Source organism: Hyaena hyaena, unplaced genomic scaffold (assembly GCF_003009895.1).
Source record: "Hyaena hyaena isolate Hyena2069 unplaced genomic scaffold, ASM300989v1 scaffold_24, whole genome shotgun sequence".
Lineage (NCBI taxonomy): Eukaryota > Metazoa > Chordata > Mammalia > Carnivora > Hyaenidae > Hyaena > Hyaena hyaena.
This window is the reverse complement of record NW_024080656.1, coordinates 3,479,435-3,551,523: the sequence shown is the minus strand read 5'-3', so window position 1 is coordinate 3,551,523 and position 72,089 is coordinate 3,479,435. Positions and strand designations below refer to the sequence as shown.

Here is a 72,089-nt window from a genome sequence, read left to right as displayed (position 1 = left end):
TTAAATTGATTTTCCATGTTTCAATTTTCACAATTTGACTTAGTGGAAATTTTAGGTCTAGGCACATGAAGATGGAAGATGAATTCAGGCTCAGCTATGTGGTACAGATTCAAGATGTCATAGAGCTTCGTTAGATTATTAGATGGAGATTATTGAAGACTTCTGCAGTCATGGTCAGCTTCTCAGGGATGGTGGAGCTCAAGGTAGAACAGGAGAATGGAGGCCTTTTCCAGAAGACCAGTTCTATTCAGGTCTCATACGCATACAAACACACATGTGTACACACACACACAAACACACACACACACACACACACACACACACAGTGTTGAGCTCCAACTACACCGGTGCTGAAGGAAAAATCCCTGTTTTCAAGAGTTTACTGCCTCGTGAGCAAAGTATACACATAAACAAGTAATCTTTCAATTGAACACAGCAAACACGACCGTAGCTACAAGCACAGGTTTTGCTGGAAACGCAGGCAAAACACATTAGCCCACCTGGGGTTCAGATCCACTTGTTGGAAGTGAAGTTTTTTGAGCAAAGGCTTGAGGAATGTCTTAATTCATGCTGCTGTAGCAAAACACTACACACTAGGTGGCTTGAACAACAGATATTTATTTCTCACAGTTCTGAAAACTGGGAAGTCCAAGGCAGAAGTGCCAGCAGCTTCAGCACCCGGGGAGAGCCCCTCTTCCTGGCTTGCACGCAACTGCCTTCTATGTCCTCACACCAAGGCGGGGGGGGGGGGGGGGGGGGGGGGGGGGGCTCTGATCTGTTTCTCTGCTTCTAAGGGCTTTAATCCCATCACTGGGGGCTCTACCCTCATGACCTGATCTAAAGATAATCGATTGGTTCCCAAAGGCCCCACTTCCAAGTACACTGAGGATTACGGCTTTCAGTATATGAATTGGGAGGGAACTGCAGCATTCTGTAGCCAAGGAAGAGTCAAGCCCAGAGATAGAAAGATGTTGTTCCCAGAGACAGGAACAGCATAAACAAAGAAACAGAAGTGGCAAAGGACAATGGTACGTGCAATAAACTACAGGTAGTTTGGTGTTGCCAAATAAGTACTCTTTTTTTTTAAGTGTTTATTTATTTTTGATACAGAGAGAGAGCAAGCAGGGGAGGGGCAGAGAGAGGGAGACAGAGAATCTGAAGCAGGCCTGGCACTGGCAGCTGTGAGCCTGATGTGGGGCTCGAACTCAACAACCAGGAGATCATGACCTGAGCCGAAGTCAGATGCTCAACTGGTGAGCCATCCAGGTACCCCAATAAGTACTTTTCAAATTCTCCCTGCCCCACCTCACACACAGAGTCCTTTCTTCAAACAAAAAAAAATCACATGTAGGAGCCCAGGAAATAAAAGAGATGAAATTAGGTTGGCTGTGTAGGGCCTGTAAGGGATACGTCTTTCCAGAGGTGACTTCATGAAGCGTGTCCTCACAAGGCCTAAGGGTCCAAGGGGGTGGGAGGTGGGGCTGGAGATCCTATAGCAGAGGACAGAGAGTGTGACTCTGCTGGAGAAACTCAGATGACCTGGTTTACCAGCCTTTGTAGGAATGCAGTGTGGACCACTGAGGGAGTTTCCTCTGAATATATATGTGAATATATATACGTGTGTGTGTGTGTGTGAGTGTGTGTGTGTGTGTACTCAGAGTTGTACTTTGGAAAAGGGAGTGGCATTATATGAAAGAAGTGCCTTAATCTGGGAAAGAGGTCATAAAGGCTTGAACAAGGGCAGAGGCCGTGGCAAGAGGAAGGTAGTCCTTGGAGCACTTCACAAATACTATTTTTCAGAAGATTATTCTCCACTGGGAGGACACATAGAAGGAGGTCTGGGTGGATGTCAGCCCCTATCAGCAATCCCATGCCCATCATTCATACCATCCTCTTTCCAGCAGCCATTTGTCCATGTAATGCCAATAGCCCAGCTGAAAAGCCCATATGTTTTGAACACAAGGGCAAAGAGGTATGTAGCTGTAGTGGTGGATTTTGTGTCAACTTGGCCAGGCCAATATCTAGAGGCACCCAGATATTTAGTGAAACACTAGTCTGAATGTTGCTGTGAGGTATTTTTTAGATGAGATTAACTTTTAAATCATTGGATTTGAGGAAAACAGATTACCTTTCATATTGTGGTGGGCCTCATACAATCACTTGAGGGCCTTAGAGGAAAAAGAATGACTTCCCCAAGGAAAAAGGGATTCTCCCCGCAGTCTGCCACTCTTCCCTGGACCCTCAACCTGCCTCAACATGCTACAAATTTTGGACTTGCCAGACTCGACAATTGCATGAGCCAATTCCTTAAAATAAATCTCTCTCCATATCCATATCCATATCCATATCCATACCCATATCTATCTATCTATCTATCTATCTATCTATCTATCTATCTATCTATCATCTATCTATCTACCTATCTATCTATCTACCCCTATGGGTTCTATTTCTCTGAAGAACCCTGACAAATACAGTGGCTTACCCCATTGTCCAGATGGAGGCAGCAATAAAATGCTGATTTGTAACATCTTACCAATTCAGCTTCACCACCCTTCCTTCCACAATAGTGGGTTTGGAAGGTGGAGCAGGTAATGCTCTTACTCAATGTCCCTAAAGCAGAGCTCTGATAACATCACCAGCCTGCTTAAAATCTTCTTTGTAGCTTTTCAATAAAGCCCCAATTACCTGATCTAATGGTCAGGGGTCTCTGTCCCCTGGGTTCAATCTCCTTTCCTTGTCTTACCTCTCAGGCCCAATTAGTTGATTATCATGCACCAAAATTCACTGATTTCCTCCTAAATAAGACTGTACGTCCACATCCTTTGCCTTATGACTTGCAGTCCCCCCACAGGAGGAATATAGATTCCTACTCCACTTAATTTTGGGTTTGTCCACATAACTCGCTTTGCTCAATGAAATGTAATCAGATACGACAAATACCCATCCTGGCAGGAACGTTAAACGCTTGTGTGATTTGGCTGAACTGAGGGTAGGTGGCCCCACGGAAGGTGGAGAAGAGCGTGAAACTCTCTCACGAAGATTGTTTTGCTTTTCAAGTAATAAGAATAACAGCTGCTCTTTCTAAAACTTTCTTGGAAGTCCAGATTTTATACTCTGATGTAGTGTGAAATTGTTTTATTTTAAGCAATGGGAAGTCTATGTTTCTTGAAGGTTTGTAAAGTCACTTATGATTTGGGAAGTTTACAATATAGACCAGTAGATTTCTTTGCATCTTAACTCAGTGTTTTTGGAAAAAAATCTCTTAAAATGACTTCTTTTTTAAATTTTTACTGTGTAGCATGGTAGGAAAAATGTCTCAACACTGACACCAAGTCCCAATTTGAATATATCATGTCTTTGTTTAGGACAATAGTTTCATAGGTCATTTGGCCTGGAAAGGGAGACCTGAGACATGGGAGAAGAGGTGGGAGGAAACGAGCTAGCAAAACTGTTCTGCTTTAGAAATAAATAAGAATGGGGGGAAATGGGGGAGGCAGAGAGAGAGAGAGAGATCAGAGATTAAAGGAGAGTGGAAAGAGAGAAAAAAGAGAGAGAAGGAGGTTAAGCAAAAATCAAGAGGCTGGAACCCAGATTGGGTGAACCAGAGACCTCCAGCCTCCAAAAACCTATTCTCCATTTCTTGCATAGTAATAGACTTCCAGCTGGGCCCTGGCCTGTTAGAGACTACATTTCCCAGGCTGCATTACAGCCAGTGTGATGAAATGAGAAGCAAGCACTTGCTTAGAAGAAAATCCTTGGCCTCCATTTCCTCTTCTTCTGTGTCCAATGGGCTACTTGTGGGTGTGGTTTGATTCAGCTTTGACCATGCAGATGAGGACACAGCCACTCCCAGGGGATAGCAAAGCAACAAGATAGAAGAAAGTCTGGCTGGAGTGAAGGTAGAGGTAGAGAGCAAAGATGCCCTTCATCCTAGACTGCTTTTCCTTTGGGCTAAAGGAAGAAACTCATTGTTTCAGCAGCTTAGCCTAAATCTTAACATTGGCAAAAATCACTAGGGGACTTAAACAAATTGGGGTGCCTGGGTGGCTCAGTCAGTTGAGCACTGACTTCAGCTCAGGTCATGATCTCGCTCACTGGTTCGAGCCCCGCATCAGGCTCTGTGCTCATAGCTCAGAGCCTGGAGCCTGCTTCTGATTCTGTGTCTCCCTCTCCCTCTGTCCCTCCCCTGCTCATGCTCTGTCTCTGTCTCTGTCTCTCTCTCTCTCAGAATAAATAAATGTTAAAAAATTTTTAAAAATCACTAGGAGACTTTTGAAAAAGAGATAACTATTTTTTTTTTTTTACAAATAGTTTATTGTCAAATTGGTTTCCATATAACACCCAGTGCTCATCCCCACAAGTGCCTCCTCCATGCCCATCTCTCCCCTCCCCCCCACATCCATCAGTCCTCAGTTTGTTTCTCAGCATTCAAGAGTCTCTCATGGTTTGCCTCTCTCCCTTTCCCCCACCATTTCCCCCCTTCTTCTCCCCCATGGTCCTCAGTTAAGTTCTTCCTAATCCTCCTATACGTGCAAAGAAAAATAGAGATAACCATTATTCACTTTTTCTAATTTGCATTTTTCTGTGTTCTAAACCCTCCATCTTTTGACTTTTGGCAAAATGTGTTACACCTCACTGTGTGAGTAAGAAACTTGGTAGAAATCAAGGAGAGTAATCGGGTCCTATAGCTGAGTGGACAGAGCACAGACAAGAGCGAGAACATCTGTAAAATGGTCCCTAGACTGAAAAAACACCCACAGAAGTAGGAGCTCTAAGCCAAAGATCAACATGAAAATGTAACCTCACCTGTATTCACAGACATCTCAGGGAGGGCCTAGATATGGAATGGAAGAATGTTTCAATGCAATCTAGATTGTAGGGGTCAGGATAATTCCAGTGAACATTTAGACCCAAATAGTGATTGATGCAAGAAGGCAGGAATACGTAGTGATTAAGAATATAGATTCTAGGGGCACTTGGATGGCTCAGTTGGTTAAGCTTCTGACTCTTGATTTCAGGTCAGATCATGATCTCATGGTTCCTGAGATCAAGCGTCACGTGAGGCTCTCTGCCCCTCCCCTCCTACTGCTTATGCTTTCTTTCTCTCTCTCAATAAATAAACACTTTTTCAGAAAAAGGAATATAGATTCTAGGGTCTGGCATCGTGTATTCCGATTTTTTAAAATTTTATTTATTTATTTTTTTAGAGAGAGAAGGAGTGGAGGAAGGACGGAAAGAATCTTTAGCAGGCTCCACACCCAGTGCAGAGCCCCATATGGGGCTTGATCTCACAACCATGGGATAACGACCTGAGCCAAAATCAAGAGTCAAGTGCTTAACCAGCCAACCAGGCACCCCATGTGTTCCAGTTTCTACTCTACCATCTATAACTATATGACTTGAAGGAAGTTATTTAAATCTGAAGCATCAGTTTCCTTATCTCTAAATTGGATATACTAATATCTACCTCACAGTGTTGCCATAGGGAAATCAAAGGAATATTGTCTATAAAGCATGCAGCAGATTGTGTGACATATGATGAGTAGTCAATACATACTAGCTTTTATTACTAATAATTTCACAATATTAATATAAGACCCTAACTATTGTTCAAGTCTGACAGGCAGAGCATTAACTTTGAGACTCCTTGGCCAAAGCCCCAGGCTCGAATGTTTCTGACTTGACATGAGGAAAGTGGGTGGGAGAAAGGTGTCTGTCCCTCCAGCATTCAAGGTGTGTGGGCAGGTATCAGTAGCTCCATCATTCAGATGAGCAAACAGAGAAGTTGAGAAAAGTGCCTCATCTGAGTTCAAAGGCATTTTAGCAAAGCCAGGCTGAGAAAATAAGAACACTTTCCCTGTAGTTTCAGCTGCCCTAGAGCTGCCCCGTACCCCCTCTTCCTTCCCACTGTGTCCCCCTTTCAGAAAGCCACCCACCATCACTCAGGAACTCAAGCAGGAAAGCCACAGTCATCCTGCACTTCCTGTTTTCCCTCACCCCCTACTTCTAATCAGTCCTCACAGGGCGTCTGTTTTGTCTCCGGAATTGCTCTCAAATCCATCCACTTCTTTCTACTGCCTCTGACAAAAGCCTGCTTCCCACTCACCAGAGCTTCTTCAGTGGCGTCCACACTTGCTCTCTCCCTTCTCCTCTCCTCTTGGCAGCCACAGAGCTTTTAAAAAACCCAAATATAATTACTCCCGTCCCTGCTTCCCGTTGGCTTCCCATTGCCCCAGGATGGAGTTCAGCCAGCCTACCTTGTTCGTGAGAGCTTATAACATGCCTGCAGCTCTCTCAGAGCTCAAACCACCACACAGTTCTGTTTCTAGAGCAGAGCTCCCAGCCTTTGACTGCTGTTTCTTCTGCCCAAAACAGTTTCCTTCTCCACCTCCCGTCACCTAACTAACTCATTCACCAAAAAAATATTTTGATCAGGCTCCTACCGCATGCCAGCCCTGTCCTAGGTCTTAGTGGCAAATAACCTTTTTTGTACTACGAACCCTAATTGGCAATCTGGTGAAACATGTGGACCACTTTCTCAGGCTAATGTTTTCTTGTTTTGTTTGGTTCGTTTGCTTGCTTTTTAGGGATGATAGTATTTTATTTAAATATCACTTTATATCACTGTTTCCTTATTTCACTTGGACCTCACCACAAGCCTATGGTTAGATAAGGAAAATATTATTGTCCCCCCTCTCTTCCCCAACATATTACAAACAAGGTTGAAAAGAGTATTACAGGGAACACTGGTATGATAGGCAGAATAATGCCCACCCCCAAAGTTGTTTAGCCACTAGAACCTGCGAATATGCCATGTTCTATGGTAGGAAGACTTTACAAATAAAAATTAAGGACTTTAATAGAGGGTGATTATCCCTATAGGAAGATTTTCCTGGATTTTTCAGCCAATATAATGACATAGAAGAAGTACAAGAGATTTGGAACCTGGAGGATCTGACCCACCATGGCTGGCTGTGAAGATGGAGACGAGAGCTGCTATAGTTGAATGGTGTCCCAGGCTGACACTTTTTAAATGCATAAAATAAATATGGAGGATTATAAAAGAAATTAAATGCATTGAAATCGTTACCAAAATCTTTTAAAATTGTGATATAGTAACATGTCTGTTTCTTTACTATTGCATTAAATAACAAAATCTAGCAGTGGGTCTAAGTAATACTATAACTTCCTATTACTGAGCAGCACAAATGATATTTCTTTTAAAACATTTTTTCTTAATGTTTATTTATATTGGAGAGAGAGAGCGTGTGCGAGTGGGGGAGGGGCAGAGAGAGATGGAGACAGAATCTGAAGCAGGCTCCAGGCTCTGAGCTATCAGCACAAAGCTTGATGTGAAGCTCAAACTCACAAAACGTGAGATCATGACCTGAGCCTAAGTCAGACGCTTAACCAACTGAGCCACGCAGCACCCCACAAATGATATTTCAAGGTATCTGTAAAACGATAGTGTGCAACAAAGTCTCGAGTACAGTTCATACCACTGTGGTTTGTTGCTTGCGTTCATAATGGAAGGAAATGCTAAATTTCAGTTAGGTGCTTGTGAAAATCAAGATGTCATTTTTTTTCTATTCAAATTCATAGAGCGCAAATTCTATCCACAGACTCCAGAGGGTCTCCGAGATCAGGTTAAATCTGGAGGGCAGAGTGGGAAACACAGGACCTTACATTCTCATTGGGGGGAAGCTTCAGATCATTCTTGAGTTGTTTAAAGACAATAAAATAATTTCAGATTATAATGAATTGTTTAAGGAAAATCAATAAAGTGATAGAGATTAATAGCAATTAGGGTGGTTGATGAGAGTAATTGGAAAAGGCCTTCCTTCCTTTTCAGCTGAGCCTAAAGGAAAAGAAGCAGCTGGTCTCATGAGAATCCAGGGACGAGTTCCACTAAGAGAGCAGACAGTGAGAGGCCGGCTGGCTTGGCAGCTAACGGAGAAGCAGGTCTTAAGGGCCAGCGTAGGAAGTCCTTGAGCGCCTGCTTCAATCCCTCCCTTGAAAATCAAGATGGCACTGAGACCAGCATCTGGGGTTATTCTCGGAGCCCTTGAGATCACGTGAGTTGAAGCACAACCTGGAAGCTTCCCACAGGCCCCACATTTTTCACTCAACCCTGTGAGTGCCCGCAGCTGGGGTCCCCATTGCTCTGAGAGGTCAGTTAGATCATGTGCCCAAAGTCCCATAGGTGGCTTATGATGAAGCGGGGATTCAGATGAAGCTATCTGACCCTTTTCTACCTTCTGTCTATGGAGAAAGCCTACGTTCTTTCACAGCAAATTCACCCACCTCTCTAGTGGCTCCAGGACACACCTGTCTGTGATCCCTCCCCCCATGCCGAGCAGCATCTCCCAGGAGGAGAAATTAAAAATCCAAATGCAGCAGCTAAAAGCTGTCAGACCTGAAGGAAGCCACTTAGCCCTAATTTCCTAACTGTTAAAACCAGCATAACCATGGCAACCCACTCTAGGGTTTTTATTAAAGAGTCTAACAGTGAAAATCAGCCTACATCAGTGTAAGGAGGAGAGGTGCTTCATTCTCTCCACACACCCATCAGCCACAGCACCCTGAGGTGTTAAAAGCATACCCCCTGCAGAGGGGCCACCCAACTCACTGGGGCTTCCCAGCCTTTTGTAAGAGCAAAAGCTTCAACGAGCACTTCCTAAGAGAAGTTTCTCTCCCAAAGTAGATAAGGGTCCAAATAAGGGTCAGGGATATGCTGTATTCACCTTCCTAAACATCCCAAACGCAGCCTGGTCCGTGTCTCCTGTCCGGTTTCAAGAAGGTGAGAAAAAGCGAGGGAGAATCAGGCAGAGAGAGGGTGAGGATTAAGTCAAACCTCCTCTGTTTTCACTCTCTTGTCTACCTCTTTCTTTTGCCATTTCTCCAACAACTTGACCTCAGAGCCGTCCTCTCATGATGCCTCTTGAGATCTCTTTCCACTTGGTGCTTTGGCCTAAAGTGCTTGGAAAACACGTTCCTCCTGCTTCATCCAGGTGTGTCAGGACAGCGGGAGCCCTGTGCCCTGATGAGAAAAGGCATCAGCAGCTCTGTGCCCTAGTCTGTTTTTAAGGCCTCCATCCAATTCAGTAAGACCTTGCTGGATTGGGGAACATTCCAGGGCCCTGTGGAGGACAAGTACATCCCATGCACCTTGGGCAACCTACTTAACACCTACTTTTATTTCACTGTCATCAATAAGCCAGATGGTGCCCCAGAAATGACAGAGGTGAACTTTTTACTGAGTCTTTCTAGGGCTCAGGAACTAAGCCCATGTACTAAGTTCATTACCTCATTTAAATTTAATTTCATTATGAGGTGGGTACTATTATTATCTCATCCAGAACAGGCCACTGATATTAGAAAGTTTAATAACCTGTGGTGCCCAGGTGGCTCCGTCAGTTAAACATCCAACTCTTGATCCTGGCTCAGGTCATGATCTCACAATTTCATGAGTTCAAGCCCCACATCGGGCTCTGTGCTGACAGCATGAAGCCTGCCTGGGATTCTCTCTCACCTGTCTCTCTGCTCCTCCCCAACTCATGCTGTGCTCTGTCCTCTCAAAATAAATACACTTAAAAAAAAATGAAGTTTAATAACTTTAAAAAGTTATTCAGGGTTCAAAGTTATTCAAAGTCACTCAGGGTTTTAAACTCAGGTCATCTGACTCCATCATTTTTATTTCCCCAGATATTGTCCTCTGGTCAAAGGATGGGACTAGATCATTACAGGGTAATTAGACCAAAGTTTACCTTGGACCTAGAGTTGATGTGTCAACCTAGAGGACGTGGGTAATGTTGTGTCATGGGGACTCTTACACATATACTGTAAAATGGTCACAGATACCTTTGCGAATGGAAAGTATTAACTGCCCCTTAGCTTGCCTGCAGCGCCTCATGGAAACGAGGGCTCTGACTGACTCATACGTACTGGAGATACCTAATGGTGGCAGCAGCCTTCTCTTTTGATGTGGCTTCCCTCTCAAACTTATCTTGCCAAACTGCTAGAGAGACATAAAATTCCTTCCATGGACTAAATTTCTGCCCATCTTGGCTTCAGCACACGGCGAGGAGGGAACGCAAAGAACATCTCAAAAGAGAGCAAGTGGGTGAGTTTGTAGCTGTAGCTCACAAGGAAGCTGGGCTTCCCCAACCCGCACAACCTGCCCATCTGCCTCTTACATTCAACAGATGGAAAATACACGATGAGTTGAATGGTTCCCCTCAAGCTGTCTTCACAACACAACAGACCCTGAGCCCTCCCAGGAAAAAAAGAAACACAATGAAACAAGAAATTTGTCAGAGTTTGCTTTCTCAGCCTCTCACTGAGGACCTCAGGACCTGAAGCTTTCCTCAGCCTTGGGCCCCAGGCTGCCCACTTCCCTCTCGGCTTCCTATTTCCCTCAGAGATGGTTTCTCCTCATCCCCAACACCCACCCCCACAGGGCAGGGAGGCAGGTTGTTTCCCCTGCACCCAGAAGAGCACCCACCACCTCGTGGGCACCCAGGACCCTTTTGGTGCATAAACTCCTGAAATTCTGAGACCCAGAAGGCAGCCTAAAGAGTCCTTTGAGATCAAACCCATTTTCTCCTGGGAAACATAGGCCCTCAGCTTAAGAAAGTACAGGTCGTGTAATGCGGGAACAGAAGCTACAATCGGAGCAGAGCAGATGACACAGAGAGAGAGAGAGAGAGATTCCTAAAAGAAACAGTAGGTGTCAAAATATAATGGGCAATTTTATAATGTGATAGGATGTCTTGCTTCACATTTTTGACACCAGCTTTTATTTGGGTTTAAGAACATTTCTGTCTCCTTTGCTTAAATATGAGACATACATCCTCACTTAGGTACACTCAGACTCAAGCCTGTGTTCTGGGAGGCAGCGTGTTGAGGTCAGGTGCTCACAGCACCGTGTGTGTATGCATGTGTATGTGTGTAGAAGGCTATATGTATGCATATGTGTACACTCTAATCATAATCACAGCACTGTTGAGGCCGCTGAGGCTGTTGGCCAATAAATAACATTTCTCTTCCCTACCCAGGTTCTGAACAACGTTTAGAAATAAAGTAGAAGAAAAAGCCAGAGGCCAAGATTTCACCTTTCTTACTGATAAAGCTAGATTAGGAAGACATAGGATGATGTGAGAGCTAAATGCGCTTGCTTCCTGAACCCCAGACTCAGGTAGATTTCCTGTCCATTCTCAGCGGTGCTCACCATGGGCAGGGAGTGAGAGAGGCCAGCACAGAGCATGAAATATCAGCGGAGAACATGTGCGATTCTTGGCGAGGCCTGGCCCCCAAAGAATGAAGAGAAGAACTGGGCTGAACATACCCAGTTGTCTCCCCTGAATTTACCGAGGAAAGAGAGAGAGACCTGGAGTTATACTGATCATATTTTCTTCACAGGAAGGGAGCATTCCCCACTAAGTAGTATTCTTCACTAAGAAGCATCTGTAGCTTTTAATCACATGAACCAAATTTTTTTTTTTTTTTTTTTTTTTTTACGTTTTGTCTCCCACTTAGGACCATGAGCCCCTTGAGGAAGGGGATTATGACTGATTTATCTTCCTTTGTGGAAGCCTTTTACTCAGAAGTCATGCAAATGTTTGCTGACTGAATATGGACCTGGAGTCCAAATAGCCCTGTGTTCAACTTTCCTTTTCCTCCAGTTATTGTGGAACCTGAGCAGACTTCTTACCTAGAAATTGCAAACCGATGGCCCTCGTACTATGTGCAGCTTAGACATGATCTGTTCGGCCTATAGAGTATTGGCCCACCAGTGTCTTAAAAGTTTATAAATTATAGTGAACAATACTTAAATCTCAGGAGATTTCATATAAAGAGCTAGATTTCTGGCTTCTCCTAAAAACTTGGAAGACTTGATGTGGTGGATTGATTGCAAAAATGGCCTCAACTCTTCACCCCGCTCTTGTCTACACACTTTGCAATGTCACTTTATAGTTCTCCCCATAAAGAATTGAGGTCTATAGCCCCACACTTCTTCTCTGGATTAGCCCTGTGACTTAACCTTGGTCATAGACTATAGCAGAAAGGACAATGTATCAGTTCTGAGTTTGGACCTAAAAGGACTTGTTTACTGCTTTTTCTTGGAAACCTACTAAGACCACACGTGAACAAGCTTGGGCTAGCCTCGTGGAGTATGAGCGAGCATACTGAACAAAGACACACTATCTCAGTTTCTCCAGCCACGGCCCAAGAATGGAGAGGGCCTATCCAAGATCAGCAAAGCCAACCCGCAGCTAACCCTCCAGTTGACTGACATACATGAGTGACCCCAGCCAAGACTAGAAGAACCACCCACCTGATCCATAGATTGTGGACAATAGTAAGTGCTTATTGTTTTAAGTTACAGAGTTTTGGAGTAGTTTGTTACATAGCAATAGCTAGCTGATATACCCAGTCACATTGGGCCTGCTGTCCCTCATGGCAACAGGTGGCTGGGGTGAGCAACCCCTTGAATGAGGCATGAGTTTTGAGGCTCCCCACTGTTTCTGCCACTGTTCTCTACTGTCTCTCTGACCTAGTAGCTGATAGATGACATGAACTATCATTCTTGAGGGGTTGTTTTTCTCATAATTGTGATAAGAGCAAACTAAAATAGTCCCTCTAATCCTGACTATCATTAGAGATGGACAGAGCTGTATATTCTAAGTAAAATGAGAGAATGGAGAACAAAATGTCCACCAACTCCATGTATGAACCTCTCAGTGTGAGCCCTTCACTTAACCCCTCTTGGCCTCTGTGTTCTTTGTTAAATGGAATCAAGCACACAGGCCTCAGAGGACACGTTAAGAATTAAGTTCAGTTTAGCAGAACAGTATAGTGGTTTAGTGCATAAACTCTGGAGCTATAGCGCCAGGTTTTAAATCTCAGATTTCCCACTTACTAACTAAATCCTTGCATAGTGCCCAGAAGGATGCAAATTACTTCTGACAGATGTATAATAAAACTACTTTAGTCCCCTTCCCTTGTAAAAATTATTTATCTGTACATTGTTCTAGAAAGTTCCTATCAATCAAAGCCAGCTGTAAAGGAGATTTTTACTTTAGAACTACCCTGAGAACTGATAGGGACCAAAACAATGTCAATTTTTGGAGTATTAAATAACAACTTTTGTAAGAATTATGAAATATTTCTGCCTTTTGATCAAAGTATAAATGCCTTCTGAAAATATCCCAGAGAAATAATGTAAAGACAAAAATGATTAGATATTTACAGCATCCATTTATGCAACGGAATATTTAGCCACAGAATAAAATACTGCCATCGGGAAAACATGGAAATTTGTTCAGAAAATGATGTTAAGTAAAAAATACATGTACACAAAATAACATATACACATTAATTACAACCCTACAAAAATATAACTATACATTGAAAACAACTGGAAAAGAATATTGGATTGGATAAGTGCCATCCCATGTTCATAAGATTTTAACAGCAATTGATCATTTAATTACTTGTTAAACATTAGCAAATATAGGGGCGCCTGGGTGGCTTAGTCGGTTAAGCCTCAGACTTTCGCTTAGGTCATGATCTCACGGTTCGTGGGTTCGAGCCCCGCGTCGGGCTCCGTGCTGACTGCCAGCTCAGAGCCTGGAGCCGGTTTCAGTCTGTGACTCCCTCTCTCTCTGACCCTCCCCTGCTCACGCTGTCTCTCTCTCTCTCCTAGAAATAAATAAAACATTTTTAAAAAATTAGCAAATATATATAATTTTTAATTTTGGAAAATATAGATCTGTATGCTACATTATCATAAAAAGTGTATTTATAAGCCATTACTTAGTATTTATCAATAAATTTAAATGATTATTGGTAGACACAAGAGCAAGCTATTATATAAGCAAATAATTTTGTTTTCTCAAAACCTACAGTCTGAATGCTGAGACTCAGGTCTTTCCCTTACTCCTACTCCCAAACCCACACTCATCCCTCATCGTTAAAATCCAAACAGAACAAAACACACTACCAACACTTCTAGCTCCAGGTCAGGCTACATTAGGGGAAATAAACACAGGTTTCACCTGCCCCTTACTCTGCAGTGGGGGTGTTCAGCCCACCAGGTAGAACAGTATAACCCCAGCTGTCCCAGTTGTGGGATAGAATATTCACAGCCAGCATGTCTCCGTCACACTCAGCTTCCAGCATATCCCTCACAGGCTCGCGAAGACAGAAAGATCTCCCTCTTTCTGGATGCTACCGTTGAGTAGAAGCCCCTCCATCCACTCTGAAAGGAGGAGGTTTAGAATGCTTTTGTGGTTGGGGCGCCTGGGTGGCTTAGTCGGTTAAGCGTCCGACTTTCGCTTAGGTCATGATCTCGCGGTTCGTGGGTTCGAGCCCCGCGTCGGGCTCTGTGCTGACTGCCGGCTCGGAGCCTGGAGCCTGTTTCAGTCTGTGACTCCCTCTCTCTCTGACCCTCCCCTGCTCACGCTGTCTCTCTCTCTCTCCTAGAAATAAATAAAAATATTAAAAAAAAAAAAAGAATGCTTTTGTGGTTGAACATTATCAACAAATGGAGAAAGGAGCTACCGACTAAAGACCGCTTCATTGACGAGCTAAATGGGACTCCGTTCTCTTCCTATATCTTGCCAGTTGCATATGACCTCTGGCTTCCCTACCAGTAAAATAGGCTGATTTTTTTGCCCTTTGCTACTTCACAGGTGGTGGTGGTGATGGTGGGGAGAGCAGCTAATGAGTGCCTACCAAGTCCCAGACCCTATGCTAAGCTCTTAACACTCATTATCTCACTTAATCCCCACAAAAACCCTTAAGAAAGGTCTTTGCATAACCCCAATTTATATTTGAAAAAAGAACAGGGATTCTGAGAAACGATATGATTTGCCTTTGGTCAGCCAGCTAACAAATGGCCATGATAGAAATTAAACTCAGACCTATCTGATGATGCTAAAACCTGGCTTTTAATTTCCATACCATATGTCCTTGATGTAAATTTATAAAGCATCAGACTCATAAATACGGAGACCAAACTGGTGATTGCCAAAAGGGTGTTTGGTGAGGGATGAATAAATTAGGCGAAGGGGATTAAGAGGTACAAAGTTACAGTTATCAAATACAGAAGTCACGGGGTCATCTGGGTGGCTCAGCTGGTTAAGCGTCCAGCTCTTGGTTTTGGCTCAGGTCATGATCTCGCACAGTTCATGGGATTAAATCCCACATCAGGTTCTGGACTGACAGTGTGGAGCTTCCTTGGGATTCTCTCTCTTCCTCTCTCTCTGCCACTCCAGTGCTCTCTCCCTTTCTCAGAATAAATAAATAAACTTAAAAAAAAATATGGAAGTCACAGAGATGAAAAGTCCAGCATAAAAAATATAGCCAATAATATTTTAATAACATCGTGTGGTGACAGATGGTGACTATACTTAACCATGGTGAGTTTTGAGTCATGTATAGAATCACCGAATTAGGGGCACCTGGATGCCTTTGTTGGTTAAGCATCTGACCCCTGATTTTGGCTCAGGTCCTGAACTCAGGGTGGCGAGATCAAGTCCTGTGTGGGGCTCAGCATTGGCAGCATGGAACCTGCTTGAGATTCTCTCTTTCCTTCTCTCTCTGCCCCTCCCTCACTCATGCTCTCTCTCTCAAAGTAAATAAATTAATGTTTTAAAATCTTCAAAAATAAAGAACTGTTGAATCAATATTGTACAACTGAAACTAACATAGCATTACTTTTCAACTATACTTCAATAGTAAAAATTTAAAAACCAGAGAAAATCATGTTAAATATTCAAAAAGCCTGGAAGAAACATATCAGAAGAGCAATGAAAACAGTTTCATGTTATCCTTTGGATGTAGTATTGGGCTCCAAAATAAACTTCACTTGTGAAACATTCTTTCCTACTTGTGGAGAATAAAAACAAAAAGACTTTTTAAAAAATTGTTCTCAGGGCACCTGGGTGGCTCAGTCGGTTGAATGCCCCACTTTGGCTCAGGTCATGATCTTGCAGTTTGTGAGTACAAGCCCCCCATCCAGCTCGCTGCTGTCAGTGTAGAGCCCGCTTTTGGATCCTCTCTCTCCCTCTCTCTACCCTTCCCCCACTTGCATTCTCTCAAAACTAGGTAAACATTTTTAAAAAATAGTTCTCAACCCATGGAACATGCAGTGGTGTGATACCAGCTCAGAGCACCAGAAGGGACCTTCACCATCATGGAGACCAGTCACTCCTTTTATAACTGAAGACACTGCAGCTGGGAAAGCAGAGGGTCGCGGCAAGGCCGCATGGCGCTCCCATCCAAGCCCAATTTTGCCTCACTCACTTCTCCCCTGGCCCCCTCCACAGAGCTGTAATCTCTGTTCAGATAGTTCTTGGAAGCACTGAGCGATTCACCTGTCCCCTCTCCCTCCCTGTCGCCCTCCCTTTCTCCCCTACCCACCACCAACCACATCCTCAGGCCCTGGGTCATCTCAAGTTGTCTGCACTTGCTGGGCTGCCTGCTTTCACAGAGCTCTGCAGGCAGGTGCAGGAAGGGCTGCAGGTGCGAGCTTTGATTACGCGGTGAGAGACTCCCCCAGACCCCAGCTATTCTCGGCTCTTCTCGCTCCGGGCAGTCTTATCACTCTGCCGCAGAGTGCTCCCCCCATATGAAGAGAACCGCGTCTCCAGCATTTGCATAGATTCATGCAGTAGCAAAGGACTGAGCTATAACTGAATAAAAATAAAGACATCTATGGAAATATAGCTGAAAGAGACTCATTCTTTAACATTTGAACTACACCCAATTGGAAAATCCTCTATCGAACACACTCTAATCAAGCTTTTGCCAACACCCTTTGGATGAAAGCGCTTTTGATAAGGTCACTGCTACATTTACACATCCAATGGACAATTCTCAGTTTCTTCCACTTGAATATCAGTAGCATTTGAAACAATTGAAGAAGGCTCAGTGCTCAGATGATGGTGTCATTTGTCTGAGAGATTCAGCAATGCCTTGGTGACAAAGGTTTGGTAGTTAATGCCAAAGTAGACCAGCATTCTTTGAACCTGTTGAAGATATATTTGTGGGTTTTTAAATTTTCCTTTTATGCTTATTTATTTCTGAGAGAGAGGGAATGTGTGTGAGGTGGGGAGGAGCAGGGAGAGAGGAAAACATAGAATCTGAAGAAGGCTCCAGGCTCCAAGCTGTCAGCACAGAGCCCGATGCTGGACTCGAACTCAAGAACCATGAGATCATGACCTGAGCTGAAGTTGGACGCTCAACTGACTGAGCCTCCCGGGCGCCCATGTGTTTTACAGTTAACTGACTATAGGTTCCTCTATGAAATAGTTCAGTTCCTCTCAACTTAGCTTTTTTTCTTTTTAATGTTTTATTTTTATGTTATCCCTACACCCAACGTGGGGCTCAAACTCAACAACCCTGAGATCAAGAGTTGCACACTCTACCAACTGAGCCTGCCAGGAACCCCTCAGCTTGGCTTTTTATTGTCTTTAGGAAGTACCAAATCTATCAAACCTGTATAAATATGTTAGAAAGCTGTCAGCCCTAAGAGGATGTAATATTAGCAACTGCTATCCACATCCCTGCCACTTGGTGAGTCCACAATGCATCAGGAATTGCATAGTCTAGTGATTAAGGTCACAGACTTACTGGAGCGTTCTGGAACCCCACTGCCCAGGTTCAGATTCTGACTCTGAGGCTTCCAGCTTAGAAAACAAGAGAAATAGAAAACATGCGAAGCTATCAGGAGCGGTCGTGTAAGTTTCTCATTGCACGAGAGTGCTCAGCTGAGTGAGGAGTGGCCACAATTCTGCCTGTGCAGCTCTCACCATGCCCTGTGTCCAGGGCAGGGTTACATCCACTTGAAGGAAGGCACTCTGCTTGTAGAAGTGTGTCCCCAAGACCTGTGTCTCTTCAGAGGGAGTGACTTTTTCTAATTTGCACAAAGATGCCAAATGGCCCCATGGCAACCCTGCAAGTGGGTTCTCCAGAGGCAACTCTGAAATTGAACCTCTGTCTTCAATATAATTTGGTTATGAGATCAGTTAGATGCAGAACCCCAATGCCTAGAACACCACCTGGCACATAGCACTCAATAAGTATTGTCGAGTAAATGAATATAAAACAATCTGGGATCAAGATATAAATGCTGAATGCTTTGGGCTATAGCAGTCTTTCTCAAAGTGTGGTCCAGGGAGCCTGGGAGCTTTTCAATGCTCTTTCAGGGGACCAGGAGGTCAAGACTGTTTTTACAATAATACTGAAGCCTTACTTGCCTATTTCGCACATTTTCTACAAGTGCACAGAGTTCACTGATATGGTTTCAGATTCCACGTTTCAACTAACCTTTAAGAAACGATGACATCCACTTTTAGAGGACTACCAAAGAAAAATATTCACAGTTATCTAAAAAGGCTAGTAAAGTATTTCCCTTTGTTCTAACATCGTATATGTGTGAAGCTGAATTTTCTGCATACAGTGCATCCAAAGCTACACATTGCAAATTGCACCAGATTGAATGCAGAAGCAGATACGAGATCTAGTCAAGTTAGGCATTAGAACCACTTTCAAAATAATAAAACAACGGTACTCTCCTCATTACAATTTTTCATTTAAGAAAATATAGTGATTTTTCATTTAAGATTGTGTCATTTATGTAAACACTTAATGTATTATTTTTACTTTGAGTGAATTAATAAATAAATACTTTGTCATTTATCCATTGTAATTTTAATTTGGTTAGTATTAATAGTTACCACTCGCATCAACAAAAACTCCTTCAGTTTTTCAATGATTTTTTTCAATGGTCCCAAGGCCAGAAGGTTTGAGAACTGCAGATATGAAGCAAACCAGATTATCAGAATCACTTGAAGAAGTTTGTGAAAATACAGATCCTTGCCTCCAGCCCGCTAGATTCTGATTCAGCTAAGTTAGGAAAGAGCTCTAGGAATCTATGTTTTGTAAGAACTTCCCCGGTAATTGTGATTACTGTCACTGGTAGAAATAATACACATAATAGGAGTTTGGGGAAGTACAGCCCCTTGTCTGGGTCTGTGCAACAGTTATTGGAAAAGCCTTCAGTTACCCAACCAACACTTATCAAGCACACATCAGATTCCAAGCAACATTGGGAACATTGGCTAGACACAGGTCCCATCCTGCAGAAACTCATCAGTCAGTGGGAGACATAGACAGGGCAGGGAAGAGTCACAGCACACAATCATGGAGTTTGTGATAGGGCAAATGGGGTGCGGTGGGAACACAGAGACAAGGCACTCCACTTCAGAGAGCTGGTCTTACATGACAGGAAGATTCTGGAAAACTGGGGTTAAGGGCAAAAAGGACCTAGATTATGAGTGATGATCTGGAGGCAGATGGTGATGATGCCAGTGTGGTGGGCACAAAGTTGACCAGCATGGCTGGCATGGAGGGCTGGTTAAAGAACAGAGCAAGATGAACTCAGAGAGTTTGATGGGGCCAGACAATGGAGAAGGCTAATCCCAATTTGCTGCTTGGATTCTGGTAGAGAGATGACACAAAACAGGCTTTAGGATTACAGCCCTGGTGACATAATGGAGGGTGAAGGGCTGGAGAATGGCTTGCCTGCTAGTTGACAAGGTGATTCTGGGGCTATCCAAGCCAGGCAGGAGAATAAGCAACAGTGTTCATGACCATGGTCCCACAGAAATTAGATAATTCGCTGAAAATCAGACAGCAGAATGAAATAAGTTCAATAAACCCTCCCTGAAGGTTAGTGGAATGAAATAAGTTCAATAAACCCTCCCTGAACGTTCTCTGCCCTTTTTGTTTGGATTTCATGAATCATTTTATAATAGCAGCTCTTGAAATTTTAGGGTCATGGGCTCTTTTGCAAATCTGATGAAAGCTTTAGACATTCTCCAGGTAGAACAAAATGAAATAAAGCAAAAAATTGCATGTGACTAAGCAGGATTTTCTCCACTCTCATGTTCCTCTACCCTCTTATCTTGTTTTCTCCTTCTTTCTAAAAAAAGGTGTCATTTGGTAAGAGGAAAAAAGGAAAAAAAAAAAATGCTTTCAGTGGAATAAGGCACCAAGAGCTTTCCTCTAAGAGGTAGTGAACAGTAGCAGCAGGAGGCTGGGGTAGAAATTCCACTCTGAAGTCCAGGAAGCCTCTCCTGGGGAGCCCAAAGGAAGCAATCTGGGGGAAATAGGGACAGAGTCCCAGAGTCTTGGTGGAAGAGGAAGGACTGAATGAGGTCATGCAGGGTTTGACCGATGGCTCAGTGGAGACACTGAAGAGCCATACTCAATGAGTAGGAGTGATTGCCTAGAAATATGGCTTTCTTTCTGGAAATGCACGCTACCTTTACACCCACCAGATAGTGTAAACATAACCAAGTGCAGGTTTTGGTTTCATTTATCTCAGTTCCTTGTGAGCCCTCATCTTCCTGACTTGTGAGTCATTGGGACTGGTCTTCCCACAATCAGGACTGGTTGTTACAGTTGTGAAGGCTGTTCACTGAACTAGGCTCTAGGCAAAGGGGATAGGAGAGACTGAAACCAGCCTGTACTGAGCTCTCCGGGTTCTGTGGGCTGGCATGGGTCCGTGCGCACCCAGAGCAAAAGCCACTTCTAATTCTACAAGGGTGCCCTGCAGGATATCAGAACTCTCTATTCTTCTGCCACCTCCTCTTCCCTTTGCCATAGAGGCCATGGCAGAGAACTGTTAGTTTGTAAGTCTTCACAATGTAATGTGAGCGGGGAGCATCAGCCAGACTCCCTTCTCTCCTCCTCCTTCTCCTTTCTCTGCTTCTCCACCCCTCCTTTACCCCTCGTCCAGAGCCACTTACACATTGACTTCACTTGCTCAAGAAAGTAGATTGAGGTGGAAGGAGAAAAATGACTCACTGCTTGACAAGTGTGTTTCGACCAAGCACAGAAAGAAGAAAATTGTCTTGGACAGAATACAGCAGCCTCCCTCCCCCCCTTGGCCCAAACCTTGAGAAGAGTTGTGAAAAGGGCAGCCCATAAATGGTACCTGAGTAACAGCCACAGAATTGAAACCACAGAAGACCTCTGTGTTCTCCCACTGCTGTGGGGTGAACCGACTTGGCTGGGTTCCAGATCACACACCTGCTGTGGCCCAGGCTCTGGGGTAAGTCTCCTGGCTGGGATCAGCCCCAAGCTCATTGTAGCTTAATTCCCTCCCCTCTACCTTAGGGGGAGCTTTGAAAGTGTGAGAAATGCAAATGTTACCCCACATGCAAGCCCAGCTGACTTACCCGCTTCAGGCACCCCCCTTCCTGCTCCCAGGAGACTAGGCTCCTGCTGCCACTGAAGGTCCCTTTCCTGAGGCCCCTGGTGGGTCTGCTCCACCTCCTCTCATTCCTGTAGGAGCAAGCCAAGGCCCAGAGCTTGATTTGGAGCCAAGAAGTACCCTGGTCCTATAAGGCTTTTCACTTCAAGTCTTGACCAGGGTCCATAGTCATCATCATAATAATGATGAGCATTTATGGTGCACTTATTACATACCAAACTCTTTCCATGCTACCCTTCACCCAATTTACAGCCATCTCCTGAGGAATTTTCCTCCCCATTTCATAGACTAGAAAACTGAGACTCAGAAATATTATAAAATTTGCACAGGGTCACTAGCTCTCACACATTTCACCAACCGAATCAGAATGGGACCTCTTCCTTCCTCTTTAGTTATGGACATCTGTCAAACTGTATTGCAGCCTTTCTTCAAGGGTAGGGGCCCCTAGGAGTCCATTTTAAAGATCTACACTTGATAAAAATGGTCAGATAACCATTATTAGACTAGACACAGAAGAATATCTGGTTAAAAGTGAACTAGACTGTTTTCTGACAGTCAACTGAGGATGGAAGGGGAGGGTACGCAAGGGTCACTGGTTTCTCAGAACAAGTCAATTCCATTAGAACTCCATCAGAAAACTGCAGAAGTGTTTTATCAAGAGTAGCGATTTTCTTCCCAGGAGGAGGTTTTGAATTACATCACATACAGAAAGGGTCTAGGATATGGCCTGGGACAATTTTTTCTTTCAATGTTATTATGGTGAACATTAATTGATGTAGTACATGACTGCTGGAATCTAATTATGTAGTAATAACACATAATCTTGGTGTCACAGTAATCCCCAAAAAAGCATCAACCTGTGTGCCTGGCTTATAACTGTGTTGGGGGCCATTCTGAGCCTACTAGTTGAGAAAGCTCCTGGTGAGGTTACGGCAAGTTTGCAAGGCTCTTGCCATCAGATGATGACCGATATCCACCCCCACTCATTTATTTCTGCTTGAGCACCGACCCCCAAGGTACTTGTTGATTGGTATTGGGAATGACTTGTCCCCTTATTCTGGCCCTGGTATGATGATTGCACCTTGTGAAGGAAAGTGTTGTGGGAACCTCTTCTTTTGATCATGGGAATAGACATTGTGTCTCTGGCAGGTCCTGTTTTCCTCCATACTTTCCCTTGAGCTATGAGCAGGCTAATGACCCTTACTCATAAAGACTGACCTTTACATGTACAATTCTGTTTCTGCCATTGCATTAGTCCAAGATGTTCATACAGCGCAACATGTAAATCAGCTAACCGAAAATGTTTCTCATGCCTTAGCTATTCAAGAAGTCATAGACAAAAAACTAGACACAAAAGTAAATGCACTCGAAGAGGCTATTCTACGTATTGGAAATGAGCTAAACTCTTTAAAGGTATGGTTGGCTCTCCAGTGACATTAGGAATATAACTGGACAATTAAGACAAAGAGCCTAACTTAGAGAGGAGGAACAGATAAGAGCAGAACATAAGTTACCACATATAACTTTGCTAACTGGTGATGTATAGCAGTCCCTTCCCTAAGGCCTACATTCCACAAACACCTTCCCCTACACTGGCAGCTGTGATGAGTATGGATAAGAGTATCTACAACTTAACCTATGACTTAATCTTAGTGTTATTCAAATGTGTGTGCTATCCTATTTTTCACTAAGAACACCCTGTTATTTTCTTAGTTACTCAACCTCACTATGATTGGGGTAGTTCTGCAAGAATACTTCTGTAAAACCTGTTTCTGTACATTTTCCAAAACATCTTATCACAGAGAACTATTCAGAACATTCCATTTTCTGATGCCATGTTAATGTTTGACCTATAAATAAAGACACCAAAACCGACAAGACAGAGATGCCTGCCTGGTGACCAGAAAGAATCTCGGGGTTCTCTCACTCTCTCTCTCGCCAACACCGTCCATCCTTCAGGGACCCCTGGACCGGCTGGAGCTGGACTCCAGCATAATTGGCACTTACTGAACGTTTATTCAGAGAATGAATAAGTGAATGAATGAACTTTTGCAAACAGAAGAAATGAGTGAACTAAATCAACCTCGCTCAAAGCGTAATCCAAAGACGAGGCAGGCTAAGTCTGCACATACTACTGGACCATGGCCAGATAAGCACAGAAATCAAGAGGACATATTCACAGGGTGCTTGGATGGCTCAGTCCCTCAAGCTCTGACTCTTGGTTTCGACTCAGGTCAGGATCTCAAGGTTCATGGGATTGAGTTCCACATCGAACTCCACATCGAGCCTCTTGCTGACAGCATGTAGCCTGCTTAGGATTCTCTCTCTCTCTCTCTCTCTCTCTCTCTGCTCTTCCCCGACTTGCTTGTGTCTACATTCCCTCTCTCAAAATAAATAAAAAAACTTAAAAAAAAGAAAGATGACATATTTGAAGATTTTTTTTTAAGCAATTGGATAATGTCTCTTGAATCTAATAATTTAAAAATGGGACTTACATTTTATATGTCCCTTTTTTGTTTCATTTTTTCTTATTAATTCTTTGCCTTTTCTTCTAGGAATTCATTGTGCTTTTAAACAGTATTGGTGTGCAAAGACTGGAAGTTTAAAAAATAATAATAGAGGTCTTTTACTACAGCAGTTTAATCAGAAGATCACAGACCCATTGGAAAGGCCAGGTGACTCAATCAAATGAAAAGTTCCATTTTGAAAAACGTACCTTGGCAGAGAAAGAGACCCTGAGTCTGCCTTACACAAACCTTCAGCCAATGAGGCCTAACATCAGCCTTACCTGAGTGAGATCACTAGTCATTTTTTGGAGGGAAGAGAAGTGTACATTCTACCTCCTCCTCTACAGCTTCTTAGAGTCATGCCATAGCATGGAGGCTCAGCAGCTCTCACGAACTCCTTCCTCCCCTCCCCCCAAACTTCAGACCCTACCGGGGAGAATCAGAGACATCAGCATCAAAGCAGAGCAAAATCTGAGGCTCTGTGTTGTGGCAGGATGGGGGTTTTCTTCCCCCCCCCACCTCCCTCTTTACCTTCCTCTCTAGTCCCCCTCCCAGCCTTTCCTGGGAGGAAGTCTGGTAAAACAGAGGAAAATGGCCATGAAATGTACACAGGTTCTGTCTGATGGGTGTCAATACTAACAATAGAAAGGTGTGTTTGTTTCATCGCTGTTCTGCTCTGAAGGGGTTAAGCCTCCTCCAGAGAGCTCCTACATGGATCTCAACCCTGTGGCAGCCAAGATAGAAAAAATTGGGGGATATGGGGGAAATATGGGCAGAAGAGACCAGAGAGAGAAGAACTGGATGGATGGGTGTTAATGAACTATACAGGTGACTTGCTAGGAAAGAAATCTCTGGACTTCGCCTCTGTCATACCAAGATTTTTCTTTTTGGTTCCGGATGTTCCCATAGGCCCTTCCAGTTAGGTGACCAAAGAGCCAGAGTGTGCAACCAAATAGGCAGAAGCACTGTTGAAAGCGAGGTGGTCGGGAGACGGGCTGGAGCCAGATTGCCTGGACTGAGTCTTGACTCAGTGTCTGACCTTGGGTAAGTTTCTGTATCTGTAAAATGGAGATATCAACAGTGCCTTTATCTTGGTTGCTTACAAGTAAATAAGTTAATATATGTAAAGCACATAGGGCTGTTTATATCTGTGGTTGTTACTACAGCATTAAGCAGCCTCCCCCCCCCTACACACACTCTTACATTTCTAGTACAAAGTTCAATAGACAACCATAGATGCATGACCAAGCATGTGGTTCTAGGTTCCGTGGAAAAATCTGGAATAGTTACTACACTGCCTTTACACACGACCACGTAGGAGTATGCATATTCACTAGTATGCTGACTTTGAAAGCTGCTCGCAATATAGTAAGTGCAAAAAAGCAGATTAAAAACTCGATTATACCATACAATCCTATTTTTGTAAAAATACACACATACGTGTATAAGAAAAATTCTGTAAGGATAAATACCAAAAAAATGATGTAATGCTGATTATCAGAGTGATTTTTATTGTCTTTTTGCTTTGCTGATTTTTTCTTTTAATCTTTTCAATAGTAGGCATACATTTGTGGGGGAATATATATATAATATTCATATGTAATATATATAATATCTTTTTTAAAGTTTATCTTTATTTATTTGGAGAGAGAGATAGAGAGCAAGCAGGGGAGGGGCAGAGAAAGAGAGGGGGAGAGAGAAGCCCAAGCAGGCTCAGTGCTGTTAGCACAGAGCCCGACGTGGGGCTCCAACTCATGAACTGTGACCTCATGACCTGAGCTGAAATCAAGAGTTGGATGCTTCACCAAATGAACCACCCAGGAGTCCCTTTAATAATCTTTATATATATTCTATATCCTGCCCGCACCATGCTGGCTTGCAGATTTCCCTTCTGAGCCTTTGTGGAGAGGGTTGAGAGAGTACCCTTCAGGTTTCCCCTGAACCCTTCAAGCCTCAGCCCTGAGTTGTGGACCTGTATTCCTGGCTGTTGAACTTGTTAATAACAAGCAAGACAGTGCTGCTGGCTGGCTGTTGTGCCCAGTGTCTTCCTGCTTCTATTGTTGCTGGTTTCAGGAGGGGCGGGGGAGGGGGCCTTTGTCTCTGACATTTTCTTTTTTTTTTTTTTAATCACCTGCCAATGCCCCTGACATTGTAAGTAAAGGGTAAACCTTTAAGAATCCATAATTGCAACCTGAAAGAAATAGACACCGAGTCTGTGGCTCAAAGGTAGAGGCTGGAAGGTCGGAGGCCTGAAGGAAGAGGCAAGAGCTCCCAGAACCAAGTACTCAAGTCCCAGCTTTGCCTGAAAAGAGCTGTGTACCTTTGGACAATCAGGAGAGTCAGTCTCCTCATCTGTAAAGTGATGAAGTTGGGCTCACCCCTCCCTGATGTCCCTTTCAACTCCAGAAGTGTGAGTCTGGTAATATAACAATAAATACTATATAACATAATATATTTTAAATGCTACATAAATACTAATACTATATAGTATAATGATAGTAATGATATCATAAGAGAGAAGTAGAAGAAAATGTTCTAGCCATGTTGATTTAGATATCAGACCCCAATGGAAATATATACTAACAGAAGGGGAGAAAAAAATTAATGTGTTTTCATGCAGTGTCCAGAGAATTAATGCAAATATGGTTTGGGGCCTGGATTAATAGATAATTTCCTTCTTTTAGGCTCTTCCATTTGTCAGACAGAGATATAATCTATGTCTCTCTCACATAATGAGTGTTTAGCAGACAATCTCACAGTGGTTTTTGTTTAAGTGTGTTCTGATAATAATGAGAGCCAGAGTTTGGAACTAGAGACCTCACTTCCAGTCAGTAACTGAGTGTAAGGCCCAGACACGTACTCACCTTCCTGGGCCTCATCTCTCTCACTTCTACTTCACAGAGTCACCTTGAGCCTCAGATGAAAGCCTGCTAGACTGGAAAATGGGAAGTTTGTGCCAAGATCTACATACAATTCCGATTCTGCCAAGCATCTGTCAAGTGCGTGTAGATGAGGCATTAGCTTTCCCAAACCTTAGCTTCCTTGTCTATAAAATGAGCCCAACAATAACCCACGGCACTGTGAGGTCATGCGAGACGATGTCCACAGGGTACTTGATAACCTATGAAGTGCTAAGTGAATACTGGCTATTATTACTGTGAGACATGGGAAAGCACCCTGGACATTTTTTGAGCCCTGTATGAATGAATATGTGAGAAAACGACAGTGAGGACTGACCCACTCAAGGAATGGAATTCAGAGTCTGCTACGGCCATGGCACATTCTGGACGCTGGAGCACTCAGGGATGGGAGGCGGGTACCCAGCTGCAGAGACAAAATGATGAAGAGGAGGAGGAGGAAGAGGAGAGAAAAGGGATATATTTGAGAAGTACGTCTGAAGGGTGATTATTGGGACTTTGTGAAAGCTTTTTTGAACAATATGCTCAGTCCAAACCCTCAGTGAACCTGCAGGTCCCTGAGACCACGGCTCTGCCATCCAACAACTGTCGTGGGTTAACTCCAGTGACTCACTTGTAAATTGTACCCTTGCTGTTTGCATCGGTGTAAAACCTCCACAGGCAGGTTGGGGCACCTGATTCTGTTCTATCTAAACGGGCAATCACATGCAGCTGCATGGGCAGGTGGGCTCCAGTGTGCTGGGAACTTGCTGCTTCTCAGGTCCACGTTGCATGTACATGCAGATTCTAGGAATCTCTCCATAGGACCCAGCAGGAAAGCTCTGGGCTCTGCTTTTCGTCCTATCTACACCCTGCGTTCTAGTCATTTCCTTCCTCGTTTTCAGAACTGGTGGGAAACTTCTTGCGTGTGTAAGCCCCAACACTACCCGGCTTCTGTAAATCGTGTCGCTTTCCGTTCCAGCCTGTTTGCCAATCCAGCCCCTGGAACAGCCCTAACCCAACAGGCGATGGTCTGGAATCCCCAGTGAAGTCAGTCACTTCTGAAGAAAGCTGGGTACTGAACACTGATTATTGTGAAAAGCATGCACGTCCCTCTTTTGGGGACAGCAGAGAAAAAGTGAAGTCTGCTTTCTTTTTCAGAGGAGTGGTTTATCTTTAAATGATGTGGTACGTCTACCTCATGCAGGCTTCTTCTCAGTTAAAAACATGAACTACTGAATATTCTCTCTCCCTTTTCCTTACATGTTTTCTTTATAGCACTGATCACCCATCCACATTTATCTGATTTGTTTACATAATATTTATCTACACGTACGCACCTATCCCTACCCAACTACGTTCTAAATTCCACAGAAGCAGGAACTTGGGTTATTTGCAGTCATAGTGCTAAGAAGGTCATGGTCCAACGGGAGGATGAAAAAATAAACATGTAGTTATAAAACAGCATGGTAAATCCAGCGATGGAGGAGTGCTTGGTCGTTACCTCCTTTGGTGACTGAGTCCTCCACTTCCTGTGACTCACCCCCATAGAGAACCTAAGGAGTTTAGTAAATGCTGAGTGAATAAATAAATGAAGAGAGACCTGTTTCCACTTGGGGAACCGAGCTTCTGTTGATCCCTTCTGTAAGACATGAAAGGCGCCACTTTGTGTTAAGAAATAATACCAACAGGGGCGCCTGGGTGGCTTAGTCGGTTGAGCGTCCGACTTTCGCTTAGGTCATGATCTCGCGGTTCGTGGGTTCGAGCCCCGCGTCGGGCTCTGTGCTGACTGCCAGCTCGGAGCCTGGGGCCTGTTTCAGTCTGTGACTCCCTCTCTCTCTGACCCTCCCCTGCTCACACTGTCTCTCTCTCTCTCCTAGAAATAAATAAAAAACATTAAAAAAAAATAATAATACCAACAATTTATAATTGTTATACTGGAAACCCAGATTGAAAAGTAAACTTACAAAAAGTGAACAAGTAAAAAAGTAAACAAAACCCTCTACTCATGAAGCTTAGAAAAAAAGTTCCCAAAAGGGTGGCTGGAAGAAGGAAGTGGCCTGGTGGTCTGGATTTGCCACCAATTCATGGATCTTTGGCAGGTCACTTAATAGTCCCAAGATCTTAGTGTCTTCATCTGCAAAACAGCAAGGTCGTTCTGGCTCTGAAGTATATAATGTGACAGTTAAATGATACAGCTGCCCTTTGCTGAGCATTTACTATGTGCCAGATATTGTACAGTCTTTAGCTGTATTTTTTTATTTAAGTTTTATTTACATAAGTAATCTCTAGGCCCCATGTGAGGCTCATACCCACAACCCCAAGATCAAGAGTCAGATGCTCTTCTGAGTGAGCCAGGCAGGTGCCCTCAGACTTTACCTATATTAATTCCTATAATCCTCTCTACCCTGTGATACTAGTGTCTCCATGTTACAGATGAGGAAACTGATGTCCAGACAGGTTCGTTAACTTGCACATGGCTGTGAAGGTGGTGAGTGGCAGGACTAGAATTCAAGTCCAAGCAATTTGACTGTAGAATCAGAACTTTTAAAAAGCTTTTTAAAAAATATTTTTGAAGTTTATATATTTACTTTGAGAGACAGAGATCACAAGCAGGGGAGGGGCAGAAAAAGAGGGGGGAGAGAAGATCGCAAGCAGGTTCTGCACTGTCAGCACAGAGACTGCACGGGGCTCAAACCCATGAACCTTGAAATCATGACCTGAGCTAAAATCAAAAGTTGGATTTTCAACCGACTGAGTCACCCAGGCGCCCCTAAAAAACTTTAAATTATGAATGATATCAGGGACACAAAACAGTGTATAATACACATAAGAATATTTTTGAAGATTAAATAACGGAAAAAATTTAATGATCATTCATGTACCCACTTCTCAAACTTAAGAAATGGACATTACTAACGCCTGTGACACCCCAGGATGACCTTGCTTAATTATATTTCCTACACTGCCCAGAAGACGTAACCACTTATTTAAGTGCTGCATCATTCCCATGCTTTAAAAATTTTTTTTACTTTAAAGATTATATTGTTAAGTTTTGCTTGCATTTGAATTCCACTAAGTGGAATCACATTGTATTTATTATTTTGCTACTTGCTTTTTTTCAACGTTCATCAATATTGATGAATTTCTACATTCATCCATCTTGATATATGTACTTAGAGTTCATTCGTTTTTATTGTTGCATAGTATTCTGTGTGTGATCTACCAGAATTTATTTAGCCATTTTTTTTTTTTTTGGTGATATTAGGTTGTTTCTAGTTTTTGTTATTATCTATAGTGATGTTAAGGATATTCTCATACATGCTTCCCAGGAAATCTGTGCAAGCATGTTTCTAGGGTATGGAATTTCTAGGTCAAGGATACAGGCTATGCATCACTGCTAAGTGTTGCCAAATGTTATACCGATTGACACCCCTGAGAACATCATATAAGATTTCCAATTGCCAGAATTGAGGGTTGTACTTTTTAATTATTTGCCAATGTATTGGTATGAAAATGATATCTCAGTGTGGATTTTGTTTTCATTTCCCTGACTACTCATGAAACGTAACACCTTTTCTATTGTTTGTTGGTCATATCATGCATGTTTCCTCTTCTGAGAAATGTCCATTTTTAATTTAGGCTGTTTTTCTTATTGATTTGTAGTAGTTTTTTATATATGTGGATAAAAGCAGAGTTTCTTAAATATAAATACGTCATTAGAAGACACACAATCCTTGAACATTGCTATCCCAAAACTATTCTTTTGCTTATTCAGATTAATCAACATACTCTTTGTTTTTCTTTCAAGCAAAAAGAAGTTGAGAGTGATATTTCCTGGTCTTTGAGGCTTATGACAGGGCAATTAGCTAGCCACCAAACCCATACCCTTCAGCAGAGGTTGAGTGCTCGATGTTAGAACATACAGATGACTTAAAATTTAGCGAGTGTGTATTAGAATCCCACAGGAAACCAAATTTATCTCAGGTCATTTAGATGAAGAAACTTGAATGAAGGCATAACTTGTAGGTCTGAGTTAAGGGAACATATGAGGGATGTTGCTGCATCCGCAGACTAGCACCAGCAGGCAGCCATTACTTCCTTCAGAGCTGAGAGGCCAAGTGAGGAAATGTTGTCTTGGCGCCCACTGAAGCCTGGAAATGTGGAGCAGAGGCTGTCCAGCAGGAGAGGACTCACAGCTATTGACAGATAAGCATCACCAAAGCTGGAAAGGAGTAGGGGAGAAAAAAAAAGAAACCATACAAGTACTGTCTCCTCCTACCCTCTGAGTTCCAGCCAGTCTCCCACTGGCCACATCCAAGTGGAAGCCAGTCAGGAAGAGGTCCTGGGCAATACAGTCCACAGCGTTAGCCTTCAGGCACAGAGGAGGGCGACAAAGAATGGAAAATGGAACTGGGGTAGTAAGATCGGCCAGCAGCAGCCACCAAGACAGAGGGATACAAACCACCTGAGGCTTTGTCACAGGAGAAATGACAAAAGGAGGCTCACACAGAAAGGCTGCCGAGCCCTAATTATTGGTGTGTCCTGACAGTGCGTAACAGGGATCATTCTCCCTGTCTTAGCTAAATTAACAAGTGTAATGAACATTAAGTACAGTTCATCATAAAATTTTTAGCTGCTTGAGTTTAACACACCAAAATTACATGGTAAAACTGAGACATTTTTAAAAGTAACTGTACAAGGGAAATGTCTCCATATATCTGTCTGAGCCTCAGGTACATGTCAACAGAAATAGAATAATAATACCTACCTTATGAACGTTGTATGAGGATTAAATGAGATGAAGCATGTAAAGTGCCTGGCTCTGGGCCTGGAACCAGTAAGCATTCAAATGTAGTTGCTATTATTATCATGTGTCATTTACTCATCTTGCTCTAGTTAACATTGCTACAAGTGGCTCCTAATTCTGCATAGCTTTCCCATTACGTGACCCACTATTGACAAGTTCTAGAATGTTCTAATCTGATCTAGAATATTCAGCCTATGTATCTGTGTAGGAATCCACCAAAAACTTAATGACACCACCATGTGAGTAAGAGTTTACAACATAAAGCACTTCCAGCATCATTATTGTGCTAATTCTTAAAGTAACCCAGGAATAACTATCTTTTTTAAGACAGGGAAACCAAGACTGAAAGACACATGATGCAGACTTTCTGCCTCCAAAATAAGTCTGGCTTCTTACTCCCTCCTAATGGCTCTTTATCTACCATTAAGTATTAAGTTCCATGTTAGGATATATTTTAGAATCAACCAAAAAAGTTAATGTGGACTTTAGGCTGAATCAAGTACTTTTAAGGAACTTATATCACAAGTAAATTCTAGGGTTCATTTGATCTTTTGTAGTGAAAAGCTACTCGAGATCTTCATTACGTTTTACTGTAGCAGCAGGAGAGATACAGCCTGAGCAACAATAAGGCCCTACCCTCGAGTTGTCTGATGTGACTCAGCCAATAGGGTTGTCTTCTTGGAAGTGGGGATGAATGCTCGCAGACGCCCTGTCCCCTCTGTCTTGTTATAACCCCACAGATCTCAAGCTGGGTAGATGCCTTTCCTTGGTTCCAAATCCTTAAAAGGAAAGAACCAGGCTCTCCAAATTAACAATGAAATTACACTCAGAAGCCAAGAATTGGAGCAGGGACTTTTTGCAAATGATGGTGCTCTGTGACTTTGGAGGATCTTGTTCTCATTACCAGAAAGAAAAATTAAAAGGGAGGGCTAAGATCAGATTGGAATATTTTATTAAAAAGAACTTTGAAAATATAAGCCACTTGACTGGTGGGGGTGGGGTCTACAAGGCTGCATGAGATCGGATGTGGCAAAACCATACATACAATTGGGCTGCTCTGAGAGGAAGTGGGGCACAGTGGTTTTGAGCAGAGCTTTGGAGTCATACAGACCTGCTCAAGACTCCTGGTGCTGGCACTCACCTGCTGTCTGGCCTTAGATGTGTCACATCAGCCTGCTGAGCCTGTTTCCTCGTGCAAGATAGTACTTACTAGTGTCGACACCTACATGCACCTTGTGGTAAGATAATGCACACTCGAGTACTCAGCACAGTGCCTGGACAGCTGGGCACTCGGTGAACTTTAACCATGAGGAGGCTTTGGACTTTCTCATTGCTCAGCCTAAGTTCATACTAGATTCTGCTGCCCCATTCAGATAGTCAGTATTAAGTAAAACCGAATGGGATGAATTAGTCAAGCACTCAAACCAATTCTTTAACATAAACAAGAGCAGACTTGACATTACTAACTTAGAATAGCTATGGATCAACATACAACAGTCTATAAAATGGTACAATGAATTTTGAAGTGCAAGAAACATATGCCTGAATCTAGGCAGGCAAAACAAATACATACACACATAGAACGTACACTGCATGGACTCCAACAAAATGACCTATTTTCACTTCTTACCCCCGGGCTAGCAAGGGTCTGCTTCCTTCTCACAACCTTTCACCATAGAAACCCAATTCCTGTTTCTCTTTCTAAGTCAGCTCAACACAACTTTGTTTAGCGATGGTTCCTTCCCTATGCTGGACCCTGGGGACACTAAGATGGAGAGGAGTTCCCTCTGCCTTCGAGAACTCACAGTCTGACAGGAGAGACAGACACTAATTGGCCTCAAGTTGTGCCAGGTCCCCGGGGAGGGCCTAGACATGGATTCTTGTTCCCAGGTGTGAGCATACCCAGAGCGAGACTTTGAGCTTGGTTCCTGCCAACAGGCAGAGGGCTTATCTGTGCATATGCCCAGGTGAAGGCAAAGCCATTTGATTCTGCCCTCTCTGGTTTTTCCTTCTTCTTCCCCTTCCACCATGGAATCATCTCCTTTTCCCTCACTTAGCATCAGGTACCTGGACCCTCCCATTTTCAGACAACCCTCCTTCCCACCTCCCTTCAACAAGAAAAAAATGAAAAGCCTGGGGACAGCCAATCTTAGGGGGTAGAAATTCATTCCTGCTAACATGTTAAATATCCCTCCACCCTAAAGACTGGCTTTGAAAGAAAACCTGCATAAGTGATTTAAAATTGTTTGTATGTTGGGGGTGCCTGGGTGGTTCAGTTGGTTAAGCATCTCCATCTGACTCTTGATTTTAGCTCAGGTCATGCTCAGCTCAGGTCAGGATCAGGTTGTGAGACCGAGCCAGCCTCAGGCTCTGCACTGAGCGTGCAGCCTGCTTGGGATTCTCTCTCTCTCTCTCTCTCTCTCTCTCTCTCTCTCCTTCTCTCTCTCAAAAAATAAATAAAATATACTGTTTGTATGTTGGAGGAGAGGATCTGAATCAACAGGGAAATCAGAGATGACCTGTGCCCGCCTTCCCTGCCTGGTCAGCTTTCAAGGGCTCCAGCCCTCCAGACACGCAGTGCAGAGAGCTGCACATAGGTGCTCTCAAGCCAGGCCCATGGGAGACACAGAGGTGAGGACAAGCCACAGGACTAGAGGGCTGGGGATGTCTGGGTGAAGGCAGATACATCAGTCCCAGGGAACTAAGAGAACCCCGGACCCCCAGAGACTAAGTTCCAGGTCTTGGGCCTTTCCTGGATGTGAATGAGAGAAGGAGGAAGGAATCTGGGGATGAGCACAAACCTGATTGTGTACCAAGCACAGCTGCAGAGGACTGAGCACATAAGGAAACTAAAAAGTCAGGCTGGTGATGCCAATATAAGTTAATCACAATCATTTATGCCAACTCTCTTACCATTTGCGTGCAGTGGCCATGTTGTACTAATGCAATAATGTACTTCAACAAATGTGGTTCAGAGCAGTTCTAAGTTTTATTAGGTTAGATAAGCAAATGATACACCTGGGTGCCTGCAGTCACAAGTTCTCTCTCAAGTTACATCGTCCTCTATTCCCAACTTTAACAGCTGAACGAGATCATTGCTTTATGACTATTAGATAGAACAGGGAATGGGGGTGGGGTGGGGATGTATCCTCCTATATTCAGTATTTCCCCCAATAACTTTTTATTATCCTAGCTATTGCGGTGCAGTTTGCTTGTTCCCTATGTTTGGATTCTGCATTTTTTTTTCACCCGAGTGCTTCACATTCATGAAATAGTAAAAATTATAAGTTCCACCATTTCCCCCCTTACACACATATACATATAGGTCAACACCTTCCCAATTACTTGGATTGGATCCTAAAATTAACACATGATGTTGCCACACCAGCTCAGGTGAGCACTCAAATAGCAAATTTGCTAAGTTACCTTCACACAAAAATTTGGGCTCACTCTTCTTCTCAAGACCTACACCCAAATAGGAACCATGGTGTGAGAAGAAGCAGACACCAGTTTCTGAAACGAAAGTGAGATTTCCTCACTTCTGCTCCACATGAGCAGTCTGGTTTCCTACCTGGAAGCTTTTCCTTCCATCTATTTTGGCAAATGAGGGAGGAATGCTTGATCTATAACTGGAGTTCTTTGGGCAAAAGGTAGTATCATAAATAAATGCTTTTTTATATAATCACAGAGAAATTGAGTGACAGCTATTTAAAATGTTAATTTTTAATTAAGCAGCATTGAGGAATATTATGTTATTGAACTGTATTTTATGTACAACGCTGAATGACAGGTGGGTGAGAAATTAATTGCAAGGATCAGGTTGTGGTCATTTTAAAATTTGATTACCTGGTAATATCCAGCAGGCAAGTGGTGTCAAGAAAATTACTACTTCAGAGGAAAACACTACAGACCTTTGGAGAGCCCCAATAGGGTTACACTGTGTGTATGGGAGCACGTAGGGAAAGACTTTCCAAATGCAAAAACTAATTATATACAAGAGCTATACATTTCCCTATTATTTAAATAAAATGTGTCTTTAAATATGGAATTCTTTGAAAAACTCACTTCATTGTCCAAAAGTATGGAGACCATTTTGGTTTTTTAATCGAAGATGGAGTCTTCATTATAGGACCTTGTATTTGGACTAGGCAAGAGGTTCATTTCTAGAGTGTATTTCATAAAAACAGCCAGCGGCCAAGTCTCATCAACAACTGTATCCGAAAGGAAGTGCTGCACAGGATATATCTAGAAAGAGCATCAGTCCTTGCCGGCCTGTCTGCTCTCCCTGTCCCTTTAGTCTTTGGGAGTGAGTAAGTGAGTGTGGGCCAGGTCTCCGGGAAGCTAGAAAATCTTGCACTCGTTAATGGAGAAGAACCTCCTTCTGTTGCGTCTCCGGGCTTGGTTGACGGCAGTTCGGACGGCACACTCAAATACCTGCTGAACCCCTCGGTTGCTAAGGGCTGAACACTCCAGATAGCCCTTTGCTCTCACTTCCTGGGCCAGTTTCTTTCCTTCTATGGCATTGACGCAGGAAGCCCTGTGGGGGCCCATCTCCCGTTGGTCAGTCTGAGTAGCCACCACCAGCACAGGTGTGCAGGGCAGGTTGCTCCTGATTTCACCAATCCATTTGTTCTTCAGGTTGAGGAATGAGTTATGGTTGGCTACAGAATAGCACATCAGCACCACATCTGCCTGCTGGTATGACAGGGGGCGGATGCTTCTGAAGGCGTCGTTGCCCGCTGTGTCCCAGAGGCCCAGGCTGATCTGGACGCCATCCATGAAGACGTCCACACCTGTGTTCTCATACACCGTGGGTTTGTAGGCCTCCGGGAAGGTCTCTGAAGTGAAGCGCACCAGCAGAGAGGTTTTCCCCACAGCAGAATCTCCCACCAACACACACTTGATGGAACTCAGCATCTTTCCAGCCTGAATTCCGGGTTACAAGTTCAGAATCCCAAGTAAAAGGGCCCTCAGTGGGCTGCTGAAGTAAATGCCATTCAACACAGGGAATGAAAACCGGATAGGGTTTCTCAAGACCCCAGACAGCAATTCTCCCCGTCCATCGGAGGGAGACTCACAATCGACATTGAAAACCTCCAACTGCTAGTCTTCAACTGCAACAGAAAAAAAAAAAAAAGAAGGCGGCGTGAGGGATATTGAGTCTTTCTTTTTCCTTTTTAAATGACGGGGAGCCTCCTCATTGGCAAACTGATTAAACACGCCCACCTCTGTGTGGCCGTCCAACCCACTGTCCACTCGCTCTTCCCTTTGAAAAGGAAAGCTTTTCAAAGACACTCACAACAGCAGACACTCACAACCCCACCCAGTAAGAAGCAGAAGCTGATTTTATCTCTAAATCAGGCTAATGATAAAAACACCAGCAACTGCTCTGATATCAACATGGAAAAGACCTCAGTAGCAACCTGATATGTGAATGCGGAGAGTGCCTTCAAACAGCTTTCTCTTGGCTTCTGCTCCAAGAAGCGAGGAAGGCAGTGGACAGCAGCTTCAGTTTCTAATGGACCCCAGCCACTTCAGGAACTGCAAGGAAGAGAAATGTAATGAGTGACAATATAAGAGCTTCCCTTCATTTATTGATTAACCAGCCAGCCCTTGGTTTACATGGGAATTCATGCTGAGATCAAAGAAAAGAAATCCACCAGAGCCCTAAAAATTTGCTGTGGTTTTTCTTTTCAGGTTTTGCCAAAAACTGGCTACAGATGTAATAGAGAGGGCACTGTCCTTGGCGTTTTATGCATCTGAAATCAAGCTCCATAACCAATACGACAACATAGCTTTGAGCAAGTGACTTCATCTCCAAGCCTCGGTGTACACATCTGCATGCATGCGATAAACTGAGGAACCACTTCTCAGAGATGTTGTGAGGATTAAATTAGTTTTTTTCTTTCCAATGTTTCAAAACAGCTACGTATGTGCCAGGAACACTGTTGGGCCCTGATCATACGAAATAACTTTCTTGAAAACAAACCTATTTAGTGCCTGTCTTTTAAACAGGACTGTACAAATATGACAGCATCTGAATTTCGTGAAAGGGTCAAATGAATTCTCATTCACTGCAGGTGTAAGAGCTCCAGACGATGAGATCAGCTTTGGAGATGGTGTTGTCTGCCCAGGGACATTATCACAGGACAGTCCAGCTTCAGATAAAGGAAAGTTCTTTCCGTAACAAAATTCAGAGTAAAGATTATTAATACAATCTGGGCTTTTAAGGTCCCCCACTGGCTATCTTTCTGACTTGTCACATGTAAAGCAATGTCAAACAGGGCTATCGGTCTGCTGCAAAATGTAATTAAAAAAAAAAAAAATCACTCCTCTAAATTCTGACATTCCTTTCCAAGAAATTTTTGTTCTTATCAACCCATAGTTTCTGTTTGTTTAATTAGACATAACAGCATTTGCAAATGAGTTACTCAAATACATAACTCACATGATTTTCACGTATTCATTTTTTTAACGACATGTGAGCTGAGTGACCTTGGCCAAATTACCTAACCTCTCAGAGCCCTGGTTTCTTCATAAAAATGAAGATAAGAAAAGTACCTCTTCGTGCAATTATTGTGAGTATGCAGCACATGGAGAGGCTGTCTTAGCACAGAACGTGGCACATGGGACCCACAGGGAACCATCATGTTACTTATTTCCACTACAATTAATTTAAAATGCCAAATATTGAGTGTCCGTGGCAGTGGGGCTAGGATGTCAAATGTTCAGCTAGACTCTGTCTGAAGACTCACACTGGTTCACTTATGCACTATGGTCCCGGACGTCGTTGTCACCAGACCTTTGGGCATGGTCTCCCATGCAAGGCTCTGTTAGGTCTCAGACCTTAGCTCTTTAGAACTACAGATGACCTAAATATACACATTTGTGACCTTCTCATTACTTGGTCCAGAGCCAAGAACTTTTAAGACAGTTTTGAGTTTCATTTTGATGCCAGTGAAGCAGAACTGGAACTAGGGAAAATGTGCATGTGTCAGGCTTTTGGTTATTAAATAAAATCTTTCTAATAGATTGATTGAGTAAAAGCCAAATTTCCTACGTAAATATCTGCAAAAAGAAGTCAATGAGGCCAGCTTGTTAAGAACACTACTTTATAGTTGGGAGGATCTGGAATTGAATCCAACTCACAACCGATCACCTGGGCAACAGCCTTAGCAGAGTTTCTTAATGTCCTAAAGCCTCCATTTCCTCCTCTGAAAATTGTTGTAATAATATCTGCATCATGGGGCTGCTGAGAGAATTAAGTGTGTTTAGATGTATACAATCCATAGCACAGTGCAGGACTTCTGGGTGGAGGCCGAGCGTCTGACTCTGGATTTTGGCTCCGGCCACGATCTCATAGTTTATGAGATCGAGCCCCACCCTGGGCTTTGTGCTAATTGCAAGGAATCTGCTTGGGCTTCTCTCTTTCCCTCTCTCTCTGCTTCTCCCCAATCAGTGCTTTCTCTCTCTCTCTCTCTCAAAATAAATAAACATTTAAAAGAACCCTTAGCATAATGTGAATATATTACATGTATAGTCAACACATAGCAAACACACAGTAAGTAGTCCTTATCACTAATAGCATTGTTAAATAATAATGACTAAATATAATGCTAAACAATTATTAATTATAAGTGAGGAATTTGAAGTGGCACTATAGAGGTTTCTCTGCCAAAGAGTGCCCTGCGTGTGTTATACCAAGCCATCATGACCAAAAAGACGGATGTTTCTTCTTGGAGCATGAAAACAAAAATATCATGTGAACAAAGAAATTCCTATCTGGACTGTGACACCTAGCAAGTGTCCAAGAGTCAGTGACCTTCATTCTAAGCCAGTTCTAACACTACGAGGCACATCAAATCAGTTCTCAGGGCCTCAGTTTCCCAAGTGGTAAATCAATTTGACAAGGTTAGCTTTCTCTGTGGTTCTATTAAAACTGAGGCCAACAGGGAAAACGTTATTACCTGCCTCAGTGAAACAAAGAACATAAACCTCTGTATTATGTAGATACATAATATTATGTATTATGCCTCTGTAGCAGTAAAGGCAGATGATAAACTTTGATGACACACGTAGCCTTCAGCAGAAGGCTAAATATGGAGCTGGGAGAGGGGAGGGGAGGGGCTCCAGTCCAGGTTAGAGCAATACCCTATATAGGCATGAGAGATCATCTCCAGTCGGCGTGTGACATGTGCCCACAAAAGAGCCGTTATAGGTCCCATAGTCAGTGTGGAAGGCTGATGGACTTGATTTCAGCAGAATCTGTCCCTTTAGGAGAAACTAATGGGCCTGTAGGTGAAAAATAGATGTGGTTCTTCAGTGGTACTGCACAAGTGGCCAACCATGGGGTGCCCCACTTGTGTATCTCTCCACACAGAAGAGTTACCGAGAGTGAATGCAGATGGCAACCTGAGTGATGCCATCAAGTGACCCTTCGAGGATTTAAGTCACACTGGAATCCATGGATCTTTACTATCAGAACCTCTCAGTTCTCAGTAACTTGATTTCTGCCCCCTTTCCCTTTTTTTCACCATTTTCATGAAAGAAAACCTTCCACGGGCGCAGATGGTTCACACACAAAGAGAAAGAGGGGAGCGAGGAGGCTGCACCTCGCAAAGGCAATGGTGGAAGGATCTTCTGTCTACTGCCACAAAAGGACAAAGGCAGACGAGGAGAGCAAAGGGATGAGGTGTCCGAATCTGCTTCATCTTCTGGAAAGCTGAGGGCCATCCAGTAGGAAATTCTGGTTTCAGTTGGGCCTCAATTCCCTTCCCAACTAACAGGTACCTGCTTTTCCCTACTAATCTTTCTTCAGACACACTCCGTGTGTCTCTATTTGCCTGCAAGGCCTGCCCTTCACTCACCCCCCAACTCCCACCTCTTCTTGAAAATGTTCTCTGATGATCTGACCCACTGCTGGATCAGGTGTTCCCCTCTGTCTTGTCATAATCTGTCCCCACGAACGTCTCATGTAACCTTCATCACATCCTGATAAAGTAGGTGGTCCTTTTGTGCTTATCCCTCCTCTATAAAACCAGAATAAGATCTGCCTTACCTTCCCTGCAGGAAGTTGACATGGATGAGGTGGAAATTATAACAACACAGCAACAATTTGTGTGTGTACTTCCTAACAACCGTGCATTTAGAAATACTCTCTCCTTTATTCTGCGTGACATCCCCTTAGAATAACAATATAGTAAGGTGAAATTAGGACCATTATTGACTAAGTCCAAGTTCTAGGTTACCTGGGCTTGGATTGAGGTGGCTTACTTCAAAATGCTGATGGAATCACCCTTTATCTTTTTTGAAAAATACAAACCATGGCTGCCATCAGCCAAGAATAGCCCGTCGATTACAGAGAATACATCTAAATATCATCCTCCTCAGAAGAGCTTTGGGCACAGAACCTGTACTAGAGGCAGCCAATTTATTCATTAAGGAAATTGATTCTACCATGAATCTAACACACTTAGGTGATTAAGAAAGCATCATGTTCTTCAGCAACGCATCCCCTGCCAGGGCCTTCCACCAGCGACCCCTCCACTGCCTAGCAGGGACACCACAGCAAGAACGGGTCTTGCTCTGCATGGGTGAACCCACGGAGAGCAACTCGTCTCACAACGGGGCTTGGTGCTTCATTTCTGTTCTTTTCCTTGGCAGGGGTCGGGGGTGGGGAGTTCAATTCAAAAATCTTAAGCAACTTAATAGAAAAAAAAGTGTAATTATCTCTAAATGTTATCACTCCAAATTCTTGCTCATTGTCTAATAAATGTGCATTCGTATATATGTCTTCTAAACATGTTCTCAGATTTTTTTAAATGTTGACTTTCAATATAGTCTATATACTTGCCAGGTTTTAGCTGAATTGCTTCCCATTGTTTCAATAATTCATGATTGCACTGCCTTTCACCATTGTTAGCAGAGCCTTTGAGTTTGTTCTCCAGTATTTCACCACAACTCACATCTGTGCCCTTTTACATTTAAAAAATATGTATGCATATATACATACATATGTTACTTCTATGTGGGGTGACTTCTTGGGGGCTATATTCACAAATATGGTGTTACCGGGTCATTGGGTTATTTTGTGACTTTTATTTACATTATCGAGCCTCTTTCAGGGACTGTACCAAGTAATTTGTATTATTGATTAGTTGTTTTCTTCATTTAAAAAAAAAATTGTTTAGGGTTTCCTGTGTGGCAGGCACCATAACAGGTCCTGAGAGCATCCTGGTAGACAAGATTAGTGCTGTCTGTATGGAGATTCCTGTTTCACAACTGTAGAGACTTGCCCACAGTCACACAGCAAGCACACGGCGGAGGCAAAGTGTGCCCTAACTAGAGTGTGACTCCAAGCCACCGTGGCTCCACATGTCACCCTTTACCCGTAATTCCTACCAGCCCGAGCCAGAGCATCTCGAGTAAACCTATGCTTCCTACAGAAACCCACGACCTTTTAGCCACCTCTTCCAATTCCTATTCTCCTGCTACAAATAAACCAGTTTGGTATTTTACAAGGAGTGTGCTGTGTTTTGATTTGGAAGTCAGTTGCCCAAGTGTGCTCATTTTGTGAAAATTCATCAAGCTGTAGACCTACAATGTGTTCATTTCTCTGTGTGTAGATTAAACTTCAAGAAAAAGTATTTTTATTTATTTATTTATTTATTTTTTATTTTTATTTTTATTTATTTTTTTAATATTTATTTCTAGGAGAGAGAGAGAGAGAGAGACACGGCGTGAGCAGGGGAGGGTCAGAGAGAGAGGGAGTCACAGACTGAAACAGGCTCCAGGCTCTGAGCTGGCAGTCAGCACAGAGCCCGACGCGGGGCTCGAACCCACGAACCGCGAGATCATGACCTAAGCGAAAGTCGGACGCTTAACCGACTAAGCCACCCAGGCGCCCCAAGAAAAAGTATTTTTAAAATAAGATTACTGCCTTTTCAATGAACATCCTTTCAAGTAGTATTTTATCTTAAGTCTTTTCTTGCAGGAGTTCCTTTCACTTATTCTCAACCCTGCTTTAGTAATTCCCCTTGGCATGTTTCTAATTGCTACAAATAATATTAAATTCCCCTTCAAAATCACAGAAGAAAGTCAGTTTATTTTATTTTTAAGATTTTACTTTTAAGTAATCTCTACACACAACATAGGCTCAAACTTACAACCCCGAGATTAAGAATTGCATACTCTACCGACTAAGCCAGGCAGGCACCCCTCAGTTTACTTTGATACAAAGGTGATCTCTGTTTCAAATGGGTTTTGTTCTGAAACTTTGCTTGCAAAATGCTGGGTTCTTTTTTTTTTTATTATTATTTTTTTTTGGTTTATTTATTTATTTTGAGAGAAAGAGAGAGCAGGGGGGTGGCAGAGAGAAGGAGAGAGAGAATCCCAAGCAGACTCTGCACTGTCAGCATGGAGCCCAACATGGGAGTCCATCCCATGAACCATGAAATCATAACCTGAGCCAAAATCAAGAGTCAGATGCTTACCTGACCGAGCCACCCAGACACCTGGTTTGCAACTTTTAATACATGTTCTCCAAAGTCAAGTTTCTGAGCAGTATTTGCGTTTCTAAGCCTAAACCCTATTCTATCTCACCATAAGTGAGTTAAAATGGTGGGAAAATGTAGTTACATGGCTTTTCTCAAAGTAATAGAAGGCATATTCTGGAAAACTGCTTGGAGCTGGGTATGTGGTCCACAAAGGGCATGCTCAAAGAAGGTCACATACTCTCTGAAGGTTTTTCTAAGGAACGAGAATTTCATTTACCGAAGGATTCATATTTTCTCAATTGGGCATGCATGTTTGAGACCCAATCGGAATTGTTTGATGAAGGAGTGAGCAAAGAGTCAGATGCATGCATATCTGGCCACTCTGTGATGTAATGTTGCCTTCAAACAAGATTTCCAAACTATGGATCCCCTGCAGGCCAAATCTACCATTTGTTTTTGTAGGACCCATGAATTAAGAATGGTTTTTACATTTTTTAATGATTGAAAAAAAAAATCAAAAGATTATTTCATGACATGTGAAAATTATATGAAAATCAAACCTCAGTGTCCATGAAAAAAACATTTTATTGGAACAAAGTCATGCTCTTTCATTTATGTATTGTCTATGGCCACTCTCTTGCTCCAATGTAAAGTTGCAACAGAGACCTTATGACTCACAAGGCCTAAAATATTTACTATTTGGTCCTTTACAGAAAAAGTTTGAGAGGCAGTTCAGAGTAAGAAACAGAGAGCACAGACTCCGGGGTCAGGCAAGCTTGGGTTTGGCTCCAACATCTGACACTTACTGTGTGGTCTTGGGGAAATTATTTAAACTCTCTGAGCTTCAGTTCCTTTCTCAATAGAGGTGGTATAGCATAATGATTAAGAGTATGGATTCAGGAATCATATTGCTTCCCGGTTCCACAAACTACGAGCTGTGTGATCTCATGAAAGTTACTTAATCCCTCTAAGCCTTAGTTTCTTCAACTGTAAATAGGCAACAATGGGAGTATCTACCTAATGAAGGTTGTTGAATGGGCTTAATGGGTTAGTGAAGGCAAAGCACATAAAATGGTACCTGGCAAAGAGTGAGTATTATAGAAGTATCTACTGTTATAATTATGTACATAGGAAGGTTGTTGTAAGATTATTATAAACTAGTAATATCATGAGCCTAAAACAGTGCCTGGAACAAAATAAGCACTCACAAATAGTAACTGCTGTAATGATGTCGATATGAATCAGTTCTATAAAACCCAGAAGAAGGAGCAATTGATTCTCTGGAGGTGAGACAAAGGAGTGGTGATAAGAAAACCCTATGTTCAAAAGGTGACATCTGATGTGTAGGATGAATAAGATTTTGACAAAGAAGAAGAAAGGGCATGGGAAGGAGGGAGGGAAGCACGTACAAAGGCCCAGCGACATGAAAGTACATGTCTGGTTTGGGGAAGTGGAAAGTAGTTCCAGGAGGCTGCCCTCTGGGTTGCTAGGTGGGGAGACAGGAGAGGGACAGCAGATGGAATTATGGGAAATGCGCCTGTATTTGTTTTCATTTAATCCAAAATTGTTCCAGGCCTGTCAGCACCAACAACATATACTATGAGCTCCATAGCCAACTATGGTCCATTCTCTGTTAACTTAAATAGTACCTATTCACTAGACTCTTTAGAGTACCCATTAGAGTATGTGTCTGGCATTGTGCTATACAATGGGGCAGATTCCAAACTGAATAACACACACTCCTTGCCCTCACGAAACTTAGAATCTAAAGGCAATACTAGCCATAAACCTCAACAGTGTCTAAAGAAGGACCAGGTGCCAACAAAGGAAAAAAGTGATGCTTACAATGGGCAGGAATCCAGAAAGGCTTTGTAGAGGCCAGGATATTAGAACACGACCCTTAAAACAATTGAGTTGAGTTGCACAGAGATGAAAGAGAAAGACAAACATGACCAGTGAAAGAAAGAAACTTGGGGCATATAGAGCTAGGAGGCCAGCAAGGAGGAGAGAGACTCCAGCACAGCCCTGAGGCAGAACTGGCCCCTAGGCCAGCAGTGAGAAGATTCAGAGGCTCTAGGCCCGGGGACCTGGGAGGAAGCCATTGGCAAACAGGTCTCTGAGACCAGGAAGAGTCTGATCTTTCAGATCAGCAGGGGATGCCTGCTGATGAGCCAGAGAGATTTCCAGAGAGCCCAGTGGGCTGTGACCACATCGCAAAGGATAAGAATGAGTGGGAAGGGAATAAGTGATGGCAGAGTAGTTCTTATACACCCATGAACTTTGGGGTGAAATATTCAGTTACACATATGTTTTTGTCCATATAGTTTATAACGGAGGAAGATTGTGTAGGAACAGGTGGTTCTTGGATGAATAAGCTAATTCATCAATATCCTTTAAAACAGCAGTGCACAAGTGTGTTGACTGACCAAGGACGTCTCCCTAAGTTGAATAGAAGAAAAAGAAGATTTCAAAGTAGTATGTATAGCATGATTCCACAGGTGTGAAAATTCCAGGGCACCATATACCAACATGGTAAGGTGAATTGTCTACAGTCCTGGGATTCTAAGTGATTTTTATTTTCTGGTCCTTGCTTATGTGCACTGTAAAATATTTCCACTGTACGTTTGTGTTACTTGAACAGTTTTGAAGTGTTTTGTATGTATGGTTTTGGTGTTTGTTTTTTATTTATTTATTCTGAGATAGAAGCAGAGAAGAGAGAGGGAGAGAGTAAATCCCAAACAGGCTCCACACTGTCAGCACAGAACCTGATGCAGGGCTGTGAGATCATGACCTAAACCTAAATCAAGAGTCATATGCTTAACCAACTGAGTCACTTAAGTGCCCCTGTTTGGTTTTGTTTTTTTAAAATTTGGCTTGGAAGGGAAAGAGAAGGCTGATCTGAGGTCCCTTGAAGCTATAGAGAATTTCTCTGAGTCCCCACCACCATCCAAAGACAAAACTTTTCTATATCTAGATAGCTGAAATTGTTTAACATTACTTCTAAGAATGGCTTCTGGTTCCTTTTTAAAGGTCTGTCTTGGAGAGAAGACAAGCAAAACTGAGTAATTCAACCTTCTCTAACTTATGTCTTAAGCCTATCTCTCTTCTTGCTCACGAGAAATTTTAAGTCCTTTTTTCTGTTTTTTAGGTATTCAAAGAAGTTTAAATATGGTCTGGGTAGTAGAGGACATTAAGGAACTACTGCTAATTTTGTTAGGCGAAAATCATATTGTGGCCATACATATTTTTAAAGTCCTTATCTGACAGGTGAATTGAATATATTGTCTGAGATTTTAGAGTATTCCAGTAAAGACAACAACAACAAGAGTAAGGATGATGGATGAAATAAGAGTGGGAAAATGTTGAGAGCTGTTGAATGATGGTTACATGGCAAGTATGTTAGCCTATCGTCTCTACTTTAACATATGTTCAAAATTTTTATGATAAAAGCTTTAAAAGGTGGGATCTTTTATTTTCTATAGCATGTTGCCCAAGCTGTAGTTTTATTCTAGTCTTTAGCTATAGAGAAAAATGCAAAAAAAAAAAAAAAAAAAAGGTATCACCCAAAATTAAAAAGTACAGTTTATGCTACAATGGCTTTTTCAAGTATTTGAAAGAATGTTGGTGCATCAAATAACAAGTGACCTAAAGGTAGAGAGAGCAAAGTCTTGGAGGCTGCCTCCCTTTGAATGGATCTGGAGGAGGAAAAGCAATGGGCCTGGGTTAGGATTCCTAGCAAGTCATAAAAAGAAAAATGTTAGCTTCAGGTACAAGCTCTACCTGCATCTCAATAAGGTATCAACATCCGTCTCTGAGAAGTAAGGGCAACTTCTGGAAAATACTCTACTCAAAGGATACTCTTGAAGTTACTTTGAGATTACCTAAAGTCTTAACTTTCTAACCAGCATAATTACAGTCACTGACTTCCTTTGGTCTTCCTGGCCCCAATTCTGCAGCATTAGCTCTTTGCAAAAGAGCAAAAAAGTCATAATGAAAATTTGAAAGAAACTCAAGAGTGAAAATGTATTGCCCACACAAAACCAGATCCCAAATCAAAGTGACTCTGAGAGCCAGGGAGACTGTCTGCCCTGGGAGTCTTTTTTTGTCTGCAAAGGTGAGGGGGCAATGGGAAGTTTACAGTTTAGGATATTATGTTCTCCCCTCGGACCTAAAGTAGCTCTCTATCTGACGTTTACTTACTGTAAAAATATAAAATCTGCATGACGTCTGGATAGAACTCCACCAAGCCCAAGACCTCCCATCTCTAAAGCACCATCTACGATGAAGAAAATCATCGCCCCCCCCCCCCCAGGGTTTCCCCAGCCCCCCGGGTGCCATCACCACCATAAGTGAACACACGTAGCCAAGCCATGGGTGGTGAACGTAGTTCTTTCTTTGCTGATCCAATCAGACTGGAGATGGCTTCACTCTAACTTCTCTCATCATTTTCTCTGGATCGTTTCTATAGATCGTTTTTTTTCTGAGTAGTACATACACATTCTAGAATATCTTAAATCCTGAACAATCTAAAAGACCGAAAGGAGAAAAGGAGAAAGCCAGCTACCAACTAGAACCAAAAGCCATGAGATATTAGTGTGCCTTTTCCTGTGTCTTTTTTTCAGTGCACCTTTTTTTCTTCTGAAACTAATGCCATACTTCAATGGAGTTTAGCATCTTTTTTTTTAAATTTAATATCTACATCATAAATATTTCCTGTATCATTAAGATTCTCCAAACATAATTTTAATGACTACATAATGTTTCATTATATGAATGTAGCATTATTTATCTAATCAATTGCCCGTTGTTAGACATTTAAGCTGTTTCTGATTTTTAATGTAATATCTCTGGGTGAACATTCTAAAAATAAATGTATATAAACACACAATTATTTCTTTAGTGTAAATAGATATGAGTGCAACTACCGGAACAAAAGAGAGAAAAAATCAACCAATGAAACTCAATAACCAGTGTATGGAGTTCACACTACCAACTACCACCGGGCATAGTATTTACCGATTTGATTTGTTCTCACTTGCATTTCATACATGACTAGTGAAAATTAAAATTCTCTCATTTGTTTGTTGACCACTTTTATTTTTTTGTTCTAGAAGTTGTTTGTTTTACCAACTTCTCTAGCAAGGTGGCCATTATTTCTTAATGATTTCTTAAAATCTCTTTAGAGATTGATGATATTAATCCTTTTTATTTAAGTAAATATGTTGCAAACTTTTAAAAATATATTTTGTGCCCATGTATTCTGGGAATTCCCCTGAATTCCTGGCACTCCCCCATCATTGGGCAACCACTAAAAAAAAGAAATGTAAAATAACATATCCCCTGAAGGGTAAAGAAACTTAGCATGATTAGATGCTTGAAAGGTCATCTAGTTCAACCCACTCATTTCCCCCATGAGGAAGCCAAGGCTGAGAACAGTGGTTTAGCCCCTAAGGGCTGACTCAAGGCCCAGAAACTTGGATCAGCTGACTCAGCACTCTTTCGGTTCACACATATATATGATGTCTGCATTTTATAGCCCATACTTACTTTCCTTAATATTAAATTTTTTTAATGTTTATTTTATTTTTGAGAGAGAAAGAGAATGAGCAGGGGAGGGGCGCGCGCGCGCGCACACACACACACACACACACACACACACAGAATCTGAAACAGGTTCCAGGCTCTGGACTGTCAGCACAGAGCCTGATGAGGGGCTTGAACCCACAGAACTATGAGATCATGACCTGAGTGGAAGTTGGATGCTTAATGGACTGAGCCACCCAGGCACCTCAGTATTTTAAATGCCAAGTGCATATAGACAACTTATAGATAGATATTCAAAAGGTAGCTCCCAGTTTTAATATAAACATACTTTTCAAACAGATGTTCCCTTTCTCATTAACTTCCTTTGAGATAGATCATCTTTTTTCAGGGGCAGCCACAAAGCTTTTGGACATTCTCTAGAATTAGGATAAACCCTTAACTTACAAATTGCTCAGACTGTGAAAGAACTCAAGGTATTTTGTTCTGGTTGTTTAGCCAAGAGCATGGAATGAAGTGAAGACAATTTAGTTTCAGATTCAACAGAAGAAACTGCTGATTTTCAATTGTTTGCAAAGAAGGGAGATTGCAGAGTCAGGGCCTCAGATTCTCATCCGCATTGCTGACTAGCAGTATAGCCTTGGACAAATCACATAACCAGAACAAAAAATATGGATAATGATGCATAGTTCATAGGATTTTTAAAGGGATTAAAAAGAACCTATCTCCCGTGCTTACTGGGGTATCTGACCCTTTGTAGAAAAGGATACCCATAAATACTTACCAACAGTCAGACACTGTCTGACATGCTTTATGAAAATTAGCCTATCAATCATGAAGCAACACTATATGGTTAATACCATTGTTGTCACATTTTACAGCTGGGGAAACCAAGGCACAAAGCAATAAAGTAATTTGCCCACAATAACAAGCTAGTAAGGAGGGCTGCAGTGGCTTGAACCGGGCAGTCTAGCCTCTGAGCCCACTCATAGTGCTGTGTACCTCCCCTCCCACTGCCTCTAATTTGGGGGAAACCTACCTACCACTGCAATGGCCAGTTGATTGGCATGTTGAAACAAAGCAATCTCCTATGGTCTGAATGTTTGCGCCCCCCTAAAATTCATATATTGAAACCTAAACCCCAAGGTGACGGTATCAGGAAGTAGAGGCTTTTGAGGTAATAGGTTATGAGGGTGAGGCCCTTATGAACGGATTAGTGCCCTTATAAAAGAGACCCCAGAGAGCTCCCTCACCCCTTCTACCATGTGAGGACACAGTGAGATGGTACTATCTATGAACCAGGAAGCAGGACCTCACCAGACACCGAGCCTGCTACCACCAAGATCTTGGACTTCCCAGCCTCCAAAACTGTGAGAAATAAAATACTGTGGTATTTCGTCACAGCAGCCTAAACAGACTAAAACACAATCCTAAAATAAAGGTAGAAGAGGGGGAGAAATAGCTGGAAGAACACTTTTCAGCTGGTAAATGACTTCTTTCTTACCACAGTCCTTCCTGATTTCTAACAACATTTTAAAGATTTCTCCCTTAAGCATATATTCTCACCATCGGGAGATGTGCCAGAGTAAAATCTCTGTGAAAGGCAACTTGACAGAAGCCAGTACCTGCTCAAGGTATTCTTCACGTGAGGCCAATCACTTTTTAACCTCTCTAGCCTATATGACGAAATTTAGTGTCAGTAATAATGTGTAAGACTTAGGAACAATCATTATTTTCTCGATCGATTCTTTAGCTTTAACACAAGTAACAATTCAAAGAAAAACTAATTTCAATTTTTAAATTATTCAAATGTAGTAAAGTGTTTCGTGTATGAACTAAAACTTGCATTTATTTTTTTAATGTTTATTTATTTTTGGAAGAGACAGAGTGAGCAGGGGAGGGGCAGAGAGAGGGAGAGAGAGAATATCCAAGCAGACTCCGTGCTGTCAGCACAGAGCCTGCAACGGGGCTCAGTCCATTGAACCATGAGATCAGGACCTGAGCCAAAATCAAGAGTTGGACGTTTAACCTACGAAGCCACCCAGGTGCCCCTAAAACCTGCCCTTATTGATCAAAAATATTATACTTTGCAGTTTGTGCTCTGCCTCACTGTTTTAAATTAAACACAAAACTCCAAGAGGTCACATAGAATGACACAATTGAAGTAAATCAAGTGCTATTTCATAGTCTCTGTAATCATTGTGCAATCATTCTTTATTTCTCATCTACTATTTAAGCTCAGGATTACGTAGTGCCAGAAGGGTGAGAATCGCAATCTGCCTGTAAAGTCGGCTCTAATGAACCCCATGCACACCACTAAGAACTTACTCTGATTTTATCACTGCCATCACACCACGATAATTAATTTCAGACCTACGTTGGTTTTATTTTTGCTTCTAAATTCTCTACAGATGATGAGCTCCCTTATTACCTGTCCCTGGGGTAGACCCCTTCCACCACCCTCCCTTTGGTATGCGTTGCCACTAGCTGCCAAGATTTTAAATACATATACCTTTTAACCCGGCAATTCCAATTCTTTAAATACATTATCCTGTTGTACCTATACAAGTAGTCAAGACGTATGTGCAAGAGCTTGCATTGATGCATTATTCATAACAGCAAGAAAAGAACTGGGAATAACTGAACAGTCCATCAAAAGACACCAGTTAAATTAATTCTTCCATATCCAGGCAGTGCAATCCAATACAGCGTTAAAAATAATTAGATCATCCTGTATGTACTGAGAAGGAGGCCTATGATACATTAGTAACTGAAAAAAGCATGCAGTTGAATAATTTGGTAAAGGGTCCCATTTATGAAGAAAAGTAAATGTACGAGCTAGTTCTGGTGCCCCTAAATGCCCAGAATGCTCAGAAGGGCATTGGTCCAGGCAGAGACAAGGTATCTGTGCAACAGTGAGCCAACCGCAGCTTGCCATGAATTCTCTGCTCCTTTTACACATGACCCTCTACAGATAAAGCTGTAGCGAAGAAAGAGCAGCTATTCCTTAATTGTCGAAGGGAGGAAAAAGAATAAAGAGAAATGATGAAATGATCTAAGAACACAAGTTTGTACAGCTTCTCTTAAGTTGTTTAAATCCCCTTTTGTAATACAGATGTATGTAATTTTAGATGAATTATATTTCAGACATAATATATAATAGTAGGATGAAATATCTCCTTAGATGCTCAAGTTCTGATCAAGGACTTACAGACACTGGGAGAAACAAGCTTATAATGACCCTGAAACTGTCAGGATCCTCCAGAGCAAAATTCTTTTTCATCTGTTTAATTCATCTCTTATGCAGATATAATGTTCTACTAACATTAAGCTCCAAATTCACAGAAGTCTGAAAAAAATGACATGATATCTGCCTTTAATTGCCTTTAAACTAGGCTACTTTTAAAGAACCTACTGGGGACAAAGATAATAAAGAAAATGTTAATATAGTTTAGACTAGGCCTAGAGGTCTGTTTTTTAAAAAAATGTCTTACTTAGTTAATAATGTCTCTGACCCTCACTTTTTTTTCTATAGAGGAAACGACTTCATGGGAAAAGGGACTGTGATCGCCATGCAAAGGCAGAACGCTCGGGCTGTGCTTCATCATAATAAGTTCCCATAAAGCTGAGACCTTAGAGAACACAATCCTACGTTAGAGAGAAAAGAAGCAACATCCTGCATACAAACGACCTCATGCTCAGCTTTGTCCCACAGAAAAATTAAAACTTAAAGGGACAAGTGCTATAATAAAGGTAAATTCAAAATGCCAAGAGAGCACTGAAGACAGAGAGCACTTACATCCTGGAGGGTGGTGGGGATGGAGGGAGTGGAGAGGAGTGACATTTGAAATGGTCTTGGAGGAGGGAAATACAAGAGGAAATGCATGTGGGAAAGGTCTTTGCATTTGGAGCATAGAGAGTTGGCTTTTGTGGCTGAAGCACAGACGGGAGGTGAGGTGGGAAGGGACTTTGGGGCCAATGTACTCCATGGTAAGTACAAAATAACCTCCATCCAGCCGTCTCTCTTATTACCTTTCTCCTAGTCACTGTCACCATGTCCCCTGGCCATTGCTGCCGTCTCTCCAGACAGTGTAGCATCCCCCAAACTCTCCCTGCCTTCCCTGCCTCAATTACCTGCAGCATCCTGTTCTCATCTCCTGAAATACGATCTCTCTTGCTCTGACATTTCCTGGTCAAGTTTTGTCTGACCCAGAGCCCAGCTCAAATGCCACCTCTCCATAAGGACTTCCAGAAACTCCCAGTAAGCATTCGTTTTCTCCCTTATTTGAGCTCACGTGTCATCTTTAAATGTGTTTACATTTACTTTTTTGAATAGTTAATACATGCGTGTAGTAAAACTCAAAGAGCACAAAAGTGAAAAATATGTCTCCCTCCTACACCTGTCCTCCGTGGCCCCAGCCCATTTTCCCAGAGGCAACCAGAAACTTAATAAGGTTTCTCATGCATTTTTCCAAAACTATTAAATTGCAACAGGTTTTCACCTGCACACCTGCATGAATGCATATGTGTAATTGTCCTATAGACACACATTCTTTTTTTTAATATGCAAACTACAGCCTGCTCTACTGTACTCCCTGCTACTGTGTCCCCCAATAATATATCATGAAACTTGGTCTCTATCAGCAGGTTTTGAGTTGCCTGATTCTAAATTCCTTAGGTAGAGGACTAAGCAGGTCTTTCTCAGCTATGGATCAATCTGAAGACATAAGTATATACTAAACATACATGGAGAATCAGTGCGGGCTTCGACTTTTCCTCACTGTGTTGTAAGTAGAGGCTGCTTGCCATGGACAGAGCTCTGGACTGTGAGTCAGGCTCCAATCCTGGCTGTACCACTGACTATGTGACCTTGCTCACGCCAGCCAGCCTGTCCAGACTTTAGTTTCTTCATCTGTGAAATTAGGCATTGAACTTAAAATGGGCCCTTCTAGTACTCATACTTCATGTTTCTATGAAAGCACTGATAACATATGCTGCTTTGAGAGCAGATGTTACCAGAAAAGAAAAAAAGGAGCAGATAGCTCAAAGTTCCTGCTATGATGATCTTTCCCTGTTTCCAGGATTTTCCTTTTACCTTGCTTTGCTCCTCCTTCCTCCTCTACTCCTCAAACTTGATCCAGAAGCATGCATGCTAATAAGGACTCAGCATGGGCCCATAAGCCAAACTAAGCACAGAAGGCTCAAATTGTCTGATTTCAGGACTGTGTTCAGCAGCAACTGCCTTGGATTTACACAAAATACAAAGAGAATTTGAACTTCTTTTCCTGGAGACATGTCCCAGGAAAATTTAGGGTTCATTGGCCTAGTCTGTGACAGAGAGGACTTACAAACACTGAGTGCCTTAGCAAGTTTTCAGAGACTGAAGAAAACACCTCGCCCATTTACAGACCTTGGCAGCAGAATAACTAGGTGTCCAAGATGGCCAAGGGCCCAAAGGTGAGTGTCATTTGGGCCCCACAAACTCCTTCATTTCTCTAAGTTATCCTCAGGGCTTTCCTGAACAAAACAAAAACAAAAACATATTCTACCTCCCAAATGCCCACACCAAGGACAAAAGTTCTGAGGCCTTATAACAGCACTCCCCACAACCTTAAAGCAATCAAATATTGAGGACCAGATGCCCATGGAGGAGCAACCAGTACAGGTCCCAGCAGGGAGAGACATGCTGGAAAATCATCTGCTCTTGACAAGGGACTTGCGGCTCTTTCTAGATCATCCAAGGCTCCTACCTGGAGTTCGATGTTGACCCTTTATTCCAACTCCCGTGTCTGCACACAGCTATCATCAAAGTCTTTGAAACCAGAAGGCATGAGCCTAAATCTGTTTCTAGCAGCAGAGACTTTCAGAAAACACATTGACTTGCCATTTCTGTTCATTTTTGCCCTCATTTGTCTCTACTTGTTAAATATATGACAACTTGCCACATAGAATAACTTACCAAAGGGGAAGAGGAAAGATAATACCTTCTTATCATCAAATTCCTTATTATTTTAGAAAAATGCTTAATAATATGGAAGAAGGTATATGACAACATTGTTCCTTTTTTTAAAGTAAGTTCAAAACACTATGTGCAACATGAGTCTGATTTTTCAATAAAAATAGGATGAAAAGTAAGTAACTATATCAAGCTGTTAACAATATTCTTATTGGTGCAATTATAGATTTTTTCCCTTTTTTGGTACCTATCTGTAGTTCCCAAATTTCCTTCACAAACACATTGCTTGTGTCACAACAACAAGGAGGTGTAAAAATAGCTCAAGATCCTTTGTAAAAGCAAATATAAATGTGTACTGCAGTTGCTTCCTGGGTAGAAGTAGCATTTGCTAGTATTAGTGGAAAGGCACTTTTAAGAAAGGACGGCTGTGGCATAGGAGGCCTGCATCCTGGGTCAGGATCAGCCTTGTACTAAAGAAATGATCAAAATACAGGAAGTTCATTAGCCAAGATTTTCTCTCAACAGTGCGCATATGGACACTGCCCAAGTACAATTCTCAGACGTGCTTATTTTCTGTTTCCATGGATGACCAACCATTCACTTTTGGATTACTCTCTCTTCATCTAAATTCAGCTTCTTAGGACATGATCTTCTGGTCATCTTCATGTACTAGGCTACCCTAGTCTTGTCTTAGTAGTACAAATGCACCTGAAATTAGTTTCAAGAGACAATAGTAAGACTCCAAAAGGAACCACTCTGGAAATCAACATTCGCCAACCTTTCTAAGTCCATAATCCCAAAATCAACTGAAATGTAACAGAAAGAAGGTAATCACCTAAACTCATTTCCATCTTCCTCTAACCACCTCGTTCTGTTGCACATTATCTGATATCTGGTAACACTCAGAAATAGTATGCAGGCATCCATCAGAAAACGTCCTTTATCACTCTACAAGTGCTTACCTAGTAAGAATACATTTGAAAACCTCCCAGTGAATTCTTCAGTGTTCCATATCCCGTGAAGCTTTACCAGTCTGTCGCAAAGGGTGTGTGTATCTTTGTGTGTGTGTGCAATCAGGAATCAAGAATGAGACTCACTCACGCTCGCTATTTTTCTAAAATAAGATCCGAAGAAACTTCACTACCATAGAGTCAACCATCAGTGGATAAGCCATGACCCTTCCTTTTTGCATCACTGGGCCTATAATGAGATGCGGGCTCCCCTTATCTATCACAGGAAAAGTCTGTATCTCATCTTCTCTCTCTTTTTTTTAAAAATGTTTTATTTATTTCTAGGAGAGAGAGAGAGAGAGAGAGAGAGACAGCGTGAGCAGGGGAGGGTCAGAGAGAGAGGGAGTCACAGACCGAAACAGGCTCCAGGCTCTGAGCTGGCAGTCAGCACAGAGCCCGGCGCGGGGCTCGAACCCACGAACTGCGAGATCATGACCTAAGCGAAAGTCGGACGCTTAACCGACTAAGCCACCCAGGTGCCCCTCTCATCTTCTCTCTTTAATGATATTCTCCTGCTTGAATTCCAGTGTCACTGTTACGCATGCACAGAACTGAGTATTCTGGATGCCTCATTTTGAAGGACTATAGTTCAGAAGCATTTGATAAGATCCCCACAGCACAACTTTCAATCTGGGAGAATGAAGACACGTAGCTCAAGGGAACCTTTCCCACAGGAAGATGGCAAAGGAAGTAGCTCCCCAATCTGTCAGCAGCAGCTGTCACTTCTGCTGATAAGAATCCCCTGCAAGAACATCTTGACCCTCAGGATTTCCAGCCAGCTGGCACAGAAGGCATCCAGCATGTTCCCTTCAGGGAACAGTCTTACCACAAGGTACTCGCCTACATGGGGTGACATGACATCAAGGGTGATGAGAAGTCCCCTCCCTACTGAAACATCTCTCCCACCATTGGAACAGCCTTTCTTTAGAGGCTTGGTGCTTTGGCAAAACGTGAATGTCCGTGGAAGGTAAAGCCCTTTTCACCATTTCCACGTTTATATGAATGTGTGTCCAGTCTCATTGTTTCTTCAAAGCCGGTTTTGATTGGAAAAAGGTTTGCAAGACACAAAAACTGCATATAAAAAAAGGTAAGACATCGGAGGATACATATTATTGGGCATAAATCCCGTCTAAGTCTGGACACCTCCTAAATTAGAATAACACTGGGGGTCCACCAGTTTTCTATATTGTCAGTAGATGGGTATTCTGAAGTGTCATTGATCTGAATTCACAATAATATCATTCATGTATTCATTCCTCCAATATGTGCCGCACTCCAACTATATGCTGGGCATCACACTAGGTGTTACACAGGGAGCATGTGCTGAGGAATTCTAATCCATCCCGAAGTCAAGTGTCCAATGTATGGATGAGCATCACCTGAATTCATAATACTGATCATGACTAAGGTGTTAAGGAAGTATTTGGTGGGTTTTTAAAAAAGTTTTTTAATCTTTATTTTTGAGAGTGACACAGAGACAGAGCGTGAGCAGGGGAGAGGCAGACATAGATTGTAAAACAGGTTCCAGGCTCTGAGCTGTCAGCACAGAGCCCAATGCGGGGCTTGAACCCACTAACTGTGAGATCATGACCTGAGCCCAAGTCAGACGCTTAACCGACTGAGCCACCCAGGTGCCCCAGAAGCATTTGGTGTTTATTCACTTCATTTGTTATCCGCCCACAGCACTGTAAAGCACCATTAGCCCTGGGAAGTATCATTATTCACAATTTATAGATAAAGCAATCAAGGTCCAGGGAGGTAAGGTCAATCATCCCCATGTTTGATCATCATCACAATTACCCTGAGAGGTTGTTTTAAATGTTTTCCTTGGACCCTCATGAGGATATTCTTATTCAGTAGGTCTGGGAAGAACCAGAGAAACTATTTTTAAAGCCCTAGATGACTCAGAAGCACAGTCAGATTGGAGAAACGCTGTTCCACAGCTAAGCACAGCTCCCTCAGATAGCTAGCTTTACATTTGACCTTCACAATTCAGGAAGTAAGGATTATTATGTTATTATCTCCATTTTACATATGAATCAGCTTCAACACACAAAAAACAATCAGCCCAAAAGACAAAATCTCTCTCCATTTTCTTTCTTTTTCATCTACTATAAACAAAGCAATAGAACTATCATAATTGATCACCTTATAAACAATCATTTATGACATCCCTGTTTGCAAAACCTCTTTGCAGTAAGAGCAATCTAACATAAGAGCAATCTAACAACTTGCTATCAGCCTAATAGAATTACCCCAATATATCAACCAATGTCTTTCTTCGTCAGTGCGTTTGTGTCACTAAAAATAATGAATATTAAAGACACTTCAGAGACATAACACCTATATAATGGATGCACATTGTTTGCATACTGAATAAACTAATTGTAAAAAGGTATTTTTAAAGTTTTTCTTAATGTTTATTTATTTTTGAGAGAGAGAGAGGCAGACTGCAAGCAGGGGGAACGGAAAAGAGAGAGGAGGACACAGAATTGAAAGCAGGCTCCAGGTTCTGAGCTGTCAGCACAGAATCCGATGCCGGGCTCGAATCCACTAACAGCGAGATCATGACCTGAGCCAAAGTCGGTCACTTAATTGACTGAGCCACCCAGGTGCCCCGAAAAGATATTTTTAAGACAATCAGGGAAATATAATTATAGATTGGGTTTTAGAAAATTCCAAAGGATTACTACTATTTTTATTAGGTGGGATAGTGACAGCATGGTAGTGTAAGAAAATACTCTTGATTTTAGAGATGCATTGGTGGGGAAAGTGACATGATGTCTGGGATTTACTTTAAACTAAATTAGCAAAGAAGAGAAAAAAGGATGAAACAAATGTGGCAGTATCTTGACAATAGCTGAATTTGATTGATGGGCATAGAGACTTTTAGATGTATTTAAATTTTTATAATAAAATAATATAACTTTAAAAAAAAAATCAACACACTCATTTCCCTAACGTGTCAATATTCCCTTGTAAAGGTGAAGTCTTGATGCCTATTAAGACATCTTATCAGGGGCGCCTGGGTGGGTCAGTCAGTTGGAGTTAAGCATCGAACTGACTGAGATCATGACCTCATAGTCTGAGGGTTCAAGCCCCAAATCAGGCTCCGTGTTGACGGTGTTGAACCTGCTTGGGATTCTCTCTTTCACCCACCCCATCTCTGACCCTCCCCTGCTTGTGTGTGCCTGGTCACATGTGTGGGCTCTCTCTCAAAAATAAATAAATATGCTTTAAAAAATAACGTTTTTTAAAAATGTATTTATTTTTGAGAGAGAGAAAGAGAGCATGAGCAGGGGAGCAGCAGAAAGAGAGGAACAGAGAGAAAGAACCCCAAGCAGGTTCTGCGCTGCCAGTACAGAGTCCACTGAGGGGCTTGATCTCACAAACTGTGAGAACATGACCTGAATGGAAATCAAGCGTCGGTGGTCCAACCGACTGAGTCACCCAGGTGCCATCCAAAATAACATTATTAAGAAAAAAACCCATCTAGCCAATAAGTATAATTATGTATCAGATATCCCCTGCACACCTATTTTTTTCTCATTTGTTCTCCAAACATGTGTGGGGTTTTTTCCATGTGATGGTCATGGAGCTTCTAGTTCCCAAGTAAGGCCATTCGATTTTTCTCTTGCGAGTAGATCCCGATGATGCTAAGTATATTTATGTTAAAACACAAACACAGTGGGTTTCAGAACAGGAGAAAACAGAATTGCCAACTCCTTATTGGCTCTCATTTTATTTATTGATATTTATTGATTATATCTATTGTTCAGCCACGTTTTATTCACTGTTTCCTGGATGCACAGCACTGCACCAGGCACAGTAGGAGTTTCCTTGGAAACTGTCTTGGAATTTAGCCTATGGTGGAGACAAAATACAGGTGCTAGAGTCAGACAACAAGTAAAGACACCACGTACACCGAATTATGTCATTGGTGTACACCCCAGAATGACACAGACCCAAAACAAAACAACAGGATTTAAAGAGGAGGGAGGTGCACGTGGGCTGGGGGCACTGTCAAGAATCTGGGAAAGAAGCAGGACTTAGACGAAGCTGTGAAGGGAAGGGTTTGAAAAAGTTGGAGAGAGAGGGAAAGGCCTTCCAAGCAAGTAGAACCACCTCAGGACTTCAGAGGTAGAGACTTTGAATAGGGTCTTGTGAGAAAAAGAGTTTGATGGGTAACAAGGGAAGGAACCGCATGTGCAAAAACACAGATGATTGAGGGGCGCCTAGGTGGTTCAATCAGTTAAGCATCTGACTTTGGTTCAGGTCATGATCTCATGGTTTGTGGGTTCCAGCCCTGCGTCAGGCTCTGTGCTGACAGCTCAGAGCCTGGAGCCTGCTTTGGATTCTGTGTCTCCCTCTCTCTCCGCCCCTCCCCCACTTGTGCTCTGTGTGTTTTCCTCTCAAGAATGCATAAATGTTTAAAAAAATTTTTTTAAACAAAGCACATTATCTATACAGTGGAATATTACATGGCAATGAGAAAGAATGAAATCTGGCCATGTGTAGCAACATGGATGGAACTTGAGGGTGTTATGCTGAGCGAAATAAGTCAGGCAGAAAAGGACAGATACCATATGTTTGCACGTATAGGTGGGTTAGGAGAAACTTAACCAAGGACCGTGGGGGAGGAGAAGGGGGAAAATAGCTGGGGAGAGGGAAGGAGGCAAACCATGAGACACTCTTAAATGCTGAGAACAAACTGAGGGCTGATGTGGGTGGGGGAGAGGGAAGGGGGGTGTTGGGCATGGAGGAGGGCCCTTGTTGGGATGAGCACTGGGTGTCATATGGAAACCAACTTGACAATAAACTATTTAAGAAAATAAATAAAAGGAAAAAACAAAACAAAACAAAAAAACACAGATGAGACCAAAGATGTGTTAGGGACCAAGTAGATCAATGTGCAGAGATCCCAGATAATAGTTGAAAAAGTGGTAGGAAATGAGAATGAGAAGGCGGACCTCTTTCCTGTAAGGAATTAGAAGCTGATGAAGGCTTATGGGTAGGGAGATATGTTCAAATTAATGTTTGGGGGTAACTGGTCCAGCTGTAAAACATATCTTTGGTTTCATTCAATCTACAAAATATGTGTATTACAGGCCCAGGGTACTAATACACAAAGATGAATAAGACACAGTTCCTACTCTTAAGAAATTCACAGTTGAGGGGTACTCAGGTGGCTCAGTCAGTTAAGTGTCCAACTCTTTTTTTCAGCTCAGGTCACGATCTCACAGTTCATCAGTTCAAGCCCTGTGTCGGACCCTGCACTGACAGCACAGAGCCTGCTTGGGATTTTCTCTCTTCCTCTCTGGCCTCCACTCTCAACATAAATATTTTTTTAGGGGCGCCTGGGTGGCTTAGTCGGTTAAGCGTCCGACTTTCGCTTGGGTCATGATCTCGTGGTTCGTGGGTTCGAGCCCCGCGTCGGGCTCTGTGCTGACTGCCAGCTCGGAGCCTGGAGCCTGTTTCAGAGTCTGTGACTCCCTCTCTCTCTGACCCTCACCTTCTCACGCTGTCTCTCTCTCTCTCCTAGAAATAAATAAAAATTAAAAAAATATATATATACTAAATATTTTTTTAAAAAGGAGCTCACAGTTTAATTACAAGATTGTGTAAGTTGTTCGTTAATTTAATTTATGACATTGTGGCAGGCATTGTTAGTTTTCTATTCAATATCTATGTCTCTCTTTGTCATTAGTAATAGAATCCAATTTTGTTTGTAAGACTACGTGCAGAGCCTCAGGAATGGATCATGTTTGGTCTAGGCCAGTATTTCTCAACCTTTTTTTCATGATCATCCCCCAGAGCATTTTTAGACACTTTTTTCCTAATTGCCTCACCCATGAAATTTTAATACCATATATATGTCTGTTTGTGTATTATATGTATATTGGTATGTATCTATATATCTTTTTACATAAAAAGAGTTAAGATTTTTCTCTGCCTCTTCTTTCCACCAAAAAGCTATTATCTTCTACCTTAGGAATGATATCATAAGCGCTACCCTACCCCACCCTTACCCCATACCCACCCTGTCCTGTCTCTCCCTCCCCATTATGATGCATGGTCTAAGGCAGTGATAACAATTCTATTTCCTGTTTCTCTACCTGCCTCGAAGCTGGGCTGGTTATGTAACCCGGTTGTGGTAATAATACAGAAGGATACCTGTTTGAGAGGTCCCTGAAGACCTTCTTGCTCTCCTAGAACAAGAGACAGCCAATGCCAAGTTAGCTTCCTTCCGTCTCCACCCAGCCCTACACCTCTCATGGATGTATGAATACACAGGGCTCAAAGCTGCAGCAACGATCTCGTACCCACAATGGAAGAGACGAGAACTGCAGAGAGAGCAACACGGAGCCACTGAGCCATTAAGCCCGTGACAGAGAGAGAGACATTTAGACTTCTTGTTATACAGGAGAAATTAATCGGGATTGTTTTTCAGTCACTGTTAGTCAGGTATCGTATAACTTGCAGCTGAAATCATTACTAACTGACACGCCTCACGGACAGTAGCTGTCCTCACAAGACCTTGAGTTATTGTTAAACCAAAGCCACACAGTCACAGGCAAAAACAAGCAAACAATGTAATCAAGAAGATTACAAATCAAACAAACTTGCTCAAGTTTAAAAGGAAAATTCTTTCTTTGCTAAATTAATCAAATTTAAAATAATTTAAAAATATTCCAAGTAATATTTGGCATTTAAAACTAATAAACTTTTAGATATATTATCGTGTAAAAAATGGCCATGGAAGGCAACAACGTAACTTTCTTACATCATACCAGAATGAATACATCTATGATTTGCCTAGTAGGTATGCCTTTCAAAATATTTAAAAGTCAATTATTTCTAAATTAAATATTTAGATGCATTAGGAAAATGTGCTTCTTAACGGATACCTTTGGGAATCTTTTCACATACAAATTTTTAAATAGTCATCTGTATTCATCAATTAAATGTTTTATACGTTGCTTAAGCTCTTATTCTAGCTAAAGTTAATTCTCTCTTATTTTAAAAACATAAGCCACCCACAAGCCTATTTAATAACTCCAAGATCTCTCATTAAAAGTGATTTTCTATGGCTTATCAAGTTTCAAAATATGAGACTTCAGATCCCTCTAAATCTAAAGATCCTCTGAATCTTAAAAGATAAAACTTAATTATAGGCTTAGGGCTCTCAAAGTATTGGGTTCTCTTCAAAATGTCAAAGTAATCCTCATATCAAAATCATTTTACTAGTTTCATTATTAACATAACACCATAAATTGACTTTATTTTAATAAGGAATTTGGACCTTTTCTTATAAAACTAATACGTACTAATTATAGAAACTACAAGAAAAATGAAAAACATTTTAAAATTATATGCACTCTTACCATACACTAGATGACAATTTTTAACATGCCGGCTTAGTTTCACATTCTGAATTCATGTATAAAAACTATATATAGGCCTTTTTAAACAAAAATTTTTACTATATCCTCTAATTTTTTACTTGTCATTATTCTTCCAAAAATATTTTAGGGGTGTTTGGGTACTCAGTCAGTTAAGTGTCCAATTCTTGATTTTGGCTCAGGTATTGATCTCATAGTTTGTAAGATCAACCCCTTCATTAAGCTCTGCAGTGACAGTACAGAGCCTGCTTGGGATTATCGCTCTCCTTCTGTCTCTATCCCTCCCCCACCCACATGCATACTCTCTCTCTCAAAACAAATAAACTTTAAAAAAATATTTTAATAACTATTAAATAGGCTTAAATATAATGTATTTCTGTTGGACATTTAAACTGATTTTTAGGTTTCTCTATTATAAAAAAACTTTATGTTAAAAAGCTTTCATTTTATAATAAAAGACTTATTGTTTTCTTAGGAATAATTCTTTTCTTAATTTTTTTTTAATGTTTATTTATTTTTGAGAGAGAGAGACAGAGTGTGAGTGAAGGAGGGTCAGAGAAAGAGGAAGACACAGAATCCGAAGCAGGCTCCAGGCTCTGAAATGTCAGCACAGAGCCTGAAGTGGGGCTCGAACCCTTGAACTGTGAGGTTATGACCTCAGCCACCTAGCCGACTGAGCCACCCAGGTGCCCCAGGAATAATTCTTAGAAGAGGTAAAAGGCTATAAACATTTTGAAGCTATTCATTCCTACTGCCCAGTTACTTGCCATTTTTCTGAAAAACGGCCTTTCTATAGCCATCTAAAATAACTCAAAATAATAATTTGGAACAGAGCCTCCTAAGTAGTGAGAAGAAAGGTCATTCTACTCTTTTTCCCTGACCGGCTAGTGATATTGTTTGTAAATTGTATTTTGGCCAATATTTTATAGGAAAAGAGAAAACTTGATAATACTTTAAAAGTTCCTGATCAAACTCAGAAAGAGTTTGTAAAGGCAACTAAATTTGTTTTTGTTATTTATCCTGCGTTTTACCTTAGTAATTTATTTGTTAAAGATCAAGTATTAAAGAATTGTTATGCATTCTCAAAACTGGCAAAAGAAAGGAAAAGAATTATGATTAGCAGATAAAATAATGCATATATACCTGTTGAGGCATAAAACCAGTCATGACCAAATATATAAAGGAAGGAGCAGTAACATTTAAATTCCAAATAGCATGAATGAACGTAAGAAAAATTTTTAAATATGATCATTTCAGTAATCCAAAGAAAGGACTAGCTAACCAGAGGAAACTTGAAAATAATATAACTTTGAAAAATTAAAATAAAATAAGTTCATAAGTTTGGCTGGCCACAGTTCGAACACAAAATTGAGCATAAGCTAAAGCCGAAAGTGCTGGTGATTTTTGTCTTATGAATACAATTGCACAATCTAGTTTCTAAACCTAAAGCCACTGGAGTCTAGCCCCTGTTGGAAGAGAAACTTTTATTTTTCCTTCCGTATATATATGTGTTGGGTCTTTCCTGGATGTCATGTCAAATGGGTAGCCCTTGGGGAAATCCAAAACTACTGGTTTGGGTTTTGAACTTTTGGTCCAAGTTTTACATAGAACTCCTCCGCCGTCATGCAAAAACTATCCATGTGTTCTTATGGCTCTAGAATTTAATAGAAACATTGCCATCATTCACATTTTAAAATTGCTTTTCCTGAGACATAGAGGATGGAAACAAAGAAAAGATAGCTATAGGACTCAGCAAAGAGACCCTAGTTACTTGCCCTTCATTAATTCAAGTGATCCATTTAAGCATCAGCTGTATTCCTATTCCAGTAGGAAGCAATGCTTACTTTTGAGCTTCTTTCTACATATTTTGCACATTTTGGAGGGAAAGCACTAGCATGATGGCTTTTTTTAAATGTAAAAACTTAATTAAATTCTGACAAATAAAATATATACACATATATTTAAATTAAAAGTTATATGCCACATTTGCTACAATGAACATTATTGCCATTATATTTTTTTAAAGTCCACATTACTACAGATATTTCTCTGATATTACCAGATATTCTGCATATAGGAATATAGTGACAATATTATTCTAGCAGATGTAGGAAATTGTGGTACTGTCAACATGTAAGATTTTTCTGCCTTTTCCCCTCCTATTTCCTGTATGTACGTCCAACACCCTCTTGTGCTCCCTTATCACAAGCAGAGGAAGAGAGATACAAATTTCGGCAAGTTACTGGCCAAAGACATTGGAGCTTAACGAAAATCAGGTTTTATACAAAAGAAGTATACCAACAGGGTTTCTAAATCCTTTAAAGTTTCTTATAGTTGATGGCAAAGTTTTATATCATTTAAATTTGAATTCAAATATATGGCTTTCCTTTTCCTTGTTAGAAGGAACAATCGCAGGCATTGTTGCACTTCTCGATCATAGTTGAGATCACTTTCAGTTGGAACAAAGCCATTTTGTGGCTGAGAAGAAGGTTCACGTTGGGATTTATGTGTTCAAGAGGGCTTAAGAAGGTGACAGCTCAAATACCAATGGGAAAGCAAAGGAAAAGCAAGGGTCCTGCCGCAAAGAATGGATCCTCTGAAAGAAAGCAAAAGCATCAAGGAAGACATACGTGCCAGTCAGTTCCCTGCATCAGCAACTAGATTGCTAGGCATAAGGACACAGCAGGGAGAGCAGCCTCCAAGAGACAGGCGAGATAGAGGGTTCGCTATCGGCCTTTGGCGTACGTGACTATTTCTGTTTTGTGGGCTGTAACTGAGAATTCCATGATGCAGTATTATTATTAAAATGCATTAAATGTACTACATTACAATAAATTGATTACATTGAATACATTGAATTGACATTGGAAGGGTCAAGGGTGTACAACATTAAAACTGGTTGTAGAAGTCGAATTGCACTAACTACTTGAATATATTTGTCATAGATATTCTTTTTCTACCTGGAAGGAGATGAACAATCCTTACGCTGTGCTAGACCAAGAGAAGTCTGACTCCTATTTCACAATTAATCTAGCCAATTGCACATACTTTTCCCCTGGAGGGCTGAAGATGGGGTGCGTTTTCGCTCCCCATCCTGTATCTGCCCACTCTATGAATATGACACAATAACATGGTCTTATCACTTTCAGAGTTGGCTAATTTAAAGAGTTGGGTTTCGGGTAGATCTCCAGACCCTGCCTGAGCCCTTATCACAGTCCAAGCAGACAAGAGATTAACAACGCCATGACCTTTCCTCCAAAAACACCCAGTTCCCCAAATTGCAAGTGAAGTACCCACTAACAAAAGACGGCCAACTGGGCTATCGTGGTTTAAGGCTGCACAGGAAAAGGACTTATCTCCGAAGTCATCAGGGCCCAAACAGATGTTCAGCTTCAGATAGGAAAACCTACGTTTTGTAGCACGTTACACACTGGCTACGGCCGTTCGCCCCAAAAAGCAGCCTGACTGCGCATCCAGTATTCACTGAGGGGGCGTCAGTCGGCCCCACACCAGTCACCATGCTCAGTATTTACAACCGGCCTGCATTTCTTGTATCGTGAAAGGAAGCACATGACTATAAATAAGCATTAAAGTAGAATTTTGAGAGACTGCTTTCCCAGATGGGAACTAACTCTGGCTTCGCTTAAGAGAATGCAGAATTAAGGGCTTAGAACATGAGTCATACACACTCTCCAGCCACTGTACACGTTTACTCAAGCTGAGGATCCAATACTATGAAACTACACGCGCATCTGTCATCTTGCCCTCATTTAATCCATCAACTGGAGAGTCAGCATTTCTCTTTGGCAGCTAAATCCAGCATCAGCAATAATCAGAACTTTATCAACCTCTGCAAGGCCTCCTCTGCTATACTGACAGCCTCAGAGGAGTTCTTCTTCTTCTTTTTTTTTTAATGTTTATTTATTTTTGAGAGAGAAACAGAGTTTGAGCAGGGGAGAGGCAGAGAGAGAGGGAGGTACAGAATCAGAAGTAGGCACCAGGCTCCGAGCTTTCAGCACAGAGTCCGACGTGGGGCCCAAACTCACAGGCCATGAGATCATGACCTGAGCTGAAGTTGGACGCCCAACCAACTGAGCCACCCAGGTGCTCCCAGGAGTTCTTAATATGAGGATTCTGGACTACTAGGGGGCCTTGGATGGGTTTTCGAGGGCCCCCAAATCTCCTAAATTGTATGGCAAATATACACATTCTTGTATTCCTGTGCTTTTTTCCTCAAGGATTTTGGTTCTCAACAGATTCTCAAAGGAATATCTGAGCAAAAAAGTGATGAGGAAACTCTGAAGTGTAAGCCAATCAGTCCATGAAAAAAAAACCCTGTTAAGTGAGGAATAGGGTAGCTGGCAGGTGCACTCTTACACATCCAATGGACCCTGAGTTGTGCCTGCAGTGCTAAGAAGAGTTGCGATTTATTCTTGGTTTAACTGGCCATGTCCCAAGAGAATAGTGAGCCTGGTGATAGGGAATGTGAAACATTTTTAAAGTAGAAGAATCATCTTCAGTATAAAGTTAGAAGAACTCACGGGTGCCTGGGTTGCTCAGCAGGTTAAGCATCTGACTTCGTCCAGCTCAGGGTCATGATCTCACCATTCCCAAGTTTGAGCCCCAAGTCGGGCTCTATGTTGACAGCTCAGAGCCTGTAGACTATTTCAGATTCTGTGTCTCCCTCTCTCTCTCTGCCCCTCCCTCACTCATGCTCTGTCTCTCTGTCTCTGTCTCTCTCTCTCTCTCTCAAATATAAATAAACATTTTTAAAAATTTTTTTAAGTTGGAAGAGCTCAAGATATGAAAGGCTATTTGAAAGCTTACTACAATCACTAAGGCTCTTCTGAAGCCAGGTGAAGCAGATAATCTCAGTAGCATGGCTCCTGCCCTTGCAATGTCATTTACTTTCAATATGTTTATTTTGTGATGTGTTGTTGTTATGACACATGTCTAAGTGTTATTACTATTTTGAGTGATAAAGTCCTTAGACACACATGTAAGTGTTATTACTACTTTGAGTGATATTTAGAGTACTACACTGCATCAAAAATTAGACTTTCTTTACTTCTTTAATGGAATGTTATCATACACTGAGGCCCAAAATATTTTCTGGACATAGTCCCACTTATTCTACACACATTTAGTCTTAGTTACCACCTTCCAGTGGTCTGAACTAGAAAGTCTGTGGGTCCTAGATCTCCCTATGACCATTCCTCTCTGTGCCACCTGCTTGTAGTTCCCTCGTTCACAGCTGTTTCCAGTGGGTCCAAATGCTTGACAAAAGTCATTTCGCGGTGGAAGGGAATTTGGTGGTACAAACTGTATTTCTTTCAGGAGTAACATAAGTACAGTCTCCCGTTTTCAGTTTGTTTCTACAGACTCAATACAATAACTTGTCCCTTCTGGGCTTTTTCTGTTGTCATCTCCTTTACGTCATAAGCCCTTAGATCCTAAGTCTCAAGGAAATAGCCTCACCCCCCAAACACACACACACACACATGCACACGTTGATGTACATTCCCTCAGCCAATCCACACTGTTACCTTTAATCTGGATCTGCAGACCATTCATATCAGAAACTTTATGGCATCGTAAGACTTGTTAAAAATGCATATTCCTGCCAACCCCAGACCAACTGAATCAGAATCCATGGAGGTGAAACCTAGGAGGCTGCATTTTTTAACATGATCCCCCCCATCCATCCAAGTGACCCATAAATGCACTAAAACTTGAGAACCCATGATTTACAAGAATCATTTCCTCTCTGACTTGAGCTCCCTTGTTTTTAGATCTAAATAGAACTGTTTTCACATCCATCATGCTCATCTCAGAGAACAGCTTCTCCCTGTCTTTTCCTAAGAAATGCCCTCTCCTCTTTCTCTGGCCTTTGCCAGTTGGGTGTTTTTCCTCTGGGTTATTTCTCAGCCTCTGTAGTCTATGTTAGCAAATCTTCAGTACCCAACCAGTCATTTCTTCCTCCTTTCTGAGCTGCCCTAAAGAAACCCCCTTAGCGACGCCTGGGTGCTCGGTCAGTTAAGCGTCTGATTTCAGCTCAGGTCATGATCTCACAGTTCCTGAGTTCATGAATGCGAGCCCTGCCTCAGGCCCTGTGCTGACAGCTCAGAGCCTGGAGCCTGCCTCAGATTCTGTGTCTCCCTCTCTCTGTCCGTCCCCTGCTCGCTCTCTCTCAAAAATCAATTTTTAAAAAAAATTAAAAAAAATTTTTAATAATAATAAAGCAAAGAAACCCCCCAGACCGCCAAAAACTACCACTCCAGACCGCCTGCGTCCAAACTCCCTTAATAATACCCTGCCCAGAGAGTCATAGTACACATCTGCATGTCAAAGGCAAACCTCATCTGGTCCACAAAACTGCTCATTCTTCTGTTTAAATGTTAAAACTACTTAAGTTCACTCATTTAAGGCTTTCTCAACATTTTTAAAATGCACACACCACTACTCCAATAAATAAAGTAAAAACAAAATTCTATCATTTCACCATACTAACCCCCCAAATGCTTGCATTGTTTTGTACTCACATTTAATCTTCATTCATAACAAAATCAGAATGTGAAATTTTTCTTCCTGTTTTGTTCTAATCCTGATTTTCTAATTTGACACAATACCAAATATATTTTCATATAACTACCGTAAGTATTAACTGTAATGACTACAAACTATTCCATGGCCTTTACACTACCAGAACCATTATTGCTTAGTTGGGTTATTTTCTGGTTCCTCTGTTATAAATGATAATACAGCGAATGTGTTCCTGCATGTTATATATTCCTTCTTAGAATTATTTATTTAGAATAAATTCCCAGGGATAGAATTGAGGGATCAAAGTGTATGTGCATTTTAATGGCTCTTGACACATTCCCACATTGCCATATTTGTATTTTACACAGCTCTGTGAGAGCAGAGCATGAGGATAAAATATTTAAGAGCCTTTCCTCAAAAAAAGTGTGGGGAGATTGATTTATGGTGTTTGCCAATTTCCATGGTGTAAATATTTCTACCATGGCCAGTTTCAAGTCACGAACTTGAATGCAGAGTTGGAAAGAGGTGTGCTCAGTAGCACACTATTATATAATGTTTCCATCATACAGATAAATTGAAATGAGTTCAAGAGCATAAATAATTAGTAAAATGTAGTAAATAAAAAGGAAGTAATGAGTTCTGAATATTTATTACCTTTATTTTTAAGATAACGTATTTAACTGTGAGTTATAGAATTCAACAACTGGCTTGCAAAATTTCTGGAAATCTTACAGTCAGCTCTTGCAAACAAGTGCAGGCAGGCTCTCGCACACAGCTACAAATATCTCACTTGATATTTTGTAAGAGCGTGGCTTTTTTTTTTCACTGAAGCCATTGAAAATTCACCCTATTCCCATCTGTTGTCACAAACAATAACCATGCATTTAAGTTAGCAAGTTATGCAAATATATGATGAATAAAGCATAATGTAAAAAAAAAAAAATAGAGCAGGAGGTCTATCTGGGTCAATTAATTCCACCCAGTCTTCCCCAATTTGAACAATATTCCTCTATGTGCTCATTTACCAGTGTTTTTTCATGGGGTCACCTATAGCAACTACTCAATTATTTATTACCTCAAACAATGACTGAGTGGATGACGATACACAGTTCTCATGGCAAATGTGATGAGAACCATACTGCATGTTACTTAACCACTCTCTTCCTTGGTTTTCTTTTCTACGAAATGGGGAAGAGGTCATTGCTGACTACAGTTTTACAAGGAACTAAGTGTAGCGATAAGAAGACTCCAATTTATGCTCTAAGAAGCAATTGTGCGCTCTGTAATACTTCGAAATTTTCTTCCAAAAGTAATTCATTAGTATTGTTTTACTGGAAAAGAGAAATGGAAGAATGATTTGGTACTTTCTCCCTTGAAAGCAAATTCCTTTTTTGGGGCTTTCCCTGAGTAATAATGAACAGCCTCTACGTGTATATAACACTATAGAATTTTGAAAGTGGCACCCTATCACTTGAGCGTTAAATGTAAATATTTTGATGAATGCTGTAAACATACTCAGACCTTTAACAACACTCATCCCATCCCCAGGGATTCTCTTAAGAAATAAATTCAAAACAACAGAAAACACTTGTGTCGAGATTAATCACAGCAGAGGGAAGGTCATTTTGCCCCATTTCAGCACTTATGTAACTTACCATCTTGGTGCCTGGTGCCCCGGTGGAAGAGTTATGGATTAATGCCTCTCAGATATTCACCTATAAGTGAACTGCCTCCAGGTCACTTGGGGAAAAGGGTTTATATTGATTATCACACAGATTCCTGGTCCAAATCTCAGGGCTGCAATGTGATACATGGGAAGTGCTAGTGTTTAAAAAACTCCCCAACTGGTTTTGATGTCCAGCCAGCTTTAGGAACTACAATTCCAGGCCAGAACCAAACAAATCACATCATCTCTGAACAACTGTCCACATCCAGGGAACAGTACATCTTCTTAAGCAAAATACCCAAGAGGTTGCTTGGGGCTTCAAGCAGCTGTTTGAGTCAAATGACTAAAAAGTCAAAGGAGAAGCCTTTGTTTCTGACACCCACCCACCTGCTTGTACTCACCCTTTCCATCTCAGACGCCCTCCTTTGCACTGCCCACCCCAGCACCCCCCACTGTCATACTCCCCTTTGGCACCCCATCTTGACTTGGGCCCACCCCTTTGCATACACAAAGCCACAGATCTTCCTCCCTTTTGTTATTAGTGGGGCTCTAAAAGGGAAACAATACTATTTGACCAAGTAATCTGCACGTATAACTGAGAAATCCCTGCATAATGAACATATTGACCATATTTGCATTTTTTAAAAGGAGGCTTCCTAACCCCCCAAAAATCTTAAGTCTGGAGAGTGGAACAAGAAACCAGGACACTTTTCAATCTTAGCTTTTACCCAGACTCAAGCATCTAGAACCCAGGTAAGTACTTTGGGTACTCCTCGTCAAAATGGTCACAGCTCTTGAATGGAAATGGTTTCTTGGCTATGCCTTGTTAGCACTAAAATTAGAATACAATAAAATTAAATAATTTAATTTAAGCTGGCCAAGGAAGAAGAGTCACCCTCCGCCTCTAAGGCCAAACACCTCTAAAATTCCACTCAAAGCATTCAGGGAGCAACATCAGCCACAGATGCC

The 72,089-nt window shown here is 41.9% G+C and overlaps 1 protein-coding gene across 3 annotated transcripts; it reads right to left on the bottom strand.

Annotated features, from left to right (window-relative positions):
* Positions 1–34,471: 34,471 nt before the first annotated feature.
* On the bottom strand, positions 34,472–71,192 carry RHOH (ras homolog family member H). 3 transcript variants are annotated; one of them, XM_039226967.1, is made up of 4 exons: positions 71,110–71,192; positions 61,683–61,877; positions 36,930–37,047; positions 34,472–36,620 (listed from the first exon to the last, which is right to left on the bottom strand). In XM_039226967.1, exon 4 carries the CDS (start codon positions 36,421–36,423, stop codon positions 35,848–35,850), a length of 576 nt encoding a protein of 191 aa, XP_039082898.1. In that variant the 5' UTR covers positions 36,424–36,620; positions 36,930–37,047; positions 61,683–61,877; positions 71,110–71,192; the 3' UTR covers positions 34,472–35,847. The 3 variants fall into 3 exon arrangements, with proteins under 3 accessions (XP_039082898.1, XP_039082899.1, XP_039082897.1); XM_039226968.1 differs by having other exon boundaries at positions 61,683–61,852; XM_039226966.1 differs by lacking the exon at positions 61,683–61,877.
* Positions 71,193–72,089: the final 897 nt, after the last annotated feature.

Excerpts from the sequence above, each read along its gene's own strand:
- RHOH (XM_039226967.1), bottom strand. The coding sequence starts at position 36,423 with ATGCTGAGTTCCATCAAGTGTGTGTTGGTGGGAGATTCTGCTGTGGGG.